This window comes from Ipomoea triloba, chromosome 6, assembly GCF_003576645.1.
Source record: "Ipomoea triloba cultivar NCNSP0323 chromosome 6, ASM357664v1".
In the NCBI taxonomy this organism is placed as follows: Eukaryota; Viridiplantae; Streptophyta; class Magnoliopsida; order Solanales; family Convolvulaceae; genus Ipomoea; species Ipomoea triloba.
Window position 1 is genome coordinate 12,263,637 of NC_044921.1, and position 67,500 is coordinate 12,331,136.

The following is a 67,500-nucleotide window of genomic DNA, read 5'->3' on the forward strand; positions in this document are numbered from 1 at the left end:
GGATTCATGGTCAGTATGAATCACAAATTCTTTAGGCCTTAAGTAGTGTTCCCAATGTTCTAGTGCCCTAACAAGAGCATAGAACTCTTTATCATAGGTTGGATAGTTCAGGCTTGCCCCATTTAATTTTTCACTGAAGTAAGCAACAGGTTTACCTCCTTGCATGAGGACAGCGCCTATACCCACCCCGGAATTACCTCCTTGCATGAGGACAGCGCCTATACCCACCCCGGAAGCATCACAATCTAACTCAAAAGCTGCCTCAAAATTAGGTAAAGCAAGTACGGGCGCAGTGCTTAATTTTCCTTTTATAGGTAAAGCAAGTACGGGCGCAGTGCTTAATTTTCCTTTTAGAAGGTTGAACGCACGTTCTTGCCTTTCCCCCCATTGAAATCCCACATTTTTTTTTAATCACCTCAGTTAGTGGCGCAGCAATAGTACTAAAGTCTTTCACAAATCGGCGATAGAAACTAGCTAAGCCGTGAAAACTTCGTACTTCACTGACATTTCTTGGTGTGGGCCACTCTTGGATAGCTTTAACTTTGGCACTATCCACTTCAATTCCAGTGGCATTAACAATATAGCCAAGAAAATGAACGGAATTTGTGCAAAATTCACACTTCTTAAGGTTAACATATAGTTGATGTTTCCTCAAGACTGTAAACACTTGTCGTAGGTGCCTAATATGTTCTTCGAGACATTTGCTGTAGATTAGTATATCATCAAAATATACGACTACGCTTTTCCCTATGAAGTCTCGGAGCACATGATTCATAAGTCTCATGAATGTGCTAGGTGCATTAGTGAGTCCGAATGGCATAACAAGCCATTCGTATAGACCTTGTTTGGTCTTGAATGCTGTTTTCCATTCATCACCCTCATGTATTCTAATTTGGTGATAGCCAGATCTTAAATCAATCTTAGAAAACATACATGCACCATGCAATTCATCTAACATATCATCTAAACGGGGAATGGGAAAACGGTATTTAACTGTTATTTTGTTGATTGCACGGCAATCAACACACATTCTCCATGACCCATCTTTTTTTGGCACAAGTAACACCGGTACTGCACAAGGACTGAGACTTTCTCTCACATGTCCTTTGGACAGTAACTCCTCTACCTGTTTTTGTATTTCTTTAGTTTCATCAGGACTGCATCTATAGGCAGGACGGTTGGGAATTGGTGCCCCAGGCACCAAGTCTATTTGGTGTTCAATCCCCCTTATTGGCGGTAGCCCAGTGGGCATCTCTGTGGGAAAGATGTCTTTAAAGTCCTGCATCAAAGAAGACACTGCCTCGGGCAAGTGCTTGAGGTTAGTAGCCTCGGGACTAGGCCCTTTATATAACATTAACAAAATTGACCTCCCCGCTTTTATAGCTTGTTCAACCTCTCTTTTTTTGCAAAAGAAATTTTTTTTTGCACTTCCCTCATTCTTTTGTGCACTCAATTCATTTTTTTCTTTTTGTTTTTCTCTCTTATTTTTTCTCTCTATTTCTTTTTCATTCAATTTCTTTTCATCTTCATAAATTTGTTGTGGCGACAAAGGTACAAGAGTGATTTTCTGCCCATCGTGTAAAAAGGAGTACCTATTACTATGTCCTTCATGAATAGTTTTTTTGTCAAATTGCCAAGGCCTTCCCAAAAGTATATGTGCAGCTTGCATCGGCACTATGTCACATAAAACTTCGTCTATATATCTCCCTATAGAAAGTGGCACCATAACCTGTTTATTCACTTTAATTTCTCCTATATTGTTGAGCCATTGTAATGAATAGGGCGTAGAGTGTTCCTTCATGGTTAATCCCAATTTGGTGACTAGCTCAATACTAGCAACATTTGCACAACTCCCTCCGTCAATTATCACCTTACACACCTTGCCATGAATATGACATCGAGTATGAAAAATATTTTCCCTTTGTTCTTCGTCGGCTGTTGCTTGCAAATTAAGTAATCTCCTTACCATTAATGTTTCTCCTTCCACCGGATGCTCAATAATGTTCTCATCGTCACTTGTCGCAGCATCCTCTTGATCATTGCCATGTTCAGAGTCTGTTTCTATTTCCCCAGTTGGACGCATTATAATGGTCTTTTTGTTTGGACATTCTCTTGCAATGTGTCCCCTTCCCATGCATTTAAAGCATTTAACGCCACTAGGTCTACTTGTAGGAGCTTTAGCCTTCCCTTTGTCATTACCTTCCTCGATTGCCTTTACTTTATTAGTCTCAATTCTAAGCTTGCGCTCATTTTTTCCCTCTTTTTGCTCCTTTCCTATTTTCCAGCTGGAAGTATGTGCACGCTTTTTCTTCTTTTTTAGCCTCTTTTCAATTTGTATAGCCTTTTGTACTAGCTCCTCATAATCAACGAAATCATACATCTCAATCTCGTCCTGAATATCCCAATTTAATCCCTTGATGAACCGGGATATCGTTGTTTCAGGATCTTCCTCCAGCCCTATTTTGGTTATAATCTTCTCAGTCTCATGATCATATTCAGCCACCGTCATTCTACCTTGGATTAGATCTTGTAGTTGTTGGTGTAATTCTCGGTGGTACCAATTGGGCACGAACTTTTTCCTCATTACTATTTTCATCTCCCTCCAAGTTTCTATCGGTCTATCCCCACTCCTTCTTCTACTAAGAACTACCTTATCCCATCTATCCCCACTCCTTCTTCTACTAAGAACTACCTTATCCCACCATAGTGTTGCATAGCTTCTACTAAGAACTACCTTATCCCACCATAGTGTTGCATAGTCGGTGAATTCTAGAGCTGCTAAATTTACTTTCTTCCTCTCAGAGTAATTATGACAAGTAAACACTCTTTCTACCTTCTTCTCCCATTCTAGGTAAGCATCAGGGTCACTCTTTCCCGAAAATGACGGCATAGACATCTTAACATTCCCCAAGTCATCATCTAACCTCCTCCAATCTCTATGCCCCCTTCTATATTCTCTATCCCTGATTCTTCTTCTCCCATCATTCTCTTCTTCCCCATCTTGCTCACTCTCACTTTCCTCATCCCTCTCTTCTTCATCCTCACCCCTTCTCACATTACCTCTCCCATTTTGCCCCCCATTTTGATTTTGTCGTTGAGCTTCCTCAACTCTCTCAATTCGTTCACTCAATCCCTCAATCACATTAGTAATCTTAGCGAATTGTCCCTTCATGGCTCTCATCATGAGGCGCATGTCAAGACTCAACTCTGGCTCGTCTGTCTCACTTGGACCAGACATGATGTACCCTGCACAAAAGTTACAATAAAATAGGACCTCACGTCACTCCCTCACTCACACTCTTTAATGGGGGTGGTCACTCGTTATTTTACCACTCGTATATAATAATAATAAAAAAAAAACTCTCTAATAATCTAACCAAATTATACCCTCTTATTAGAAATCAAAGTTCTCCCCTCCGAGTTCTAATCGAGTTCTAACAACTAAAATCAAGTCTTTACTACCAAGTGGCTAGGTGAATATATGTTGGAAAAAAATTGTTCATGGTGTTTTGGCTATGGGGTTATATCACCAGGTAATTTGGGTTGGTGTTTTGGCTATGGGGTTATATCACCAGGTAATTTGGGTGGATAACATAAATTGAGCAAGTTCAATGAAGATAATAATTCTAGATATATGAACAAATCCAAGTAACATGAAACCAAGAAATCCCAAAAAAACAAAAAACAAAAAAAACAAGATAATTGCTTATACTTTTTTTTTTCTATTCTGTTCTTTTCCTTTTCTTTTTTTTAAACCTTTTTTTTTTTGGAAAAACAAATTCTTCTCTTTTTTTTTTCTTTTTTTTTTTATCTCCTTTGACTCATAGCACAAGGAATACTGGAAGACAAAAACTAGCTTTACACATGAAATAAAAGTTCATAGTTCACATGCTAGCTACACCAAAACAATAACTATGGCAACACATGGTGATTTTTGAAGCAATTAATCAAGTTATTATCACTTCTTAAGCCACATGCTAGAGTGCCAAAGTTTGTTTAAGTATCAGCAAGTTCGTAGCAATGCATGTAGTTAATGAAAACAACCAATTCTAAATGTCTCTAGGTGGTATGAAGATCTTACGTGTACCAATTGGATAAACTTGGCTTTGATACCAAATGTTGCGATTCGGCAGCCCGGAGTGAAGCTTCATGCTGCTGAAGGTTACTCGAATCGGACCCAGTTGGTTCTCGGGTAGTTCGGTAGTTTTGGACGGATAGTAAGTGAAGGACGGTGGGTGTTTGTTGCAGGTTTAGGCTTCGTTGGTTGGAGTTGAAAGGCGTTTTTTTGGATTTTTGGTGAATAGCGGTTTGCCACGTCCGGCTATAGAACGATAAAAACCGGGGATGACGCCACAAGGATGGTAATTTCCTTGATAAGTCGAAAGAGCTCACATAGGACCCAGTGAGAGAAAACTTGCGATGTAATGCGCAAGACTTTGATTTCTAATCTCATACATTGTCTCCCTTCAAAGAAAAATGAAGAGGCTATTTATACTACTATGATAACCTCATTATCAGCTAAACTAAAGAGATAAAAAATAACTAAAATCTGGTCTAAGAATTAGCTATTATCTCAAGAGACCAGGGAGCAATTAGTTAAGCTAGAAAACAAAAATTGAATATAAAAATTCAATTTTTATTTACAAGACTAATTTCCCTTTATTTGACCAGCTTCTTTGAAACTCAATCCTGGACCGCAATCACATTGACATATTTAGCTTCACTCTTCTCCCCAAGTTCCCATAACTCAGTCTTATTGTTGTTTAACTTATGCAAGAGTCCATTTAAAGCTCCTTGCAACCTCTTGGCCCGTTCTCGTGTGATAGGACCTCCCGTGACTTGCAACGGATCTTGCATGCCATTTGTTTGTCCTGCGTTGTCCTCAACAGTTTGTAGTCGGCAGGGCTTCAAGAAAGGTGCTCTACAAGGGGCCAAACCAATATGTGGTAAGGATAGGGGACCTAAAACTACAAGTAGGCGCAGGACCTCGAATAGGGTGGGGTGTCTTGCCAGGGTGGGATTCAGGAGGGTGCAGGATGGGGGGTTTATTGTGTCTATTCTAGAAGAAAGGCATAACCACACGTTGTGCTCGGGGAACTCGAAGACATTCTTAAAGGTGAACCGAAAATTAGATATGGGGCTGCAGACTTTCATTGCCAATTGCATATGGGCCAACATAGGTCCAGTACGATGTTTCCATTTGTACAAGGAATTCGTGGGTGGGTACAACAATGTAGGGGCAACGTGTGCCGAGTTTTGTAATTTTAAGCGTGACTTTCAAGCGTATATTCACGATGCAGATGCTCAGTTGTTGGTTCAGAAATTGGCTAATAAAAAAGAGGTTCACAGTGATTTCTACTACGCGTTTGACGTTGATTCCGATAATAGGATGGCACGTTTGTTCTGGGCAGATCGTGTAGGCCGTAGCCAGTTCGCTAGGTTCGGCGATGTGATATGTTTTGACGCCACTTATTGCACAAACAAGTACGTACCATTCTAAGTTCATAATATGTCTAGCACTGTAATTGATGTAACACATGTTTGATTGTTTATCACGGACAAATAGGGAATAGCATGCACGGTGGATAAAGAACATGTTGGAAGTTAGGGTCCCCCATAACCTCTTGCGGGGCCTCACCCACCATTTCTACTATCTCCATTACCGTAGTGGCCAGTAGTTTTGCTTTAGCCGCAAAGCGCTCAACAAAACCCTGTACAAAAAACCACAACTCATAAGGAATACTGGCAACCAAAACAATGCAATCTACAGCATCCACGAGCGCATGGTGAATCACATTCACAAATATGACAACACACGCTACACACATTAGTGACAACGAAATCCGAAATCACTACCATAATAGGGGCAACATCATTTACACAGTACAGTGGCAGCAACCAAAACCACACAAATACACATGATGAATATTACCACAACATAGACCCCCTAAAACGCACGGTGCACTAGCCACCTACGTACAGTGCACCACACAACAATACTGCACCACACCAGGTGTGACTCAAAGACACGGTGCACTATCAGACCATAACCAGTGCACTGCACCAGTGGCAGCAACCACGAGGACAGACCCCACAAATTGGCAATTTCGTTTAACAATACTGTTCACGAACTCAAGAAATAGTAATAATTTCCAACTGTACGTGAGTGTATTATTCATTATCCAATGAGTAGTCACATGTTCATACAAGAGTCTAGCTACAAAATATGGCAAAAGGTTTTTAAAGATTAGTACTCAAGACACCACATGCAACCGTTTACTTCTCATTGAAAATTATGAACAATAAGCAATTACAGTAATGTAACTATTACAACACATAACAACAAGGACATAGTTTCAGGTGGAGTACTACTCAATAACATAGTGCAATACCCTAGGAGTTAATTAAACCAACCAGTGCACACGCCCGAAACTACTATTACTATTATTCTTAGTACTATTCACATAAATCAACTCCAAATTTCTTATACTTCAAGAACATTAGTACAACAAATAACAAAATAACAGACTAATGCATGCAGAATTGGGTGTCATACACAACTAACAAGCTTGCGGATGAGGAAAATACCAACGGCTCCTCGTGGTCACCCAACTCCAGACCACCAGTATTTGTTGGCGCTGTGGCCTGGGCATTACAACCGTTACTAGGTCGAAAACCTGGACGTCCAACAACAATGGACCATAGTGGAGGATCAATATCACCATGGCCGAATGACCCACTAGACATCTCAATTGCTTGTCGATGCTTAAGGTCTTCAAATGCCCACCTTATCATTGCGGGGTACGCCCGTGGTATAGTGCGGCTCCCTACCACCACTCGATCAACATACAACAACTACAAAATCAAGATGAACAAAATGGATAACCAAGGCTTATTACAGTGCAATCTCAACTAAAGATGAAGCTATTCAAAGTGGTACTCACCGTGAGGAAAACTATGGGACCAGTGAACTTCTGCCCCATGTGGGGAGCCCACTCACGCCGGGTGCTTACTAAGCAGTCTAGTAGGTGACCACACCAATCGAGATGACGTATGTTGCCCACATCCTCAAGCATATGAACGAAATGTTGGTTCGCAGTACCGTTAAGATTACTCTCAATTAGTGTTGTACCCACCAGGACAAAGAAGTGACGCTTGAACCAAAGTCCATTCTTATCATCAGCCAATAAACGGTCACAAAGTTCACTCACTGTGATTTGATTATCACTCCTACCACATGCCACACGCCAGTCCCGCAAGAATTTCACAACCTCTTGCGAACGCGGTTTTGTGATGACGGTACCACCAAACGGCAAGCCAAGCGTAGCAGCAACATCATCTTTTGTGATCTGAAGCTTCCTGTGACCTTGAATGGTCAATGATAAGTCATTGGGGTCAAAGTTAGACACTAACCAGAACCCTAACCGGGATGGTGTGTCAGTTACTTCAAGCTGCAACAGGTGACCCATCCCTATTTCCACCACCCAATCACGCTGCCTCGCAGATATTTTAGACACCGCCCTAACCAATTGCTTTGGGGCGCCTCGCGTTTCTAGACCAGGGAACTTGACCGCTACATCTGGTGCAAGTGCAACTTTCGGAGCACGGTGCCAACACCAGCCGCACTAACCGCCCTATGCTCGACACCACCACATGTTGTCTCGAAATCATCAGACTCTGAGGCTGAGGCGGACCATGCATTGAACCCTGCAACATGGCGCCTTTTATTCTCTACGCCATCAAACAAGAAAAATGAACAAAAGAAGAATGCATTATTAGCACTGTGCACTAGAAAGATAAAAGTGCTCAATTTAGAAATCAAAAGAAAACACTATTATTTATTTTTTAAAAAAATAAAAAAGAAAGACCATCAAACTACAATGTTATATAATGATAAGGATGACTCTCCCATCTCCAAATCAAAACTACCAGACTACATATGGTTAATTTGGAGTTTTCATTATTAATAAACAAACTAAACATGTGGATTCCACGATGCCAACAACACAAAAACTCATTTACCTCTATGAAACATAGTGCACTGCACCACGCAGTGTTAGCCCAGTACTAAAATTAGAAGCAACATTATATAACATTATTGGATTAGAAAACTACTGTAAAAGCTACGTATATATCTAGCAGCATAAACATAAACAAAATCCAAAATAGAAGCAATAACCAACTATATACTTTGGAGTTCAAATAAAAAGAAAAAAAACAATGTTGTATAAACATAGGGATAACTCTTCCAACTCCAAAACAAAACTACCCAGCTACATATGGCTAATTTGGAGTTTTCATTATTAATAAACAAACTAAACATCTGCATTACACGATGCCAACAACACAAAAACTCATTTTGCTCTATGAAATATAGTGCACTGCACCACGCAGTGTTACCCAGTACTAAAATTATAACCATCATTATATAAAATTGGTTTGGACAACTGCTGTACAAGCTTATTATATAACCAACTATATAGTTTGGAGTTGAAATAAAAAAATAAAAATAAAAAACAAAAAAAAAACCACATGCATGCATAACCCAAGCCTGATCACTCCCTTACAAGACTGAATTAGTAATATACAGTACCTATTTACTATACATTAAATTCAGGGGAAGTTCATAGAGGGATAAACAGTGATCACCAGCCTCACACCACGTGGAATAAACCCCAAACCCCAAGTGTACAACCCTCCAATGCCCAAAACTAGAGCCAACCGTGATAGCAGACAAATTAATGACTGAACAAAAAAAAAAAACAGGCCGCCCACGCATGTCCACTGCCATGAACACCCTTTGGTGTTTGGAGAATTCACGTAAACCCAATACACACACCACGACACCAAGAACTGCCCAGGACGAAACAAAAAATTTCAGCCATGCAACCGGAGAATGAGCGGGAAGGGACAACCACAAACGTGGAAGCCTAAGACAGTGAGAGACTTACCTCTGTCAGAAATCGTAGTCGCCGGACGTCTGTTCACCAGCCGTGCCTGAGTTCCGCCGTTCATTGCCCATCGTCGAAGAACCGGGACGGTTCGAGCGATGCTGTTGCGATGGGGAGAATTACGACGCACTAAATTCTTGGAAGACGATCAGGTTAGGACTAGAGATGTGGTTGTGACTCATGCCTATTCACCCTAGGAAAAGTTGGACAAAAATGACCCCAAGCTAACAACAACATAAGTGCACCGTGCTCTACAGACCCATAGGCACGTAATTAACGCAAAACAATCCCATCCATAAAAAAAAATAAAATTGAACGGTGCAATTAAGTCCACAGGTTCACACATAATCACTAGTTCACACCAGAATGGGACCCTATATATAAATATATATATATATATATATATATATATATATATATATATATGTATGTATGTATGTATAACTTAATTAATTTTAAAATGCATTTTTGTTTTTTTTTTTTTGAAAACCAAAAGCGAAGCTATATTAACTAAATTGAAGAAAGAGTGAGCAAATACAATTGGGTGGGACAGTGTTCCAAATGCGAGAGTCAAACTGAGAGCCTACAACCCTAGCTGAGGTATGAGCTATCAAGTTCAATTTACTGACCTCTTAATAAAATGACAAACTAGATGTTCAAAACTAGATATGATACTAAAACATTGGTTGACAATATATCCAGTATAGGCGAGGTCCATTTGTCTGTGGGTTAGGGTTGAAACCGCATTTGCATAATCTGATTTTAATCTAACCATGGTTAAAGCGCGACTCCTTAGCCATGAGAACTTCTCTGCACGCCATGACTTCAGCCATATATATAGGGATCAAGTGCTCCATGAAATCTTCCATATAAAGCTACCACAAAGTTCTCGTTGTTTGATAACATGGCAACTCCATAAGTAACCTCTTCAGTTGAGGACCAAGCAACACCAACACGGCATATAAAAGGGATGGATCTGTCTTTTAAAGCTTGTTGTGAAGGGCCATTGTGCGGTGATACTTTCTTCCTATGCTGAAGCCATGCACACTGTTAAGCTTCTACCTGCTTGTAGATATCAGTAGGGCTAATAGTCGCGTTGTCCCAGAGTTTACGATTGAGAGCGTGCCAAACTACATGCATCTTGAAGGTAATGTGGTTGAGTTTTTCCTTATTTGTCGATTGGATATGGAACTATAACCAAGCACCGACTGTCATTATTTCTTGGTTCAACTGAAGGTTTGTCGGCCAAACACTAAAGATGGTTTGGCATTTAAAAAGATCGTAGAGGTCGGTTTCCACCGCTTCGTTGCAACTAAACACCTTTGGAATGAAGTTTATGTCTGGTTGGCAGAATCCCTTTTGCTGCACGTCAAAGACGATTTTTGAGTCGAGAAGAAATTTCCAACTTCCATAGTGTGTTCCACGAGCTAAATGCACAAGGGTAAAGCTCAAGCTAATGCTAAAATTTTAAAATAAAAAGGTTCATAAAAATAAACATAAGAAAATTAAAAATTTTAAAACTTTTTAAAATTTTATGATTTTTAGGCCAACTCCCTTCCCCACACTTATTTTCAACATTGTCCCCAATGTTGTGAGATGAAAGAAAAGAAGATAAAGAGAGTCCTCCCTGATTCATTTTTTCTTTTGTGGAGTTCTCAACTGGCCCTGTAGGTTTGAAATGAAAAGAACTTGCTTTCTTATCAACGCCATTCAAAATATTCTCCTTCTGGAGTTTATCAAACTCCAACTTATTTTTCTGTGTAGAATCCAACCCCTTGAATGCAAAATAATGGTTAGCTTTATTTGACAAGTTCATAGGTTTCAAATGAGAAAACTCAACAGTTTCATCAACCACAGTCACGGTTGACTTGTCATTTTGAACATCAAAAGGGATTGGGGGTACAAATGCCTTGGGAGGCACATAAGGATTATCAGATTTGTGCAATTGAGGCTCATTCTTAACAAAAATAACAACATCAACCTCATTATTCACTTTTTCAAACATTTCATTTTGTTTAGGAATGGTATTTTCAATAATTTTACCACCTCCTAAAACAGTTACAGCCTCTTCAGTTTGGCTAGGCAACTTACCTGGCACATGCCCGTGCAAAGCTTTAGCAATTTGACCTTTTTGTACTTCCAGTTTTCTCAAAGAAGCTTCACGTTGTTGGGACTGTTGCTCATTTTCTCAAAAAAATTTTGAATTAAATATTAAACAATTATTTAAACAAAAAGAAAGAAATCAAATTGCACAGTAAACAAAGTCCCCGGCAACGGCGCCAAAAATTGATGGACAATTTTATATATATGTCCTCGCAAGTGCACGAATCACTGTAGTAATAGTGTGCAAAATGCAAGGGTCGATCCCATAGGGAATTGATACTATACAATTTAATAACAAGAAAATAATAATTTAAAGGATTCGAAAACTAAAGGTCAATCAAAATGGATTAAACTAAAGGGAAACGCAATAGAAAATAAGGCAGGAAAGACAATAAAGTAAGCACGGAACGAAATAGCAAGGGGATAAATGCTAGGAACATGAATCAATTATCATCACTAATATGCAGATTAGTTTAACTTGCCAACCAAATTAAGGGTTCGTTCTAACTGCTATATGACTACTCCGTATGGCGTTCAGAGCAAGTCACGTGGTTTAATCATTCATATGCCTAAGACATTTATTCGAATTATTAAAACCCATTAAGTCTGGAAGAATTTACGGAATACCCGGATTATGAACCAAATAGATAATCTAATAAGACAACCAGATTATTTACTCGTTTACCCTCAGGAGCATAGAATTAATAGGCATGATTTTTACACTAAGAATTCCCTCAAATCAATTAATCAATTGCACTAAGATTGGCCACCCAATAATACAATCAATCCAATATTAAAACTAAAGGGTAAAACGTAACTCGATTGGCACAACTAAATAATTAATACACAATATTCATGATAAATTCATCATGTCCCAAAAATAAGAATTAGCAAATCATTATTGAATTGTTAAATGAAATTGAAATTAACCAAGCTCTCATACTCTTGCCGTACACTAATATTAATTCCTAAACTCCTAACCAACAATTATAAACTAATTAAAGTGCAAAACCAAATTCAGTAATCAGAAGGATAGAGGAGGTTATGTAATAATATACTGCCTGGAAATTTGTTGCCTGAATTAACAGAGCGGTCCAACCAGAACAATGTTGCCGGACTGAATTGCTCGCCAAACCAAGTCGCGTCGCGCCGATAGAAATCAGTCCAAATTCCACCGTAGAAATTGCCACCGACCAGATTCTTCAGCTGCCAACCTTGTTCGCCAATCGTAATTGTCCGTACACCGCCACCAGAATTGATCCGGAGTGGAATTGATGATGGTGCTTCCTCCTTCAGACACCTCTTTTATACTACTCAGGCTCCAACCGTATTTCCGATTTCAACCCACAATTCGCTGCAATCCCTTTGTATCAGCTTCGCAGGAGACCGTGAACGAAGGGCAGCCATTGGAGACTAAATCTTCACTAATTCTAGGCTTTGGCTATTCAATCGGACCTCTAGGAAGACCGGAGCGATCCACGCCATCCGGAGCTCGATTCCAGTTTGCGCTGCGTTAAAAGATCTGTGATTCTCGTTCGTCCGTCTTCGCTAATCGCTACTAAGCTTGAGAGGGGAAACCTATTAAGTGGGCTGGGCTCAAAGGACAAAACTAAGCCTGACCAAATAACATTAAAAATCACAAGACAACTAACTTTATTCTTAGGGCTAAAGCTGTGAAGTGCTGATACATTTTATTAACTAAAACTAAACTAAAAATACTAAAAACCCAAACTAAATTAATTATTAAAATAGACAAACGAATATACAAAATTACTAAAATTATAAAGGAATTATAAAAAGAATTTGCAAGAATTAACAATAAAAATAATGTTTATCACAGGTTGGCGGAATACTTTATCCAAGAGTATGTCAAACTCCATGGGTTCCCTCGTTCTATTATGTCTGACCGTGGTCCATTATTTATGAGTACCTTCTCGAAAGAAATTTTTCTGTTGCAGGGAACGAAACTTAATCCTAGTACGACCTAGAAATGTTGAAAGTTCTAAATCGGTGCCTAGAAATGTATCTGTGAGACTTTGTTAATGATTATCCAACAAGATGGGTGTGTGTACTTCCGTGGGCAGAATACTGGTATAATACTAGTGTTCATAGTGCGATTGGATTTTCTCCTTTTCAAGTTGTCTATGGCCGCCTCCCACCGCCATTGGTTGGGTACTCTAGTGTCTCCATTGCCATTGATTCATTAGACACTGCCCTTCTCGACCGAGAGGTTATCTTAGCTACTCTCAAGCTAAATTTACAGCGGGTACAAGAACGTATGCGGCTACAAGCCAATTGTCACCATCGCGATAAGGAGTTCAAGGTTCGGTGGTGCAACGACGTAATCAGCATTTTTTTGGTATGTATCAGATTGTCTCCCAAGTGGGTAATGCTGCATATCGGCTAGCTTTGCCAGACATCGCACGCATTCATCTGGTTTTTTATGTGTTACTCTTAAAAGGCTGTCCAAATCCAATGGTCATCATACCAATCCATCCTCCACCATCAGCTGCTCAATTTCTAATTCTAATTCGTACTTTGGATCAACGTTTAGTGAAGGATAATAAACAAACGCTTCAACAAGTCCTAGTCCAATGGGAATGCTCTACACCTTCTGAAGCTACTTGGGAATTCTGGGGCACTTTCCATGTTGCGTTTCCAAACATCAGCCTTGAGGACAAGGTTGCTTTGGATGGCGAGGGTAATGTTACGCATGCGTGGCCACGAGACCGTAATAAGCGAGAGACAAGACCACCTCTTAGACTTTATGATTATGTGTGCTCCTAATTTTAAGGCTAACTTGTTAGTAATTTATTATTTCCTTACTATTTTTATTCATTTACTGCTTTGGTAGGTAGCGAATAATATGGACTTTGTAAGTGATTAGCACGTTTGTAGGAAATAGTTATTCGCTATCCTTGTATAAATTCATGCAGATAATGAGTGAATAGGCATCATCCCTGCATTGCAATATTTCCCCATCTTATTCTAGTATCTCTCTCCCTGCTATTTCTTTTTCTGGAGGCAGTCCATCCTCCAAAGTGGACAAAACTCACTTAAAATCATTCTCCCAACATCTCCAGCCCTATTTAGCTAGTAAAGTTTTGTTAAAAACATGTAGGTCTCTAAATCCCAATCCACTAAATTTTGTAGGTGGGCATAACTTCTCCCATGTTTGCCAATGTATACTACTACCACCCATTACACCAGTTTTCCACCAAAATCTATTCATTAATGCTTTTAGTTCATAGCGAGAAGAGATTGAGAGAAGAAATATACTCATGGTGTAATTGGAAGTGCTTAAGCTACAGTTTTGAGTAGAATCTCTTTACGTGCTTTAGACAGAAATTTTTTCTTCTATCCCCCTATTCTGCTACGGAGCTTATCTTCAATAAACCTAAAAACATGATGTTTGTTTTTTCCAATCATTGAGGGAAGCCCAAGATATTTACCAAAATCATCCGTTTGGTTGACCCCCGCGTAGGCGCGCTCAGTAAGGGTAAAATGGGAATGGCGAATGTTGAAGACTATTTAAAGCAAACCGCTATTTTTGAGAGGGGGATCCTGAATTGTTAGATCTAATTTTCTTCTTCCCTTGGGGGAATTTCCCCACCCTTAGTTATAGATTCTTAGATAGGGAAATTAGATTAGATCTAGAGTTGATTTTGAATTGAAGATTGAAGGGTGTAATATTGCTATCTTCTAGATTGGTAATCTCTACTCTATCTTTACATTCCCATTAGTTTAATTACAATTTTTATTTTGGTTCTTAATTGATTTTAGATTTCCTTTTGTTTTCATGATTTTTGTAATGTTTAGCTAGCATAGATTTGAGGATTAGATGTTCCAATCTAGTTATTGTGTTTGATTTGCTTCAACTCTTCTATTGATTCTAGAAATGTTGATTTAGGGTTCTTATATCTTGTGTGGTTGCTGTATGTCTTGATTTGCTTCTATTTCTGACCGGGATAGGTAGTAAAGTTAGGAGAAGTATATATTGCATGATAACTGGTCTATAGATCAGAGTCCTAATCGCCAACATCCCCGCCCTTGGTTCGGGAGGAGTGGTAGACCAAGTGTTTGTTAAAATGCCCAATCCGAATGAGGAACCGGGAATCCGAAGTGTGACGGCACTCAGTGATGGTGTCGTGGGCTCCCTTGATCGAATCCTAGTTGCATTGCCTAGGACACCCCGTAGTAGAATCAAACATGAGGCCTAGATAGGGCATTCATCTCCTTGTTTTCTTTAATTGGTTACTTTTGTTTCACTTTTGCTGGCAGGTAAAAAAGGCACAAACACAGACATACCAGAGCAAGAACATGTAAAAAAGAGATTAATTCAGATAATAATTCGGTAGTACTGGCAGACAAAGATGCTGAACCAGTGAATCTTGGAACAGTGATAGACCCAGAGACAGGCCTAGAGCATGTAGAAACAGTGACCGAAACAGAGCACACTAGAGTAGAGACAACAATTTTAACACCCCGAAATTTTGTAAGTATTTTAAAGAAAATATTATTATTATTTTCGAAATATTTATGTTTTATGTTGTCCAAAAGAGTTTTTGGAAATTATTATTTATGACAAAATATATATTTCGAATGTATATGTGTATATATATATATACTTATTTCGAAAATAGTACATAAGAGTTGATTTAGCTTGTTGGACTAAACCTTGAGTTTTCTATAAAATGGTTTTTGGTTCAAATCTAGGTAATACCATTTTTACTTTGAAAGCATATCATTGTTTCCAGAAAATGTTGAAATATATATATAGTATGCTCATTTTTGAACAAGTATTAAAATGCTTTGATGGCCGTGTATATCTAAATCTAATCTAAAAACATAATAAATGTGAATGAAGGTTATACCCCTCATTTATGTTCGTTTTTTCCGTTAAGTTTTTTTGTACAAGTTGTAGTACATAATATTTTGGACAAATATACCCCTACCGTTATAACTTCCGTTATCTTTTCCACTATTCTTACTATGCACATGCATTCAACATATATTTTCTTATCTTCTCCAATAATAATATAATAATAATATATACACATTAAATATTAGAGTTATATATTAGTTATTTTTGAAAATATAAATATCCAATTTATAAAAATATTTTACATTATTATTATTAGTATTATTATTATTATTATTATTTACTATATTAAAATTTAAATAAAATTAAAATTTAAATATAAAATACTAATATTGGGCACCTATTTGTTGCGCATCGCACATAAGAAAAACTAGTATACATATAAATGTTAGAGTGATGTGTTGTGTATATATATATAATGATTATAATAATAGTATATGTTGTCGAAATGTGCTAACTAGCATGTGTGTATATTTTATTTCTTGAGCAATGTAATTAGGAATTTGGTTAAAACATCATTTTAATCGGGGGGGATTTAAAATGGGAATGCCAAAAATTTGGGGAAATTGATTGGCAATAAATTCTAACATTACTATGTAATTATGGGTGAGAGGTTATGTTGTGAAGTGTGTATATATTTATGTGTGTGCGCCACTCTGCCGTGAGTATTGAGGAGAAGAGAAAAATCGGAGTTTAGTGGGTTTTGAGCCATGAGATTTATATATATGAGTGAGAGTTATATCGCGTGCACATATATATGAGTTATGAGTGAAGAAAAATATGGAGGTTCAGAAGATTACCAAATTGTTTTGGGTTCACTCAGTGGATTTTCGATTTTTTGGTAAGATTTATGTTCACCTAAAGTTATTTTTATCCCGATATAAAAATATTTTCTTAAGTGTTTATGTGCATAGTTTTTTTTTTTTTTAAAAAAAATCTATCAAAAATCTATTTTATTAGTATTATGAAATAGTTGTTATGTGGCTATGATCTTCATAATTGAATATGTTAATAGTATTGTGTATGATATATATATATATATATATATATATATATATATATATATATATATATATATAAAATAATGTATGTACCGTTAGAACACATATTTATTATATTCTGTTATTTGGTGGAATATTTGGATGCATGAGCTTTATTATGATTATTAGATAGTTATGTGATTATTGAGTGGATTAAGAGTTCAAGTTGGATATGATGATTTATGTGATTTTTTGGAATTTAAGTGATTGAAATAATGTAAGTTATATTCTTTACTGATTCGTATGCATATATTGTTAAAATTCAAGTTCCACATACGTGTATCACACCTATGATTATATGAGATATATTTACATTCATTTACGCTGTGTTCACATATGCGTATGTATAAATGTGTAATTGGTATATACGAATAGAGTACAGTAATTAGGTGTGAAATTTTAATACATTGTATTTGGTGTATTAGTATTGGTTGGATGATTAGTATTGATGGAATATTTATATTTCGATAATGGTTTGATAATGAGTACAAAGATTATAGATACAGGTGTAAGTTGAAAGTTATTACTTGGGTGTAAAGACTTTTGATATAAGGTATGAAATTCGAAGGTTATGTTATTTATATATTTTGTCTCGGGAGGATGGTGATATTTGGACGTTTTGAACTCTCCTTTTTGGTTGCTATTATTATTGTGAGAGTTGTGTTCTCTCTATTTTGTTTGGCCACTGGTTAATGGATTCGTCCGGTTGGTTTGGATTTCGTTTTGGCCACCGGTCCGTGAATTCGTCCGGTTGGTTTGGTATTGGTTTGGAAGTTTGAAACTTTCCATTTGGACCCATTCCTCCCTGACACTGTATATAATAACTGTTGATGGACATATGAAAAGTGTGAATAATTATTTGGAAATTCTACATTTGTTGGTTATTGTGAGAGTTTTGGATACTCTCTATATTTTGGTGGTTATTTAGAGAGATTGGAATTCTCTCTTTGGTATCTATTTTGAGAGATGGGAAATATCTCTTTGGTTATGGTTATACAATTGGAAATTATATTTAGTCATTATCGTGATTTGAAAATTCTTTGGTGACTATTTAAGGATTTTAAATCTCTTTGGTGAATATATTATAATAAATTTTGAGTACTGGTGGTATTATGAAATATCTTGAGGAAATGATTATATGTAAATGTTGAGATACAGATTATATTGTGAATCTTGATGAGAGAATGGTTGTATGATTTTGATTACGGTTAGGCAATGCCTTGATTCCCTAGAAATTTTATAGATGTTATGATATATATTTGGATGCGTGATTTCATAAGTTATAATTTTAATGGTTTAAGATTATTTCTATTGATGAGGATAATAAAATGTTTAAGGGGTTATTATATGTGAGAATTATGTGCTCCAAGATGCTATGTGCTATGTGTAAAATGTTTTATGAGATGGAGTTTCCACTCTTTAGTTATTTTGCAGGTATTAATTACATGGCATTGGCATGAGAGTGAACTGTCTTAAAATCGTGAAAAGGTTGTAATTTAATTCATTAGAAATCTACTATTGTAATAGTAATATTTTGGTAGTTGGTTTTAGCCTGTGCGTTTGAGTATAAGAGATACTTGAACGTGGAATAACGCCCCTTTTTCCTGTTTATTGTTGAAGCTTCCGCTTGTGTAAAAGTCATTTGTAATAAAAAAAAAATTTTACCTGTATTTTCTTAAGTAGAAAAAAAGTGGGGTGTTACAACAATAGAGCTAGAGACTACTGGAACAGACAAAGAGATAGAACTAGTTAATCTAGAATCAGAAACATAGTGTGAAACATCAGGAGCAGATATAGGAATATAAACCAATAAAGATGGAGTAGGTAAAGAAACATATATACTAAAAATATCATAATAATTAGTAGAAGGCATAATTAAAAGACAGATATACGAGCCGATAATGAAAATATAAATAATGGGTAAATTAAAAATCCGAAATTCAGGTATTTAGAAAATACCAACTAAAGAATAAGTATTAGAAGGTACCAATACTCCCAAAGAAAGTTTTTCTGCAGCTTCTAATGACGCAAGGATTTCAAAAGAAATTTAGGGTTTGAGATTCTACCTCTAAACAACGTTCTGGATCTGTACCAAAGCGCACAAATTTATTAGGAAAAAAATAACTTATTGAATTATAAAATACTTGGTTTATTTCAATTATGACCCTTCAAAGTAGCCTTGGACAAGTGTTGCGAAGAGGCTGAATGAAAACACCATTTTCTTGTGGATATTCCTAGTCGGGAAGAACTTGTCCCCCAATTTGTGTGCATTGTGATCGCTAAGCTGCACTCACAGGGTACAAAGTAGCATATATAATGGTAAGTCTAGACATATAGCTATATATCGTATACATAATACTATTAAACAACTTCTCACAAAGGGTGCTATATTTGTTGACTACGTGAGGTCAGAGGATAATGTACTAGATCTAGTAACCAAATGGTTGAGCAAAGGTGTTGTAGAGAAGTTTACACGAGGAATGGGATTAAAGCTACTGGAATAAAAATTCTATAGTAGATACCCAACCTAGTTGGCACTTATGTTCAATAGGACAACTAAATATGGAACGAAGCATGTTATTTCTAACCACTGCTCATTTAAACAGTGACTCCTGCACGAGGCTAGCACGTTGATGATTTAATGATTCAAATTGTCGGTTGACATGTGTGAGTATGCGGGATACTCGAAAAGGAATCAACTATGTGAGAGAGAAGTGGGGTCACTTCAAAGGACAATCAATAGGGATCAATTATTTAGAAACTCTTGCAGAATCAGGAATGGTGTTCCATGGCCAAAATGGGCACACCCATGAGAATAGAACAAAGGTTGGAAGGTTCTTGTGTGGGATATATCATCGTCTACACAAGCAACAATACGATTCAAAGACATTGCGTTCTAATGGACAAGTAGAGTAAATATATCTTCTCAAAGGAAGGTTCAAAGGGTAACACCTACCTATCCTATGCAGGGATCGACCGTTGAGCACAATTGTGTTATTTTCCATGTCTCGAAAATCAAATTTCATTCATGTTTGGGATTGTTGAAAATTTTTGCTAAAATGACAATTTGAAGTGGCTATTTTGTAGTACAAATTTATGTAAGGTCCACTTCCAATTTGGGTCGGGTCAAAGTGGATTTGAGTTTTTCGTAGTGAGACGAAGAAATGAATATATTGTATGCTAAAAACATAGGGGTGAATGAGAAATTGATTATCAAAATAGACCCATTTTGAGTTGGAAAATAGAGTTGGGAAGACTTTGAAGTAACCTTTGTCCCATATTGGAAAGAGATGCGTGTTTGCATTAGTATATATATACAAGTCCCTTTTAAAAGGTGGTTGAATTGTATAGTGTTGGAACTTTTAGCATAAAATGACATTTAAGTGGCTATTTTGTGATACAAATATATGTAGGGTCCACTTTCAATTTGAGTCGGGTCAAAGTGAATTTGCACTCTTCATAGTGAGACGAAGAAATTAACATATTGTACTTTCAAAATGGATAATAGGTGAATGATAAATTGATTCTCAAAGTAGACTCATTTGAGTTGGAAAATGAAGATGGAAAGGCTTGTAAAAAGCACGTGTCCCACGTTGGTCTTGGAAGTGGCCGGATTTGCATCACTATATATACAAGTCCCTTTTAGAAACAAGTTGAATTGTATAGCATAGAGGCTCTCTCTTGCACGTAGGGTGGGTGCAAATCAAATTTTTGGATGGGACTATTCGGACCAAGGAGTAGGTTTGACCGAGCAGTTGATTGCTTGTACACTCTTCGGAGTATCGTTATGGAATATTAACTTTGATACTACAGAATTAATTTTTAATTTATTCCAATTTTAATATTTCGAATCAATTTTCATATTAATTGTTGAAGGTTACAGGATAGTTTTTAAAACTAGTGTGATTGTCATTGTTTACTGCTATAAAATCCTTCTTCTACTATAAAAAGGCTTTGGTGTTGGGTAGATTTTTTATGTTGTTTTTCAGAACTTGAAAATCGTTATTTTCTCTCCGTCTCTCTCAAAATCTTTTCTTACGAAAACTCTGCCAATACTTCTGAAAACATTGAAGTGCATGATCATTGTTCTAGTTCGGCAGATTTATTTGTTTTAGTGATCAAACATTAACCTGTAATCCATTTTATCTTGGGAGACTAGCGCTACAAGACTATAGCACATTCGGGAGGTGCGAATCGATTTAAGGAGAGTGTGAGTACACACGACTTGGATTTTCCACCTGTTCTCCTTTTCTTCTATTTTCCACGTGTTTATATATATAGTAGAGTTCAGGTGTGGTCACGCCTTTCCGTGTGGTCGGTATGGTATACACCACTAGTGTTAGGAAAATGCACAACACAAATTAGCACCATTAGGAATGCATCACCAAAAACACACCACTAGGTACCAAATATACTCTACACAGTGTTCGAAAATGCACAACTAGGGGCATGTGAGTTATGTCGATGTTTTTTTGTGCATTTTCATTGTTGTGCATTTTCCTAACACTAGTGGTGTATACCGCACCGACCACACAGGAAGGTGCGGCCGCATTTGAGCAAATTTCTATATATATTTACATATATATATATATATGTACATATATGTATACATATATGTATATATATATATACATATAGGAAGGGTTCGGGTGAGATAAAAGCCACAGGTGAGAAGTGAGATAGAATCTAAGCCGCAGATCAAAAAAAAAATTCGCCACCTACGAACTTCAATAATGTGCACTGGAAGAAAGGAAAAATGTGCATTAGAAGGCAAAAAATGTGCACTGGAGGCACAAAGATGTGAAACAATTATTGAAAAAATTAAATTTAATATAGGATCATCATCACAAATCATAAACGACCATAAATAATAAACAAATAAACAATATTCAACTCAAATTAATAATTAGTGATCAAGATTAATTGATCTTTTAAAAAATGTTCGTCATCTACAATTAAAAAAAAGCTCTGGATGGCACAACAGTACAATGTGCACTGTATGGCATAAAAATGTGCACCGGATGAAGGAACAATTTGCACTGGAAGAAGGAACAATGTGCACTGTATGGCTTAACAATGTGCACTGGAAGAAGGAAAAATGTGCACTATATGTCATAACAATGTGCTCTGGAAAAAGGAACAATGTGCACTGTATGGCATAACAATATGCACTAGAAGAAGGGAAAATGTGCACTGTATGACATAAAAATGTGCACTGGAAGGCAAAACAAAAAAAACTTACTTACACAAAATTACAATAATGCCACCGCATTTTTTTTAAATCTCCAATTTGGACCTTGATCTGGATTCAATCTACGGATATAATTTTATCTTATTTCTCACCTAAGGCAATTGTTTCACATGATCCTTTATCTATATATATAGATTTCTATTCAAATGTAGTCGCTCTATCCCGTGCGATCGGTGCGGAATACACCACTATGTATACAAATATACAACACTCAATGTTAGAAAATGCACCACAATGAAAATACACAAAACACCAAGAAACACAACACACACCCAAAATAATGCACCATAACTCCCCTGCCCTAATGGTGCATTTCCTAACACTGTGTGGTGTATATTTACATACCTAGTGGTGTATTTTTTTGGTGACGCCTACCTAATGGTGCATATTTGTGTTGTGCATTTTCTAACATTGAGTGGTGTATATTTGTATACATAGTGGTGCGGCTGCACGTTAAGACGCGGCCACACCTGATTATGACTATATATATATGTATGTATGTATGTATGTATGTATGTATGTATGTATGGAAGGGTTCAGGTGCGGGGAAGGGTTATGTGCGGTTACGCACCTTAAATATACAAATCACGAACCTTAAGCACACAAATAAATCACCTTAAAAACACAAACCACTACACGCGCACCTAAAGTTTTATGCCGACGCACTTTAAGTACACAAACCACACCTAAGGTTTTAAAATGGTGCACCTTAATTTTTAACAACTCACGCACCTTAAGAAGGAAAACAACGCACTTTAAGCAGGAAAACCACGCACCTTAAGGTTTAGGTTCACTCACCTTAAGTTTCATCACTGACGCACCTTAAGCACACAAACCACACACCTTAAGAAGGAAAACCGCGCATCTAAAGCAACCACATAACTGCACTGAAGAAGGCCACACACACACACACACACACACACATATATATATATATATATATGTATGTATATATATATATAGAGCTTATAAAGGTTTTCTTGCGCAAGGGGTGCAAATGAAATCCTAGAATGAGCTTGAAAAGGTGAGGTATGTTATGCCAGATTTCCGAATAGGTGCATTACTGCAATGCTCAAATTACAAATCTGTAAGATGCAAATAAAGCAGCTTAATTAGCTTGTACGTGGAAATTGATAGTGCGTGGAATGCATGCTACAATGAATATATGGATATGGTGAGAGTTTAGGCTACAGCATTATACTGTTTGTGGTTCTTTGCTTGTTGGAACTTGGAAACTAGTGGCTCTTAAAGCTTTGGATGACTTGAATCCCACTCAACCTAATTGAGGTATAACCATCTATCAATTATTTTTCTTTTCCTGCAGCCTATTTTGTGAGTACGTACTGTTAGTTTATCATATTTCAAGATTTTAATTTGGTTCATGGATTTACCTACTAAAAATGAGAATCAAAATCATAGTTAGTGTTTGGTTGACAGTTTTTAATCTTATCGTTAATCTAATTTTTAAGTTTGGATTATTACTTGATTTTTGTTTTGAATTTTTTTTGTTCAAATTGATGCTTTAGATGTCATTATATTAGAATCAATAATTTTATTTTTCTGTATTTTTAAAACATTTTTTTTTTAACAAGCAAACTTGCAAAATGTCATAACTTGTGATGAACAGATTCTGTAACTCACACAACGTCTAAGCTCTTTAACTAAACAAAAAAAAAATCAAACAAATATTGCAACTAATGGCTTTCTTGAACTACACATCCATGCTGCAAGAACAGTCTTTTCAAATCTTCAGTAAGCTTAGAGTTGGGAAAAGTTACTCTCCTCAGTGATGGGCAAGAGAACACAATCCGTTCAACCAAACTGGCATCAACATGGGTACACATCCCAACTTGATTTCGCGTAACCTTTTACACTTTTTCGCCGCTTGTGACTCCGTTACACCCCTCGAGAACCAATTTCAGGAGCCCCAAACATCTGATCCCAATTGCTGCAAGGCCGCTATTATTCAACCCTGACCTAGCTGCACTTAGCACCTCGAGTTTTGCTAAAGAACTCAGGCACTCATCTGAAATAATTGCGCAATGTAGATCAATAGCTTGCAAAGCTCGACCATAAGTGCTGAAACCTTAAGCAATCAGATTACTGTTTCAACAAGTAATACCATAAACTGAAACCGAGTTCATCTTTGCACTGTTTTGCAACAAAAGATGAATCCCATTTGCAGTAATGAAACAGCAACTCAAAGTTTCAATACTTTGAAGATTCAAACAATTGGATAGTGCTGCAATTGACCTATCAGTGATGTAATAATTCCCAGAAAGATTAATTTTCCGCAATTTCCTCAAACTCAAAGATAAAGCCTCAATTCCATCATCTGTAACTACCGATTCATTTCCCTCCAGATCCTTAGATCTTAAGTGCGCGTCAACTCTAGGAAAACTGATGTCTAACTCTTCCAAACACGGGAAACAACAAGCAATTCTCTTCAAATTAGAATTGCCTAAAACATGCAGATTCTTGCACTTTAAAACCTTCAAATTCTTAAAAACCGATCCAGAATCCTTCGACTAATCAAAGGGGATTCGGGTCTGATTAGAAATATCAAGTTCTTGAAGATTTAGCAAGCAGAGATGCCAGATTTCAGAGAAAATTGTAGTGACATCACCATGGAAATTGCTGAGATTAACGGAAACAAGATTAGGGAAACGGTGAAGGAGTTTAGGGAGGGTACCAGTGATGATCGGGTCGGTCACGGATAATCGGAGGCGGAGAGAATTGGTGAGCGCATAGAAACTCTTGCAAACCAAAGAGAGGGAATCGAATTCGCAGTCGCGATCGAGTTTTGTGAAGATCAGATCCCAACACTCTTCTGGCAAGTCGTTGCATGGCTCCGCCATGTTTGTGGAACACAGAGCTTCGCTTCGACTCTTGAGACTTGAATTTTAAAACATTTATTCTTATTATAGAGGTCATACACAACCAAAGTAATCATTCTAATTCCACCCTACTACTAAAATTGTAAAATATTTTTAACCAAAACCTATTATCATTATCAAATATTTAATTTTCATTTTGATTTCGATTTCCATGTACGACGAAACACACCCCAAGTATTACGGAGTAATTCACAACTGGAGATAAAGATTCCTCTCTTAGCTTGCCTTCTCTTCAAGACTTCAAAGCAAACACGCTTATTTCATTTTCCATAGCACACACAAATATCACGTACCCATACACGCACTATAAAGTCGATATATGAATTTAAATTTTTAAAAAATATATAAAAAAAACTTTTAAGTTTTGGCATTTCCCTTCGCCATTGGATAGGATAGATCTATCAGCTGTTTAAAGCTATACGTAGAATTCAATACTTCAATGTAGAGTAAGGCTTTGTTTGGTTATTGGCGAATCCACCAAATTTTGGCGGATCCGCCATTTTCAGCGTTTTAACTAATGGTCAAAACGCTGAAAAGTCGTTTGGTTAATGGCGGTTTGGAGCAGCGGATTTGCTCCAAACTGCCAATTTGCAAAACGCTGCTATTAGCAAGATGAGTTTTGAATAATGTGATTCAATCAGAACGTTCAGTACAAGAGAGTCCTATATCTCTAAACTACCTAATTGACTCCTATACAATAGGATGGTTACAGCAAAGTATTCTAAGCCACAGAACACATATTGACCATATAACAAGATTAGTAACAAATAATAATAATAACATAAATAATATAACTCACACACCCCCTCAAGCACAAGGGCGGTGAGCAACGACATTGAGCTTGTCCCGTAGAGCAGCAAAACGCGGTGCTGGTAGAGGTTTGGTGAAGATGTCTGCTAACTGGTCCTTCGTAGACACAAAGTTGACCTTGAATTCGCCAGACACAACCTTATCTCGAATAAAATGGTAGTCGATCTCCACATGTTTGGTTCGAGCATGAAAAACCGGATTGGCTGCTAGATACGTCGCACCAAGATTGTCACACCATAGAGTTGCTGGGTTGTCAGTATGTCACCCCAGTTCCCGGAGTAAGGAAAGAACCCAAGTGACCTCAGCCGCAGCATCAGCCAGACCCTTGTATTCAGCTTCTGTGGAAGACCTGGCGACAGTGCGTTGCTTGCGTGAGACCTAGGAAATCAGATTGGAACCCAAGTAGACTGCATAGCCGCTGGTGGATTTTCTGTCAACAGGACACCCAGCCCAGTCCGAGTCAGAATAAGCGTGAATGTCTGTAGTAGTAGACGAAGCAAGTCGTAGCCCGTAATCAATGGTGCCCTTAACGTAGCGTAGGACACGTTTTAGAAGACTCCAGTGGTCGACGGTGGGATCGTGCATATACTGACAGAGACGGTTGACCGCAAACGACAGATCTGGCCTGGTGATTGTGAGATATTGTAGAGCCCCAACAATATGACGATACTGAGTCGGATTGTCATAAGATTGAGTAGACAAGTTGGCGAATTGAGAGATCGCTGTCGGCGTAGCTAGGGGCTTACAGTCAGACATTCCAGCTCGAGTCAAAATGTCAGTCATGTAGCGCCGTTGGCTCAACAGAACTCCTCCAGAGTCCTCAATGGTCTCAATGCCCAGAAAGAAAGTAGGTTTACCCAGATCCCTGATTTTAAAGGTCGTTGACAGCTTGCGGAGAAGCGAGGTTATGAGCAGAGAATCATTTCCCGTCATTATAATGTCGTCAACATATACCAGTAAATAAACCCGAGAAGAGCCAACCGCATAGTGGAACAAAGAAACATCTGTCTTAGAACCCGAAAAGCCCGCAGAAAGCAAGTAGTCATGCAGACGCTTAAACCAGGCCCTCGGTGCCTGCTTGAGCCCATATAGAGACCGCTGCAGAAGACAGACATGGTCTGGTCGTAACGAGTCCTCGTAACCGGGAGGCTGTTTCATGTAAATTGTTTCTGTAAGATGCCCATTAAGAAAGGCGTTGTGAACGTCAAGCTGACGAAGAGACCACCCACGAGAAACAGCAAGAGATAACAACATCCGGACTGTAGTCGGTTTAACAACCGGGCTGAAAGTATCAAAGAAGTCCTCTCCTGCTACCTGATTATAGCCCTTGGCTACCAGGCGAGCTTTATAACGCTCAACTGAACCATCGGCCTTGTGTTTGGTGCGGAAAACCCATTTTCACCCTATAATGTTCATGTGAGGTTTCGCTGGAACTAGGCGCTAGGTAGAATTGTGTAATAGTGCATTGAACTCCTGGTCCATGGCATCGCGCCACTCGGCATGTCCCACAGCTTGGGAATAACACGTCGGATCAACAGTTGTGTTTAAAGCAAACAATTGTTCATTCGTTCCACGGGTCATATGCCGTAGTCGCATGTTACGTCCGCGCTCTATGGGCTGAGAGCGTCGAGTATTAGTAGTGGATGCAGCTGGGGCGGCCTCTATAGCCAACGGAACTGGCTCAACGGCTATAGGAACGGCATCACAGTCACTAGCAACGGGCTGATTGGTGACTATAGGCCCAGAGCCCCAGGGAGTCGTGCTTGCAGGCCGCAAGGTACCTTGCAATTGTGAGTCTGAAAATGGGAAAACAGACTCGTCAAAACGCACGTGGCGACAGATTAGGATTTGACCAGTTAATAGGTCCATGCAACGATAACCCCTATATGACACCGGGTAGCCTAGGAAGACACAGGGTGTTGATCGATACTCGATTTTGTGCTGATTATATGGTCTTAAATACGGGTAACACCGACACCCGAAGACTCTAAAGAAGGCATATGGTGGTGGAGTCTTGTAAAGACAGTAGTAGGGACTTTTAAACTGAAGGACTGATGAGGGCAGACAATTTATAAGGTAAGTGGCTGTTTCAAAAGCATAGTCCCAGTATTTTTGTGGAGTAGAACTTTCTGCTAGTAGGGCGAGGCCGGTTTCGACAATATGTCTGTTCCGACGCTCAACACGCCCATTTTGTTCGTGGGTATAGGCGCAAGATTGCCTATGTGTAATCCCAAGAGACTCAAAGGTCTTGTGTAAACGGCAGTATTCGCCCCCAAGATCAGATTGTATGGATTTGATAGAACGCGAAAAACGGCGTTCCACCGACACACGAAACAGATCAAATACTTTATAGATGTCTGATTTTAACCGTAAGGGAAAAAACCAGCAAAAACGTGAGAAATCGTCTACAAATAATACAAAGTAGCGAAATCCAGAAGCAGAAATAATGGGCGCAGGACCCCAAATATCTGTGTAAAGCAAATCTAATACATTTTCACTAGATTTAACAACTCTATCTAATGGAAAACGGCTCGATTTGCCTTTTTGACACGACGAACACAGCGGCAATGAATGGATTTTATTTGATGTGACAGGACAACTTGCAAGAACACGACTCAAGACTTGCGCATGAGGATGACCCAACCTATTGTGCCATATCACGGGTGATGCCCGAGCACTGACGAACGCGAATTGACTCTGAGATACGGGTAACTTGTATAATCCACCAGAAGTTGGCCCTTTAAGAAGAACTGCCTTGGTAATGCAATCCTTCACAACAAAGAAATTGTTATGAAATTCAAAAAAAACATCGTTGTCGTTAGTGAATCGATCGACTGATAAAAGAGGAACAGACAAATTGGGGACATGTAGAATTTTTGATAACTTTAGGGGCTTTGACACAGAAGGAAGAAAAGTATGGCCTATACTGTTAATTTCCAAACCTGAACCGTTTCCAACCCTCAGTACATCTCCTCCCGTATATTCAGAGGACTGCTGGAGCATCGCCGCATCAGGGGTGGCGTGGGCTGAAGCTCCATTGTCTGGGTACCATCCACCATCGGCGACGCACACCGCGGGCTCACCGGCGGCAACGGCGACATTCGCTTGTGGAGAGGGCTGCTGGCCAGTGTATCTGCGGTAACATGTCACCGCCGTGTGACCATGAGAGCGGCAGATCTGACAGCGGGGAGTGCCACGACCGCGATTCTGACCGCCACGTCCACGCCCGTTCTGGCCGCGATTCTGACCGCCGCCGGTTCCGTTTCTCCCGCCGAACCCGCCGTCGCTGTTGACCTTCATACAGCGCCGAAGGAGATCCACCGGCAACCTCAGAACCAGGGGTGAAATCATCTTGGAAGATGAACTCCTGGGCCTGGAGAAAATCGGCGAGCTGCGGGATAGACACCGGTGTGCCAGAGATAGTCAACGTCGCCGCCATTGCCCGGAATTCTGGCCGTAATCCCCTGAACACATAAAGGTTCTGTTCATCAAGGGATACGGGACGTCCGGCCAGGGCAAGGTTTTCGACCAACAGTTGGGCACGGCCAAGGTATTCGGACGTCGAGCTGTTATCCTAGCGAAGAGCTTTAAACTGTCCGAGGAGATTGAGGCACTGGGCACGGCTGGACGAACCCAAGGCGACAATGATGGATGCCCAGACCTCGCGAGCGGTGCTCCAGCCTACCGCAAGGTACATCACTTCATCGGACAATGAGGAAATCAGAAGTGAGAGGATGGATTGATCCTGCTGCACCCATGTAGCGTGGGCAGGATTCGGAGGTGCTGCTACGGCGGCGGTGGTGCCAGCGGTGGTCGGAGCTGCAAGGGTTGGCGGCGGACATGGCAGTGAACCATCCACATAGCCCAGGAGGCCTTGTCCTCGTAGGAATGGAACAAGCTGGGTGCGCCAAAACAGGAAGTTCCTGGTCGTGAGCTTAATGGAGACGAAATGGTGGGCTGAGGAGAGTGGGTTGGTGTTGGTGACCGGAGCCACCGCGGTGGTGTTCTNTGGGTTGGTGTTGGTGACCGGAGCCACCGCGGTGGTGTTCTCAACCGGACGCTCGGTGACAGAATTGATCGACATTGTGGTAGGAAAAGGAGAGAGAGAAAAAATTTCCTATCGCTAGCTGATACCAGATGAGTTTTGAATAATGTGATTCAATCAAAACGTTCAGTACAAGAGAGTCCTATATCTCTAAACTACCTGATTGACTCCTATACAATAGGATGGTTACAGCAAAGTATTCTAAGCCACACAACACATATTGACCATATAACAAGATTAGTAACAAATAATAATAATAACATAAATAATATAACTCACAAGCAGCGTTTTGCAATAGCATTTTGGAGAAAGAAAAATCTTTCCCCAAAATGCCCTTATTATTATTAAAAAAAAAATATTTAACTTTTAGTTTGCCCAGCAGCCTAGAAGCCGCTAGGCAAACTACTGGATTTAACGGAGCCTTGAGGCTCCTTTTATAGGAGCCTCAAGGCTCCCTTCCTCACTTATCCCACCGATGTGGGATAAGTGAGGGAACAAAATTATAAAAGGGGAGCCGCATCGGCTCCCCCCTCTTTTTTTTTTTTTTTTTTTTTTTTGTAATTTTTTTTAAACATTATTGTTATTATTATGTTTATTATTATAATTATTATTATTGTTGTTATTGTTAGTGTATATATATATATATATATATATATATATATATATATATACACACACACATTTATTTATTTATTATGTATACTCTTTTGGTCATTTTACATGTTAACCGCTAATCTAAACAGCTAATTTTACCAAACATCTTTTTGCAAACCGCTAATACAATCCGTTGGTCAAACCCGCTAATACAATCCGCTATTTGATAACCGCTAATACAACCCGCTACCGCTAAATGCTAACCGCTGATAACCAAACAAGCCCTAAGTATCAAATCCATCATATAACTTTATTGTTTGATGACTCAATTAACTACCCATCCATTTCTTCTGATCTGTTATATTGAATTCCCTCTTTTATAATAATGTTTGGGTGGGTGCTACAAATCCATAGAATCGACATCACACATGTGCAGGGCTGTTCAGACATGGTTAAAGTAAGGATCGTTTTTTTTTTTTTTAAATTTTCGTGGACCTGTGCTGATAAATAAGTGGAGCCCTATCAAAGTATATAAATAAACTGCTAATTCAAGGAAAATTGCAAAGAATCTAAGTTTAGGCCATTATAATCACAAATACAGATACTAACTATTAGGTTAGGGCTAGATTAGGGACCCCTAAAATTTTGGGGCCCTATGTTGTTGCACATCTTGCATGACCTAAAATCCGGTCCGGTTAAAGTATCTAACGAACTATTGTTATACAGTGGAATAGTGGACCATTGTATGGTATTAAATTACAATATAATTAAAATGATACTTCAGTGTTATTATAATGAAACTAGTGTGTTGAAAATAAAACTAAAAAATAGAGCTCATTTATCAACGTATATTGTCAAATGAATCTGTAGTATAATTAAAATGATATTTTAGTGTTGTTATAATGAAACTAGTGTGTGTGAAATATGAAACTAAAATCCAGAGCTATACAATAACATATATTGTCAAATGAACCTTGAGTATAATTAAAATAATACTTTAATATTACTATAATTAAACTAGTGCGTGTGAAAAATGAAACTACAAAATAGAGCATAATTAAACTAGTACGTGTGGAAAATGAAACTACAAAATAGAGCTCATGCAATAATGTATATTGTCAAATAAACTGTAATAAAATTAAAATAATACATTAATATTTCTATAATGAAACTAATATGTGAAAAATAAAACTGAAAAATATATCAATATTGTCAAATAAAAGGACTTAAGTGGAATTAAAATTATTCTTACTTCATGGACCACAAATGCGCCACGGCCACACTAAAATTTGCCATATACCACAACTTTTATGGTTGTAGGATAGCTGTTGCAAGTTTCTTTCTTTCACTTTCATCATCAGTACTTTAAATTATTATGGGCATTTGATAAATAATCTAACATATCAGCCAATTTTGATTTATTTGACCACTATTAATTGTTTGAATTAGTTAAAAAATCAATATAAGTGTTTAGTTAATAAGCTTTTTGTAACTCCAAAATGTTAAAATTTAAAAGACTACTTAAAGCAGCATTTCCAATTAGCATTTTGCGAAAAGAAATTATATCAAACAACTATTAGCTAACAACTAATTTATCAAACAACTTTTTACAATCAACTAATGTTATCAATAAATCATATCTTTTAATCGAAACAGCCAGCCCAATCAGCTAATGTTATCAATTAATCATACTTTCTTTTTCTTGTATTTTATCACTCTTTGCATCATATATATGATTTAATAAAGTTTTTTTGAGAAAATGTTTGTGACTGCATATTTTTTTATTGTTGTAGTATTTCATAAAACTATGTTATATTTTTTAAAAATGTTCTAGAAATTTCTCTCTAGCCTGCGAACTCTCTGCGGATTCTTCTTGATTCTACAGTCCAATGGACATTGATCCATCTCCAGTAAGGAGATCCGAAGAGGATGATGACCTCTTAGTACGTAGCACCAAAAAGATGAAGACATCTACGACTTCTACTCTGAGCGAAGAAGATAATCCCATGATGAGTAGGAGAGCAACCAGGGGAACAAGTGAGGAGAACAACCGTCCGGAAGTCCAGAATGTATCCTACAGAGACATGGTCACAAGAGGACATGCAGAAGAAGATCACAACCGTCCGGAAGTCCAGAATGTATCCGACGACGAGGCAATGCCAACGGAAGAAGATACAGAAAGATGTCTGATCATCAGATTGACGAAAGAGGAGAAAAGAGATCTTTGACGCCCATGGAAGCTCGCACTAATCATCAAGGTTTGGGGAAGGAAGTAGGGTACAACTATTTACTTAATAGAATTAAAGCACTGTGGCGACCAAAAGCCATGATGGAGTTAGTGGCTATTGAGAATGAATACTTTGTTGTGAGATTTGACTCAGTTGACGATTATGAATATGCTAAATATGGGGGCCCCTGGATGGTGATGGATCATTATCTAATCACAAAGGAATGGGTGCCTAACTTTGACCCATTACAGGATATGACAGAAAAGATATTAGTTTGGGTCAGATTCCCCTCTCTGTCCATGGAGTATTATAAGTACAACTTTCTGAACAAAGTTGGAAAAGAGATAGGGATGCCAATAAGAATTGATGAGGCAATGAATCTGGTATCTAGAGGCAAATATGCTAGAATGTGTGTAGAAGTGGACGTAACCAAGCCTCTGCTATCTAAGTTCAAACTCAAAGATAAAATTCACCGGATTGAGTATGAAGGTTTATTCCTGGTGTGCTTCAATTGCGGAGTCTATGGTCATAAGGATGAAGCCTGCCCTATCAATAATGAAAAACAAGTTGAAGAAGATAAACAAGACTTTGTACCAGAAGAAAGAACCAATGAGATCAACACTTTAGAAAAGGTGGCATTTCCAATTCAAAGGACAAAGTTCAAGAGTCCACCGGAATATAATGAGGCGTTTGGCCCTTGGATGTTGGCAACGAGAAAACCGAGAAGAGGACGCCAGCCTAACAGTAGAGAGCTAATGAGTAGAAAAGGAGAAGGTGATAGGGGGAAAGAAGTCATTGTGCAGCCCATACCGTCGAGCAGAAAGGATTCCTCGAGATTCGCAGTGTTGGACTGGGAGGAAAGTGAGTTTGAAGAGGCCCATAGCGACCTGGTGACAGAAAACAATGAAAATCAAATTAGAAGAAACATCCTAAGCGGCAAAGGCAAAAGGCCGGCAGTCCAAGTCAATGAAAAGCAAATTCAAAATAACCCTGCAATGGTAGGAAGAAGACAATAGACGAAAATTTCAACAAAGATCGAACTTCGAGAATAGGAGAAACCAGAAGAAAATCTGCTCAAGCGGTAGCCCTGGATGAACATATAGTGGTTCGTGGTGATAATAGAAATGGGGCCAGCTCGAGCAAGGTGGTGGGTACAAATGAAGGTCACAAACAAATGGTAGGAATGGTGGAGCTATTTGAACTGGAACATCATGGCGATCCCCCGGATGGAAAACTGAATGCGATGGACGAGGATGGCCCCCCAGCCTGTGAGTTAGATGCCAGTTGTACCTCTATGGAGGATGCAATGGTGTCTTAGTTTCTTGCCTCCCTGCTGGTTTTTTCTTTACTGTGGTTTTTATCTCCCTGTGGGCCTCTGTTTTTTTTGCTTTGTTTACCCATGTTTTTGGTTTTCTTTCCATTTGTTGAGTATGAAGATTATTAGCTGGAATTGCCAAGGTGCAGCGTCTAAAGCATTCCTTAGAGCTGCGAAGCACATTATCAAAAATCATAAACCGACTCTATTTTGTCTATTAGAACCAAAAATCTCAGGAAACCAGGCAGATGTGATTTGCCGCAAACTTGCGTTTGACCAATGGGTCAGAATTGAGGCCATTGGTTTTAGTGGCGGCATCTGGATAATGTGGATGGAGAGTTGGACGGTGGATATCATTTACACTCATCCTCAATTCATTCTGGTTAAAGTCCAGGATGAGAATCAGAGAGAGTGGCCTTTAACGTGTGTGTATGAGGAGGAACTTTTTTGGTTTCAAAAATCAAAAGAACAATGGATATCCTCCGGAGACCGTAACACATCCTTTTATCATACAGCTACAAAAATTAAAAGGATGAGGAATAAATGCACTAGTTTTATAACGGAAGAAGGGACTCAAATTTCAGATAAAGAGCAAATAAAAACAAGTTAATTCCAGCAATGGTTCCCCGACTATCATGATTTTCCAAAATTAGTCCTCGTATTTTAATTTGGACAAAATAAGCCCTTGACTATTAGATTTCTTCCAATACTAGTCATTCCGTTAAAATGACTGTTAGATTGACTTGACTGTAGGGATAAAGTGGTCATTTCTAGTGGTGGTCTTCTTCTTCCTTATGTTGGCGAATAAATCATCTTCTTTACGCAGAAGACTAACCCAAACACAATTCACCATTGTTTCTCTTCTTTATTGTCTCGACATTAGCTTCTTGTTCTCCAAAATAGAGCAAAATATAGGTGGTTCCTCTATTATTGATGTCTACACGGTATAGTACTGAAAGTTTCTCTTCTTCTAGGAATCAAGAATACATTTATGGTGAGTTGGTAACCATTCCAAATTGTCAATGTGGCCAACGATTGAAGCTACAAACTTCTTGGACGAATGATAATCCAGGTAGAAGGTATTGGGAGTGTCGATCCGAACATGTGAGTCGAAATTTTTTGGTTAGGGTTTTAATTTTTTTTTTCAGAATTGGATAGATTATTAATTTTTTATTCAATTTTATGGTTTGTGCAGAGAGGGCAAATGTGTGGTTTTGTTAGATGGTATGGTCCCCCGATGTGTGCAAGGGCAAGAAAGATTATTCCTGGACTCTTGCGAAGGATTAATCGAAATGATGAAGAAATAACAAATCTTAAAATGAGGCTACAAGCTTGTGCTAATGTTGATGGGCAAAGAACCAATAGTATACAGTGGAAGGGTACTAGGATATTTATTGCATTGATTGTGATATGCATTTTGTTGTTGGTAGTTATAGCAGTCAATGCACCTAGGAAAAATAAGGTTCTTATGTTGGCAAATAATAATGGTTATGTGTAAGAGTACTCTTATGTGTAATGAAAACACAAAGCTGTAATGGTTATGTAGTGACAATTCCAGAATGCTAGCATTTGGTTTTAAGTGACAATTCAATCCAGTAGTGATTATGTGCTTTGATTTCAATAGACATTTCAAACCAGTAGTTGTTATCTGCTTTGATTTCAAGTGTCATTTCAATCTAGTAGCATAAATAAAGGATACTCAGAACCATTGGTAAAACATAAACACTTGCACTAGCATCTTCAAATTGTCTTACATAGACCAACTAGACCAATATACCAAAAAAGACCATTTGTAGTAGCATTTCCTACACCTTGTGTCACATAGACCAAATAGACCAACTAGACAAATATACCAAAATAGACCATTTACAGTAGGAGTTCACTAAAATTGTACTACAATTTCCTGCAGTATTCAAAATAGACCACATAGACCAATATACCAAGTTCTAATATCCAAAAGTACATCACCTTCTAAACATGAGTTAATCCAAATTGATTGGATCTTTGTCATCCCCAAAGAAAATAGACTTGAATGCCCCTGATCTTGTAGAATACTTCTTGACTGGTAATTTCTTCCTTCTTGGTATATTTGGAGGCATGACTTGTTTCCCTCTTGTTGTTCCTTCAATGCCTTGTTCAGCTGCACATACATAATGAAACTATTAATGACATTCTCAAAGATATAACTGTTGAAATGCAATAAATGGTTTGAAACTTACATTGAGCATGATGATCCTTGCCTATTTCTTCTATGCATTTGATTGCAACTCTGTTTGTGGTAGTTAATGAAATCCCTATAACACATCCATTGGATTAGTACTTGATAATTGAATTAGAGTAATAGTGCTTGAACAAAAAGTTACCTCCAACAATGCTCTCACTTTGAACTTCTATTTGATGCCATTGAGCATCCAAAATGTCATCTGGAATCTCCCATTTGTTATCTTCCATCTCATGTTGAGTTATTACATCAGGTTGGACAGGAACTTGGACTTGCTAGACTGGAACTTGGACTTGCTGCACTTGAATTTGGACTTGCTGGACTCGAATTTAGGCTTGCTGCTGCATTGGAATTTGGACTTGCTGGACTGGAATTTGGGCTTGCTGCTGGACTAGAATTTGGGCTTGCTGGACTGGAATTTGTGCTTGTTGCTGGACTGGAACTGCAACAGCTGAAGCTCTATTTCTTTTGTGCTGTTCAGAGCAAAGTGTAATTAATAAGCAGCATGACAGTAAACTATTAATTAATAAACAAAATAATAAATTATGAAACCTGATTTGGAGGTCTAACAGTTGGCTTTTGTGGACACTTTCTACTGTTATGGCCTGATTGTTTGCAAATAGTGCAATGTAAAGTCACATGCTTCCTTGTTAAGTAAACAGAAGCTTTACTTGACTCCCCAGCAGGTCTTGTCTCCCCAGCAGATCTCTTCCTCAGCTTTCTAGGTCTTCCTGGTTTGGCATTATAGAGTGGTGGCAATGGAGGTTCTCTTTCTATTGCAGGCCACTTCTCAAAACCTGCCATAGGCTTGATACAACCATCATATGTTTTCAGATATGTGGAAATGTAGTAGGATGGATCCACATAATGCCAAACAGGTCCTTTTCCATGCTTGATCCAAATTGCACAAACTGCATGGCTACAAGGGATTCCAGTTAGATCCCATTTCCTACAAGAACACAACCTGCTACCTAAATCTACACTGTACTGCCCAGAAAATGTCCCCATTATTTCAAACAGCATGGGACCACATTGAAAGCCAATCAACCCTCCTGCTTGCTTCTCAATGTCATCTATGTTTCTCACAATTGCTGGACAAATGACTCCACTCCATTCAGCAGCCTTAGTCTTGGACTCAAATAACCTGATTGCTAATTTTTTTTCTGATTAACTCCAAGCAATTAATGACAGGATTTTCCCTAGCTTGCAAGATCATTGCATTGAAAGACTCTGAAATGTTGTTTACCAAGATATCACACTGAGCTGTTCTAGTGAAATGGGATCTAGACCACTCTGATGGGTGCTTATCAACAAGCCAAGCAAATGCACCTTCATCAAGATTTCTTAATTCTTGTAATGCTGCTCTAAAATTGTTCACTGTGCATGCCCTTGCTGCCTTCCATAAGCCATCTTTGATTGGATTTGCTGTGAACCCAGCCACCCTCATGTTACAGTGCAAATGTCGAACACAAAATCTATGCTTAACAGTTGGTAGAACAATTTCACAGGCAGGTAAGAGACCCTTCTGCTTATCTGACATCAATGTCAATTCATTCTCTTAGATGGCATCAATATGCAAATCCTTCTTTAGCAATCTTAAAAACCATGTCCAAGATTTCTTGTTCTCACCTTCTACAATTGCATAAGAAACTGGGAATATACTTTCATTACCATCAATCCCAACTGCTGTCGACAACTGTCCTCCTGTTTTACACTTTAGGTGACAACCATCTAGACCTATGATTTTTCTACAATGCTTAAAGCCTTGCCTAGTAGCCACCCAGCAAATATACATTCTCCTAAACCTTTCTTTTCCATCCTCTAGTAGGTCACTGAAATCCACATTCCATGTAGTAGTAGGATTTGTTCTTTCGATCTCCTTGATGTAGCTCCAAATCCTATTGAAATAGTCCTCAGCTTCACAATTGATTTCACCTTTAGCCTTTGTTAGTGCCCTCCATGCTTGCTTCTTACTTATTGTGTAATGATCATCAGTGCACACCTTTGCTAAGAACTGATTTGTTTTCCAATCCAAATGCCCTTTGATTTCTTGTTTCCATCTTTTGGAAACAATGGTGGAATTCACCATTGAATTCTTTTTTGTCCTAACACAACCATCATGTTTATCCTTAAAAACTGTAATCCTCCAAGACTTGTCATCTTTGGCATACCTAAGAGTCACCTGCCATGGACAGCTCTCATGCTTGCATTTAACCACACATCTCACTTTGTCATTTTTTTCATATTTCATCTCCTTCCCTTCTTTGATTGCATAGTCGGTAACAGCTTCCCTAAACTCTGCCTTATCTTTAAAGGTCAAACCCAAGGAAAATTTAGGACACTTTCCTTCTATCTCCTTCAAAAACTTAGGCAATTTCATTCGTTTTTCCTCACCATCACTGTCTACAATGCTTCCTTCATCAGAGTAGTTTATTTCATCACATGCAACTATACTACAACTTGCTTGTTTTTGGTGTTGGGCCTCTACATCACCTAATCCTCCATACTCTGCATTTACATCTATGTTTTTATCAAACTCTTCATCATCATTACCTAAGTCATCTGAAATGAATTCATCTTCACTACTATCAGATTCCTCCCCACTACTATCACTGCCAACACATTCCTCTCCATTACTATCATCACCAACCACTCCTTTTATAATCCAGATTTCTATCACCTTGGGACTACAAGATTGGTTTACTAAATCCCAAACTTCACAATCTTGAACCAATTCTTGCAACCCATTTTCATGTAAAGAGAAGAACCTCAAATGGTCATCCATTGTATACCCTATTTCAATTAGCTTCTCTTTTAAACAAATCAAACCCCACTCATCTTCTACCATATTTTTAAATGAACTAACAGTCCCACCCATATACTTAGCTGGTAAACTTTGAATTATCCTTCCTCCATGCCTTAAATTAAGGGTAAATATTCCTGATTTGAATAATAAACACAATGAACTACAGTTTAGACTATATATTGCAACCAACATTATTCTAGAACAAATAATAAATGAACAACAACAATACAATACAATTTATACTATTATTTACTATAAACACCTACTTTACAACAAGTAATAAATAAAATACAACAATGTTGTTTATACTATTCATTACTGCAAAGCACAACTTTCTAGTACTGCAAAGAATTACTTTCTAGAACAAAGCAATACACTAAACAACAAAGAAATACACTTTACACCAACAATGGTCCCCACCAACTACTTTCAGCACATGTATATGCATTAAACAAAAGTATTCAGCAGTAAAAGAACAACAATGGACCCATGGTCCCCACCGCTACGAAATTCATTCTACAGTCAATATATATATATATGTATGCGAACAAGCATATAATAAACAACAGAAAACAAAATTCAAATTTGGTCCCCACTATCATGTTTTGTTTTCTCCTAAAGCTAGACAACAAGACAAGATTTAGTGAAACGAAGTACGTACCTGTCGAATCCATCACCAAAGAATCTATTCTAGCTGTTTTTCGCTTCCAATTACTTCGTTGTTCAACTCCAAGTCAGACGATTGAGACCACACCGTTGCTGAGCTTCGTTCTCGCTAACTTAGGGTTAAGCAAAATTTCTTAAGATTTGGGGATTTTGAACTTTAGATGGTCAACCGGTCATAGATGAAGGAGAATAAAAGAAGACCGAGTCGAAAGTATGTTTTTACCCCCAAACTTAACGTGTGTTCACAACCATGTTAACGGAAGGACTAGTGTTGGAAGAAATCTAATAGTCAAGGGCTTATTTTGTCCAAATTAAAAGACGATGACTAATTTTGGAAAATCATGATAGTCGGGGGACCATTGCTGGAATTAACTCAAATAAAAACCATGGTGAGGAACTATTACAAGAAGCTCTTTTCAGAAGAACAAAGATCCAATGTGAACAACTGCCCACATAATGCTTTTCCGAGTGTAAGTCTCGATATTTGGAGAAATATCTATAAAGAATGCACTGATGAAGAAGTCAAAAATGCTTTATTTGATATGGCACCATTCAAAGCTCCCGGCCCTGATGGATATCATGCCGGCTTCTTCTAGAAATCTTGGAATACTGTTGGAGACCTGTTGATTAGACAAACCAAGGAATTCATGAATAAAGGAAGTATGCCAGAAGGTCTTAATGACACTCTTGTTGCTCTTATACCCAAACATCCTGAAAAGCCTTCACAGTTTCACCCGATTAGCTTATGTAATGTGGCATACAAGGTAATAACCAAAGTCATCACCAACAGAATTAAGGATGTTGTTCGTCAAGTGATTGGACCGGAGCAAAGCAGTTTCATCCCGAAGAGACAGATCACAGATAACATTGTTATCTTCCAAGAAACTCTTCATTCTATGAAAAAAAAAGACAGGATCTATGGGCCACATGCTTATCAAAATTGACCTTGAAAAAGCTTATGATCGCATCTCTTGGAAATTCATTAAGGAAACTCTAACAGAAGTAGGTTTTGATGACAAATGGATTCACATGATCATGCAATGCATAGAAACTACCAGACTCTCTATTATCTGGAATGGAGAACACCTGGAGTGGATAAAACCTGAAAGGGGAATTAGGCAAGGGGATTCAATTTCTCCTTATATATTCGTGATGTGCATGGAAAGATTAAGTCACATCATCAAGGAAGTTGTTGGAAATGGAACATGACGAGGAATCAAACTATCCAGGTATGGTCCTACACTTACACACCTATTTTTTGCGGATGACATGGTGTTATTTGCAGAAGCTTCTGAAGAGCAGGTGAAGGTGGTTAAACAATGCCTAGAACACTTTTGCAATGCTTCGGGTCAACAAGTTAATCTCCAAAAGTCCCAGATTTTCTTCTCCAACAATGTTGATCAAGAAAAAGCCTGGAAAATTACTCACAAAATTGGCATTAGTCAAACTAAAAACCTCGGAATGTACTTGGGAGTTCCTGCTATTCATAAAAGAGTAAATAAAGATTTGGTGTCTCAAATCATGGATAGAATCAAAGACAAGTTAGAAGGATGGAAGGCAAAAATGTTGTCCTTTGCTGGCAGAAGAGTGCTGATTCAAAGTGTCCTTTCTGCCATTCCTTTCTATACCATGCAGACAGTGTGGCTCCCAGTAGGGGTTTGCGAGGATATTGAGAGGAAAATTAGGCATTTTCTTTGGGGAGGAAATAGTACCAGTCATATGCACTTAATCAATTGGAATGTCATCACTAGGAGTGCTGATAAGGGAGGTCTTGGCATAAAACGTATATACTACTACAGAAAAATGATACTAGGTCGCCTAATTAACGTCGCCTAGGTAGAACCGACGTCGTATGTTATAAAAAATCATTTAAAAAATTAAAGACCAATGGCGTCGGTTCTGGGAAGAGCCGACGCCATATGTTCTAAATAAAATTTTAAAAAAAACAATAAACCGTAAACACTGTATTGCATCTTTATTTAATTCATAGATCAGACAGATTGAGCAGCAGCCTTCTTCGTTCACACTAGCATCAGGCTTCACCCTTCTTCTTCCTTCTTCATCAGGCTTCACCCTTTTTCGTTCCTTCTTCATCCCTCTCCCTCTATACAGCAGCAGCGGCGTTGAGCAGTACAGCGAGCAGCGAGCATCTTTGTCTGGCGTGAGCAGTACAGCGAGCAGCGCAGCGAGCCTTCGGAGGAACGAGTGACGGCGGCGTACGGTGAGCAGCGAGCTGGCGGCGTGAGCATCCGGCATGAGTGCGTGCGAATATCTCCGGCCTCCAGACCATCCTGTTAGCATATCTTTTTTCCAAATACTCAGGCCATAATCTATGTTGTTGATTCAAGTGACACTGAAAGGCTGGTTATTGCTAAAGAGGAGTTTCATGCCATACTGGAGGAGGAAGAGTTGAAAGGTGTTGCTGTTCTCATATTTGCTAACACATCCGAAGAAGCAGCTACGACGGTGTGCGAATATCTCCGGCCTGCCTGACCTCCCTCCAAACCATCCGGCGTGAGTGCGTACCTCCCTCCAACAGCTCCTCTCCGGTCATCTCGTTCAAGTACGTACATTGCTATTATTATTATTATTATTATTATTATTATTATTATTATTATTATTATTACATATGCAGAACTTAGTTATTATTATTATTATTATTATTATTATTATTAAATATGCAATATGTACTTCTTCGTCTTCTTCAGCTTTTTTCGACGTCGTATGTGCTTATTTTAAAATTTAAAACCGACGTAAAAAGGTATTTTTATAGTAGTGATAAGAGATATGAACAAGGCTTTTATGGCCAAGTTGGGATGGAGACTTCAAAAAGAGAAAGAAACACTATGGGCTTCCATTATCTTAAAGAAATATAATCCCAAAGATGATGAGATGAAAGAATGGAAGGAAAGACATAGATGTTCTAATTTGTGGAAAGTCATCATAAGAAGTCGTGATATCATTAATAAAGGAATAAAATCCGGGCAACAGGACAGGGAAGCGCAAAGCAATGATAACTTCTCAGTGGCTTTAGCGTACAAAGGTGCATTAGGGGAGGAGGAATTTCTCGCTGATAAGTATTGGACTGCCATCTGGAAACTCAAAGTTCCAAACAGAGTTAGTGCTTTCATTTGGCTTCTTAAACATGGGAGAATTATGACTAATAGTGAAAGATTCCGAAGGGGATTAACCATGGATAACATCTGCCAGGTCTGCCGAAGAGGTATAGAAGACAGAAACCACATCTTTAGAACCTGTAATGCTACGAGAGAAGTCTGGAACAAACTAATCTCTAGAGAGGAAACTCAAAGACAAGCCCACCTATCTTTCGACTCTTGGTTATCGTCCAACATTCATAGAAAAGTAGGTGATAAAACGGACATCAACTGGAAAAATACTTTTGCTATTGTTATATGGTGGTTGTGGAAGTGGAGAAATGCCACGATTTTTCAAGGAAATGTGTGGAATATCCAGCTGAAAATGGACTGGATTGAGACACAAAGACAAGACACTATAAGAGCTTTTGCTAGAGCTTCTAAACCGGGGGGACCCCATGGTAAGTTCGGGCAAAAAAAACTTAAGTGGCAGCCCATGACCAATGCAAACTTCATATTAAACGTGGACGACAGCTATAGAGAAAGAGACAAAGTTGCGGGCGGAGGAGCCGTTCTCAGAGACAAACATGGTAATTGGATTGCGGGATGCGCTCGGAAGTTTCGGGCTGAGACGCCCTTAGAAGCAGAGTGGAAGGCCTTGGTGATGGGAATGCAATGGGTTAAAAGCAAAGGATATGAAAATTGCGAAATACATATTGATTCTAAGGAGATTGCTGATTTCATGCATGCAGCTCTCACAATAGGACACCATCAAGACACCATCATGGAACATCTCAAGAAGATGAATATTGAAGGAGGATGCAAGATAGTCCATGTGTATCGTGAGCAAAATCAGGTTGCGGATGAGCTGGCTAAGCTTGCGCTTTGTGGGGAGACTGACTGGATTGAATTTTACAAGCCACTCCCGGATGCAGAAGACGGGTTTGCAATGACCTTATAGGTGTCTGTACAGAGCGAGTTGTCTGGCTTGACGATTAGTTCCTTTGTGTCTTGTCTGGGTTTCCACCCCCTAATTTCCCAAAAAAAAAAAAAAAAAAAAAAAAAAAAAAAAAAAAAAGAGAACAAATTCTATTTAAAGCGTATAACATGTAAGCCATAAATGGTCCAAAGATAGCCTAACCTTCTTTCTTCCCAAAAAGCTAGCCTAACCTATAGGCTACAACATGTAGTCTTCGAAGCTACTACTTGGACCTATTAAAAAACCTATTTACAGATTTAGGCTAATTTTTTATCGCACGGGATTACACAATTCATATTTAAATTCAATTGAGCTTAAAGTATTATACAATAACTAAGTATATGTTTTGAATGAAAAAGTGGATTGTAAATATAATGAATTAAATTTCAAATAACTCAATATTAATTAACCTAGTGCCAAGCTTTTTTACCTGTGCAGCTGTGCTATAGAGTGAGTAGTATGAATATATTAAAAGTTTAATGTGGAATTCAGAATAAAAATAAAAGCAATAGAATAATTTCAACAAGATTGAGTGGAATAAGAAATAAATAAAATATGAATACTTTTCTACTGTTTAGTTCATATGGAGAATAAAGTTAGTATATTATGAGAAATTATATATATATTTTTTAAAGGAGAAATCATATTCTTAGGCCTTCCTCATTAGTTGTGGGTTTTTCTAAAGGTTTTTGTGCGCCCCAACATCCACATCATCATCTATTATCTCACTCAATCACAAAAACTATTCTCCACATTAGTTTTAAGTTTTTTCTCAGTTTTTTTATGGGCCCACCATTAAATTTATTTATAAATTCATTTCTAATTAAATTTATTTATAAATTCATTTCTAATTAAAAATAAACATAGGTACGTTGGTTTTTACATGCATTGCCAACATGAAACTTGAATTTAATTAATAAAAAATAATTAAAATTAATATGCATACACCTAATTAATTAAAATGATAATTAAAATCAATTACTTAAAAATTAAACTACATTGTGTTTTAATAAAAATAAATTACAAAGCGATTAAAAATAAATTAAAGTACATATAAAAATAAATTACAAAGCGATTAAAGTACATATGGAAGAGATAGTATTTATATAGTAAAAAAAAAAATACTAATTAAGTTTAAAAAAAAAAAATTAACAATATAAAAAAAAAGTTTTGCCGTTGCCATTGGCAACGGCACAAAATCTGGCCGTTGCCAATGGCAACGACCGGAAATTCAGCCGTTGCCGGCAACGGCTAGAAATTAAGCTTAAGTTGTTGTCAGCTAGTAAATGTCAGCTTTTCACTATTTTTTTTTTTTTTAAAAAACCTTGTTGTCAGGGGTTGTTGCAGGAGAAAAACATCTCCTAAATGCAACAACCCCATTTGCTAAAAACTTGAAGCTTAAGTTCTTATTTCTTAATACTTGTGCCAACCCCAACTAATGGGGAAGGCCTTATGTTTGGTTAGACCATGAAATAGAATACAAATATCATTTAAATAATCAAAATATCTCATATCCAAATAAAACGCATACATATATACATATTCAAGGACCATAAAATAACTAAATACAAAGCATATTAAAAATTATTGTATTATTTCATAAATAAATATTAATATTATTATGCACTCTTATTAAGTGGGTACAAGTTAAATCAAAACAAAATGTGGGTACACGTTTTATTCTATTATTTTAAAATAAATAAATAAAATTAATCAAGTGTCATGCTCTAATTGATTCAAAATAAAAATTATGACAAGATAAAATGTGAATCTCAATTTTATTTTATATGAACAAAATTAGAATATATTATGTGAGTTTTATTTTTAGAGAATATATTTAATTCATTTTTATTGCAAATTTATTGAATTGGATGGGAAGTCCATAATATGTGCAATTGGGCAAAACCTCTTGAATGATGATGGGGATATACAAACAGAACCAAGAATATATTTAATCAACAGGTTTGTGAAACCTCAAACTTTACTAAACAGTTAATAGACTTATTCTAGTCCTACAAATTAGGACAAAGTAGTCCATACAATATACTAAAATATGTTATTCATTCTCACGCCCCGCAAGATGGTGGATCCATCAGAGACATCCAGCTTGGAGCGAAAACCTTCATAAGAGCGGCGTGGAAAAGATTTTGTTAGCATATCAGCCACTAGATCCTGCGTGCGAATATAATTAACCCGTAACGCCCCATTATTGATAAGGTCGCGAACAAAGAAATAATAGAGAGCAAGGTGTTTCATCTGAGAATGATACATCGGATTCTTGCACACATAAGTGGCCCCAATGTTGTCACAATACAAAGCAGGCATAGTAGAGAGCTATATACCCAGATCAAGCAATAAGTTCCGCAACCAAATTAACTCAGCTACCACATTCACAAGAGCCTAGTACTCAGGTTCAGTAGACGAGCGGGCGATCAGTTTCTGACGAACTGAACGCCAAGAAATAATGTTAGTTCCTAAATACACAACATACCCTATCGTTGAACGTCCGCCATCATGGACCCCACCCCAACTAGAATATGAAAAAGCGGTGAGAGACATGCTTGATCCTTCGCGTAAAAACAAACCATGACACATAGTGCCCTTGAGATAGCGTAGCACACGTTTCACCCTTTGCCAATGCAACAAGGTAGGGGCATCCAAAAACTACGACAAACGGTTAACAATAAAACTGACATCTAGCCTAGTGATGGATAGGTACTGCAAAAGACCAACTGCACGGTGGTACTGAGTTCAATCCGCCAAGGCCGAACCACCATCACTATGGAGCTCAGTAGTAGACCCAGGTGTTAGAGGATACAGTAGCTAAGCAAGAAAGAGCCAGGGGCTTTTATATACATACGCATTAATTCTGTTAGCTATTTCGTCATCCTATATATACATTGTACTTCTTCTTTCATTTAGACAGTAAGCATTCATTCCAATCAATACAATTTACCATTTCCAGTTTAACTCCTTCATCTTAATCTGTTCGCTGCTGTGTATAATCCAACATGGTATCGGAGCGCCGGTGAGGAAGCTATGCTGCCGTAGCATCGGGCACTGGCGAGACGACTCCTAGAGATCGCAGAGCTGCGCGTTCGTCTCCGGCAATAGATTCGTAGAGGATCCTTACTTCGCAGAGGAGTAACAAAGCTGAAATCTGACAATGTTAGCCGCATTCACTCCCTAGTTTCTTTCAATTTGCATAGGAGTTTCAATGTCGCCGCGAAGATCCTGAAGAGGCGCGGTGAACCTGGCACCGCCGTAGGCTGTGGCGGTTGTTTCAAAGCCTCGAAGCAAGATTCATCGTGCAATTCGAGCAGAATGCTCGTTAATCATCGTTTTAAAGCCTCCAATTGTACTTCATGGAGTAGATCTGTGAAGATTTTGAGCAAAGTGCTCATCAGTCCCCTGTTTACGATTTTTAATCGGAGCAGATCCGAGAAGAGTTCGAGTAGAGTGATCGATCCAGTTCATGGAGCAAATCCATGGAATGAGTTAATTACCGATTTGGTCCCTCGACTATTGAGATTTCACCACTTTGGTCCTCGACAATTTTTCTTGCCCAATTAAGTCCTCGACTTTAAAAAAATTAACCAATTTGGTCCTCCGTTTATTGGAAGTAGATTGTGGGGTAGCAGCATGTGGAGTATTGGAAGTAGATTGTGGTGTGGCAGCATGTGGTGTATTGGTAGAAGATTCTGGCGAGGCAATGTGTGGAGTAGTGGAGGTGGCTTGAGGCGTGGTAGTGTGTGTAGGATGGGAGCTAGCTTGTGACATGGCAATTTGTGGAGTATTAGAAGTATTAGAATTGGTTTGTTGCACGTAGCATGTGAAGGTTGGGATATATTTGGTGTAGATTTTAAATTTGATGAGGGTGGAGAAAAAAAATATAATAAGGCATTAGCTGATTATTTTGTGCAGCAACTACTTCTGCTGGAGAAATACGTGCCCGCATGAGTGCCTGAAAGGGAAACTCATTGGGTAAAAACCGAACATGACGATGCAAGTAGACTCGACTTGTAACATGATTTAAACACTTGAATGCAGACTAAGTAGTTGAGTAACCCAAAAATACACACGGTTTGGACCTGGATTGTATCTTTGAACTAGTATAAGGCCGTAACCAAGGGAAGTATAGACACCCAAATGGTTTGAGTTTAGAGTACTTTGGTGTTATACCAAACAACACATGCAAAGGGGTTGAACTGTTGAGGATCAGAGTAGGTAACCGGTTAATAAGGTACACTGTTGTTTGAAACGCGTGTGACTAAAACTCTAAAGGCATAGATGCATGATGCAGTAAGGCTAACCCCATGTAGGCAATGTATCGATGACGACATTCAGCCACTCCATTGTGCTCAGGAGTATGCGTGGGACTAGTAAAATGAGATATGCCACACGAGCTTAGCAACGGTTTTAACTTTTGAAACTCGCCTCCATTGTTTGAAAATAGAATGACAATTTTGTGTTTAAACTTATTTTCAACCAGATTTATAAAGTGTGTAAACACTGAGTACACGTTCAATTTTTTTACCAAGGGAAAAAACCCAATATATTTGGTGAAATGGTCCACAAATAGCACATAATAATGAAAGCCATCAACTGATATTTTATTAGTACACCAAACATCATAATGCAATAATTCAAGTGGTCTTGTACTAGTCATGGAATTATTATAGAATGATACCTTGTGACTCTTGTTGCTTAAGCAGGACTTACAATGGAAATTAGAAGTAGGCCGAAGAGAAATATTGGCACTTCTGAGCACCTAAGCAAGAATTTTATTGGATGAGTGACCTAGAGCATGATGTCAATTTGTAAGAAAGGACTTGGTAGCTGCATTTATTTGTGGTGGGAATGAAATAGGAGCATTATACACATCATGCACGTTCCTCCCTCGCAGAAGTAGCACCCCCGTGGATAGATCGATCCTTCACAAAAACAATATTTATCAAAAAATTCAATAGAGACGTTAAGCTTCCAAAGCTTAGAAATAGAGACAAGGTTTCTTTGTAATTGAGGAACATAGAGGACATCAGACAAGGATAAACCACAGTTAGGAGTAGGAAGAATAGTTTGACCAGTATGAGAAATTGACAAGGGCGTACCATCACCCAGATCAATTTCGTCCGAACCACCGTATTCAATAACAACGTGAAACGACGACGGGTCTGAAGTAGTATGATGAGATGCACTGGAATCAAACAACTGAGGCTACTGATGATGAGCAGTAGTAGTCATAGTAGTGGTTACCACTGGCTTGGTGCCGAAGCTAGTGTCTAGCGAGACATTATTATCCTGCACGGAACGTTGCAACTTGCGACACTCACGGGTCTCATGACCAATGAGATTACAGAACTTACATATTATATTCCAACATTGTTGATTTAAATTCCGTGAGTGTGAATATTGTGAAAGAGATTGACCAGGATTACCTCGATTCGATTTAGAACCGTTCCAGCCGGAATTTGGAAATTCATGCTTCCTTTGCGTTACATTCACCGTAGCCACCATAGATTGTCTAACAGCATCCTTCTTTCGTTGATGCCTCTCAAATTCAACAAGCACGTCCTTTAGTTCTGAGAAGGTGATGGGCACCGGACGCACACGTAGGGTAGGAACAATATGATCATACTCATCATTTAACTGTGTGAGAATATGAACAACCAGTTCTTGCTCACTGATGGGATGTTGAGAAAGTGCAAGTGATTCAGCAATACTGAACATTTCATCGACATACTCTTCAACTGCATAGCCACTCTGGGGATTGGAAGCCAATTTTGTTTTGAGAGACACAATATGAGACGGTGAGGAACTGGCAAAGGTGGATGTTAACCGATCCCATGCCATTGCCGAGGATACCGCTAACGAGATTAATTGTTGAATTGTGTCTGAACAGCTCCCTAAAATAGCATTTAGGATAGGTTGATCCTAATGTATAACAATGTTTTGATGTTATAGGATTTCGTGTTTTAATATTATTGTACTTTTAATATTATTTTATTGTTTTAATTGTTTTAATGTACAATATTTTGGGCGGGAAATAGGATTTCGTTTTGGAGGATTTTGTTTATATATATATATAGATTGTATTAGGGATAGGAACTGTATTACCATATTTTATAATATTACGCAAACCATAATATTATAGGTCTGTTTTGGGCGGGAAGTTAAAACTGAGGATATTGTTTTTATTAATAGTATAGATTCAAAAAAAAAAAAAATCCCTTATCCACATGACCACTAAAATGAAAATAAAAACGGCATTGAAGTAAAAACCATGGTTTTCAATTCCATTTTAAAGGATTCAGGAATAACCAAAGGACAATACAAAATAAATCAACACATAATTATTATTTTTTTAAAAATAAAGTTTAAAACATCAATTTGTCAACTATGGTATTACGAATAAGTTAATTTAGTTTTTGTTAATTTCACTTTATGTTTTTAATACTTTATCCAATTATATTTTTTATTACCAATGTTAATAATTGATCTAAAATGTATTAATTTTTAATTTGACTATTTTATATTATAATTTTAATTAACTCCTCACTGGTAAATTCAATCATGTGGCAATCAGTTATTCTTTTTTGTTTTTTAAAATAATAATTCAATCTTGTATTCTTGTTGTGCTTTAATTTGGTTTGTGAAACTAAAGAATCCACTGCGTACCTGTAAGTAAGAAGACAAATTATACCGTTTACACAATTTAATTTGGACACAAAATTAACTTTATTTTATTCATATATTGATTTAATTGGAAGATATGAAAAAAAATTAAAATAATTTTTTTTAAAAATTAAAATGTACAGAGGTTGGGGGGGGGGGGGGGGGGGCATACAATGGGTCATATCTCATGTAGACCCCTGATGCCTAAGAACATGAGTCTCTAGTTCTCATTAATTAAGAGTTTGTTCGGAAACTTGAAAAATGAATTTTGCAATTTTTTTTGGATATTCAAGGAAAATGAAGTTAAAAGAAAATATTCATTATTTTAGTCAACGAAAAAAATATCTAATTTGACAGAAAAATGAAAATGCCTTAGATTTTTTGTCGGAAGATATTTTTCTGATTCTTTATTTTTATCTGCTCTCATATTTCATTTCAAACCAGTCTCCCAATTATTATTATTATTATTATCACCACCATCACTGCTACTCCTACTACTACTACTACTACTTATTATTATTATTATTATTATTATTATTATTATTATTATTATTATTATTAGTTTTTGTGATCCTAGCCGGTAAAACCAAAAGGAGGTAACTAGTTTAAGATGGTCATATTTGATCGGCTCAAACTAAGAAAGTTATTAGGTCGCTTTTACAATGATTCAAACTTGAAATCTTGTAGTTATTCAACCAACTTAATTGGAGTTGTTTTTTTTTTTTTTTTTTTTTTTTTTCCATTTTTATGTACATGGTGAACAACCTATATATTAATTTCAACGCTAAAATGTTGGCAAAGTGAACCACGCTAGATATAGCAACTTGCAAAACATGACACCACTATCTTATTTTATTAATTGTTTAGAATTATAGATGTTTAGTAATATTAAATTTTTAGTTTGAATAAGTAATTGAGTCTACTTTGATAGTTTTGATAGAATTCTACATATAATTCATCCAAGAAGTATTGAGTGATAAAATAAGAAATTTTTCCTTTCAAAAAAAAGAAAAAAAGAATTTTTTTTTCTTATTTTAATTTTTTTTAGGAGGTCTCGTTCACTCAAAGAACAACTTTAAAGATCAGAACTTGTATTTACTCGAAAGGTGCTATCCAATGCATTCTTGAATTAGAGATGTATCAAAACGTGATATATATATTTACTGAATTCTGATCTGTTGAGTATATAGTGACAATTCCTGATCTACCAGTCAGCATTCAATGTTAAATACATTTAGGCTAGGAGTGAATCTCTCAATCTCCATGTATCTCTCTAACAAATATATTATTATTATTATTATTATTATTATTATTATTAAAGAATTATTAATTAAAGGCAACTTAGATATAAACAAACATACATGTGTGTAGCAGTGTATGCATGCATAATAATAATAATAATAATAATAATAATAATAATAATAATAATGATTATTCGAAATAATAATAATAATGATTAATGATTATTATTATTATTGTTGTTATTATTATTATTATTATTATTATTATTATTATTTTGTATAAGGATATTTATGTCTTTAAAACCTATTTCATTTCTATTACTTTAACCAACCAAACATTGGAATACAATTCATAAAGTCTATTCCTTCAGCGAACCAAACAAAAGAATACAATTCATGTCCTATTCCTTGCCTATTTCATTCCCTGTGAAATAGTATTCCTATTCCCTCCAAATTCATTCCGTGAACCAAACGTGCTGTTAGGGTGTCTTTGGTTCATGGGCTTACACACTTGGAATAAGAATCAAAATCTAGTTAGTATTTAATTGACAACTTTTTAAATACAATTGTGAGATTTGATTATATCTTCAATTAAAAATCGTATTCCCTAATTAAAAATATAGGGTTCACACTTGTGTGAGACCGTCTCACGGATCCTTATTCGTGAGACTGGTCGGGTCGGGTCAAGGCACCATGCAAATGTCATACTTATATGTGCAAATGTCATACTTATATGCTCAAATATAACACTAATCAAGAATACAATTTTTGTTACTTATTAGAGAAAAAGTAATACATTTTTCATAATAAGTAATGTTGACAAGTGCCCCTTACTTATAAGGGCAAATATAATACTTTTGTGAAAAAATATAATACTTTTAAATCGAAATGTAAAAGTATTATATTTTCCCTTAAAAGTATTACATTTACCCTTATAAGTAACAAAAAAATTATTCCTCATTAGTATTACATTTGAGCATATAAGTATGACATTTGTGCATATAAATGTTACATTTGCATCTTGACCCGACCCGACCCGACCCGTCTCATGGCGAGACGGTCTCACACAAGTTTTTGCCAAAAATATATCATTCCATCTTATTGTTAATCTGATTTTTAAGTTTGGATTATTGCTTTTAAATTTTTATTTTGATTTAATTTGTTCATATTGGTGCTTTGAATGCCATTATATTAGATCCAATTGCCTTAATTTGTTATTTTTGTGTTTTTAAAACCTGTATTCTATCATAGGGTCATACATATATAACCAAACATCAATATCGATAATCGTTCCAATTTCACTCTACTATCAAACATGCAAAATACTTTTACCAAAGTCGATTCCCTTATGCGAATCAAACACACCCTTAGTTCTTTGTTTTCAAATTAGTTTCACATTTAATTAGTTGAAAATGCTTTCATTTTGTGTATATTTCATCATATCCAATTTCACATTCTTGCACGCAATGACGACGTTTTGAATATTTTGTATTGAAGGTTAAACAATATTGAAATCCGATCCAATGACTAATTATGTAAAAAAAATTAAAGTTAAAAATCAGGAATTAGATATAAAATTATGAGTATAGCCAAGAGCAAAAATATAAGGATTTTTATCTAAACTTCCCTGTTGAGGCTAGATTTATGGAAGCCAAGATGGGGCCCAGCATGATGCATCTAATAATGTTAGGGTAGTACGTTGCCAGCCAATTTTGATGTTTGGGTTATATATACGGAGAATTTATGAAGTTTTTGTATGCTCCCTCTTCTTATAGCATGGTATGGACGTAAGGTGTGGGTTTTTTATTTTTTTTTATTTTTTTTATTTTTTATTTTTTTTTTTTTTTTGTAACTAAAAAATGACAAATTTCAATTAACTAAGATCTAACTTCATAGCAGTACAAATAAAATTAAGAGGAACAAAGATTGACTTTCGAGCATGTAAATGGGCAGTCTAGTTTCCAGATCGTTTAATAAACGAAATGTAAATATGCGACAAAGCATTAAAAATATCTTTAGTATAAAATAAAATGAGGTCAAAAGAAGAGTATTGTCGAGCCAAGTTGAGTCCACAAAGAATCTGCAGTGTATCTGTGTTTTGACTTGAACATGATCTAAGTTGAGGGTCTTTATCCACCAGAGTGCTTCTCACAGAACCAATGATTCTGCCTCATAAGCCAAAAGAATTCCTTCCCAAGGAACACACTTTGCAGCTTAAAAGGCACTATACTCATCCCTTAGAATCCATCCAAACCAGGGTTTCCCCCACTTGTATTAATTATTGCGTCTATATTTAGCTTTGAGCAACCATCATTTGGCTTTAATTACCCACTTCTCAATAAATCTCTCACTAAAATGATGGTTATTTTCTTCAGCAAGGTCGAAACTTGGTTTCAACACTGGCCATGCACGGGCGTTATCACACCCGTGACATGGCCGTTAACACAGACGGCCTTCAACATGCTTGTGTTGATGCCCGTGCCCTGAGCCCTGATGTGCAATTTATTTTGTTATTTTCATATCTAAAAAGGAAGAGAGAAAGGGAAAGTGAACCTCAACGTAGGGTAGCAAGAATAGAGAGTATTTTCGCACTTTTGTTTAAGAAATTACTTTACCTTTTCCCAAAAATGATAGATTCCTTAGTTTTTTAGCTTTGATTCCATCTTTGACTGTGGATTTACTCTATTTTCAGAAGATAAGTGTTGGTTTTATGACTACGGGGTAGTCAGTCGGCAGGCCAACACAACCGTAAAATCAACTGATATCGTACAGAATATTTGAACAGTATCGTAAAGATAGAACAATAATGGTTTTATGAACAATACACCAGGAAAATAACCATTAGAAGAGAGAGGTGAGTCACAAACGGACTACTTAAATACCAAGTCTCATCCAAAGATTTTCCTAGACATGTAAGGTCACTCTACCAAGATTGATTCTTTCCTACACGATATGAACAAAAATAACAGTTGATAATAGGAGAGAATAATAGAGAATAATAGAAAGCAATTGTAAGAGACAAAGATTTACGTGGAAAACCCCAAGAGGGTAAAAACCACGGGCAAGGCTAAAGGTGTTTCACTATAAAGAAATTATTACAACTCTTCTTTCGGTGTAACAAAGAGAAAATAATGGAGAATTTCTCTCTTGCTAAGGAAAGAAAGAGCAACTACTAAAGGAGAGATGTGAATGATTTTGGGATGATGAGAATGATACATTGGTAGGGTATTTATAGGTGGAGTTTAGGGTTTAATCTCGTAAATAATATAAAATTTGGGGTGTGAAATGTGATTTTCTACCCAATAATTTCAATATTAAAATATGATTATCTCTTCCTTGATCAGCCATCATCTTGTCTAATTGTCTTCCACTTGCACCACTTTTTCAATAATTTGCCATCAACTTGATATATAATATATTATCACACACTATTGGTGAAAATGGGATGTCCTTGTCTTGTCCTTCCTTTTTGGCCATCATGAAGTCCGTGGATGGCTTTGTGATCTTCATGAAGTTTATAGCCCTTTGAATTATCTTTCCACCAGTTCATGAATCTCTCAATTTGGATATTCCTACAGTGAAATATGATTTAAATACTAACAGTCGCCAAGTAGGGTGAGAAATAGCATACCCCTGCCTTCTATGCTGTTTTTGGTCGTCTTATCTTCAGATATACACTCTGGGTAACATAAGAGTTGTAGCCCTTTGAGTCTTCTTTCTAATGTCACCGGAATCGCCTGATTCGGATATTCCCACGCCGAGATATGACCAAAGTACTGAATCCCGACAAGTTGGGCGGGAAATAATACTTTATGCTATTTTACCCAATTCATTCTTACATAATTGTATTTCTCCAACTTTAATTGAGCTACTTATACGGATTGGATGGTTATTTGCACTTTAGGCCTCCGCCAAGCTCCTAATCAAATCGAACCAATACATCATTCTGGGCTGATGGGCTAGGCCCAAACATTCAGGCCCAAGTATCTCACCCAACAATAAGTGTTCTGTATTTGATTTTATCTTTTTTGTTTATGTTGTTTTCCTATGATATTTGTGCTTTATTTACTGTTATGATATGTGTGTAGTCCTATTTAGGACTCAGGACTAAGATTAGATAAAATTCTAATGCCTATTTAATGTGTATTGCATATTAGGGATAAAATCCAATCTTGGGTTCCAAATGTTATAGGAGATCTTGTGTATTCTTGTGTTAAGGTGTGGTGCACAACATCTTTGACACTAATCTTGTGGGAAATTCAACCGTAACGAAAGTTGGGTTAGAATTTCCAAGGCCCCGTCTTGCAACCCCTCAATTCTTCTACAAAAGTAGGAAAGTTTAGGGATTATATTTCTTGGGCTTTGTTGTGAGGATTGATACATCACGATAGTTGGACAATCCTCGTGATTCAATTCGGCCTAGCATAGATCACGACAGTGGTATGTTAGACCCTAGATTGGTGATCGGTAATCTTAGAACCCAATATTGAGTTTATTTCCCCTTAAGCTTTAGTCATGGCATTGAATCATGTATAACCTCATTCCCAAGTCCTATTTTGATAAATTGCATATTTGTTTATGTTGTTTGATATCCCTTATATCGAAATTGTGTTTAGCTTCCACTGGTTTCTTAACCCTTGTAACTACATATTTTCAAAACCATGCTTTAACTCCATCCTAATGAAGGAAAAAAATAATTTTCTTTGTTTGATTTAACCCCGACCAACAAATGGCGTCGTTGCTGGGGAAGACACATTTGAGAAGATTTTGAAAATTTTGCTATCTAACATAAAGCTCTTTAGAGGCTTGGGAGTCTAAGTATTTGTTTGATTTTGTTAATTTGATTTTTACAAAGAATTGTGTGATTGTTTTGGTTTTAGGTTAGTCGTTTTGTGCATGCAAACGTGACTGAAGAGAGACCAATGATTGCATCCACTAAGCCAAGAACTTTATACGGATTTAAAAGAAGAAAGAAGGAAATACGTGAGATATTGCAAGAAAGTGAAGAAGGAAGAAACACATTTGAGATTGGAGACTGTAGCTAGCCTGTTCAAGACTCTGCTAATGGGAGAAGCGCTTAGATTCCACAGGAGATTGACCCTCCAGTAGGGAATGAGAATGTTCAAGGAAAGCACCACAAGCTCAACAAATTCCACCTATGCCCGATCCTAACCAACAACAACACTTTGAAGGAGGAGCAAGACCTTAGGTTTATGAACAATTCCAAAATGCATTTGAAGGAGGTATACCCTAGTTCTATGCCCAAGAAGGACAAATACATAGCATGGGAATGCAAAATTTGCTGAACCAAGTGCATCATAATAATGTTCTAAGGCCTATGAATTTTATGTCACAACAATTTTAGCAAGATATTCCAGAAGTATTTTATCAAGGAATGCACAATGCTCAACAAATGGCGACACATCTAGCCCCTGATTTTGAAGAAGATGATTGTTTTGCGTACCCAGGAGTGGAAACAAATAATTTTGAGATCAAAACCTCAATGATTCATCTTGTGCAAGCCAATCAGTTTGGAGGATCAAGGTTGGAAGATCCAAAAGCCCATATAAATTATTTTGATAGGATATGTTAAACTATCAAAATGAATGGAGTGGCAATGGATGCTAGAAGCTAAGATTGTTTCCCTTTTCTCTACGGGATCAAGCATTGACCTGGATGAATTCCTTTGGCCCAAATCATTTCAACATTTGGGAGCATCTCTATAGGTCATTTATGCAAGAATATTGCCTATCGTTCAAGGCTACTAAGCTTAAGAAGCAAATCTAGAAAATTCAGCACTTTGGAAGTAAAAACCTATATGAGGCATGAAAGAAGTTCAAAGACTTGAGAAGGCAGTGCCCGGGGTATCTTTTGTTCTCAAGAGACTTCATATCATCATTCTATGAAGGGTTACTTGACAACATCAAAGCTATCATTGGCACTTCATCAATAGAAGGAGTATTTTTTTACATGACTCCTAAACAAGCTAAGAGGAGCAATTGATTGAAATAATCACAGAAAACACTACGTATTGGTACCATGAAAGGAGTGAGCCGCATAAAAAGGAAGAGTTCGCCGGAATCTTTGACGTTGATGAAAAGAGTCTATGCAAGCACAATTAAATTCAATCCAACATCTTTTGAAGTAGATGGGGCAGAATTAAAAGATGAACGTCCAAGTAGTAATGGCACCAACTTCTGTATCACCCCAAGCATCCTATGTTACACCATTTCCTATGGCCCAATCCACAACGCTTATTTCACCAATTTCCCATAATATGGCTTGGTACCTGGTTAGGTTGTCGAGAGGAGTTATTCCGAACCTTTATGTAACACCCCCAAATTCTAATACATGATTAATCATAAATAAACAATCTTTCTTACTAACCATTCTGAAAACAAATGCGGAAGCGAATTCAAACTCTAAACCAATGGGGTGTTATGCCACGCTTGGACCACCACTAAGCCCAAACGCACAGGCTACAAAGCTTTCTAACTGTAATCCATATTACAACAATTCACTAATCGAATTACAAATCAACTATAATACAACATTTTGAATTCTAAACTAAACCATTTAAACCAAGCTACAACTCCAAGGGAAACTAGCTCTACACCGCACTCTTAGAACGGGTCACTTCTATCAAGTCCTGAAAACAACAAGGTTTGGAAAACACAAACAAATAGAATTAGCATAAAATGCTAAGTAAGCTCTACTCCGCCCTGTAAAATAAATATATTTATGGCTTGAAAAATAGGTATACTTTATAAATAGATTTGGTACTTAAGTTTGCCATACTCCATAAACCATTTAGCCAAAAGCTTAAAAAGAGTGTTTCCAAAAGGATTTTCCATCATAGGTAGTGGTTCTCAAAAGATTTAACTCACACCAAGGATAAGCAAGATATAAACTTTCTCAAGTATAATATTAAATATACTTAAAGCAATATAGTAATTTTATAGCCATCGCTAGTCACTCACAAGGTATCATAAGTAAGGAGAATTCATAAAATAGCCTTTCTCAACATCTCTATATATCATTTCAAAGCATAGCTTTCCAAATACTCATTATAGATAAATAGTATAATTCAAGTATGGAAGAATGTATATAGCACATTACTTATAAATATTTACAATACATAGTATATGTATATGGAGGAATTCAAATCATATAGTTTACTCAACCAATAATCATTTCAAGATATAAGTTTTCTCAAGTCATTCTCAAATATCAAAATAATATAATATTGCTCAAGTGGAGGTATCCAACAATTCTTAGTTTATAGTTAAATCAACGAGTACAACATAAGTATGGAGGTACTCAAATCACCAATAGGAGGATAGGAACGGAGCTTACCTCCACTACCGAACCTTCACACCTATACAAAGTAAATGGAAACAGGAACTAGAAACCTAAGTGCGCACACCCCGGGGATTCCAAGCCCCAAAGGTAGTTACTAGCCCTAGTAACCCGGGATTTTTGCTACCAGGTTACCCACCCAATCAATAACCAATAGGACCGCAGCCCTAGGTTCTCATATCAATAGCAAATAGGACCGCGGCCCTAAGTGCTCACAATAATCTGGACCGCAGCCCAAGATTCTCGTAACCTCCAATAATAAAAATATAGATAACCTCCATATAAATTATAAACAAAGTATATTCTCCAAAAATAGGTACTTTGTATATAATTCCTCCATAATAGTATCCAAAAATAGGTACTTTGTATATAATTCCTCCATAATAGTAATATCCTTTCAAAATAGGTTATATAATTCCTCCATAATAGTAATATCCTTTCAAAATAGGTTTTCATGGATATTTTCCATAGTAATATCCTTTCAAAATAGGTTTTCATGGATATTTTCCATTGTAATATCCTTTCAAAATAGGTTTTCATGGATATTTTCCATTGCCCGCACCTTTCAAAATAGGTTTTCATGGATATTTTCCATTGCCCGCAAGCTATTCAAGTACACATCTCAAAACAAGATAGAGCATATATATATAATATATACATTTCCAAAATAGGGTTTACATCAAACATATGATTGATAATATAGTTTATATCTCTCGCAATAAATATAGTTTATACCTTCCAAAAGCCATATAGTTTCATACTCAAATAATTTACCATAATGTCCTCACTATATAACCATACACATATTCATACTTTGTAAATCATAAGGTGACACCGAAATATACTCATTTGCTATTTATCACACTTTTAAACCCAAACACATTTTCAAAATAGTTTAAGGACACAAATTAGATAAATAGCACATTTGATAGGGAAAGGTAGTTTTGACAGACATAGAAACTTACCTCAAAGCTAAGCTCCAATAGTAATCATCCAATCTAAGGCTCAACTTTTAAGTTGGCCATTTCAACGGAAACCTGTGAATTAATCCAAATCTTTATTTAGTTACGTATGTTATCATTAACATCCTCACTAATTTATCATCATAAATATTTCAATATTATCTATTTTCCCACAACAAACCCTTCATCACCATCATTCTATTAATCCATAAACCATCATTCTTATTCCAATGTCATCTCCTTTCCAATAATGATCCATTACCATATCCATAACCATCTTCATCCCTTAATCACCATCACATTTATTAATGGCATAATAACATCATCATCAACACCATTTCTTCATTAAACCATAATCACATCCATAACAATCTTTAATCCCATCATCTAGTCATTATATAATTATTGTATCATCACCACCATCATCATTAATAATAAATTCCATAAATGACCTTTAATCACTATTAAGCTTTATCATTAGTCCATAACTATTATCAAGTAGCCACTATTCAATTAATCATAGTCCATAACTATTATCAAGTAGCCACTATTCAATTAATCACCCTCATTAGCTAGTAATCACCTTTTAATCTTTTACAATTCATAATCAAGTTTCATTAATTCATAATCCATTCATCATCAATTCATGACCCATGTATAATATAATTCATCACAATCCGTAATCAATACTTAGTCACCCATAATCCAACAATTAACCTTAATCACTCTTAAACATTAATTATAATCATTAACCATTAACTACCGTCATTAGGCCATTATTTATCACTAAGCATAATCATGAACATTATTCACTAATTAAACCATAATTAAAGCATAATCATGAACATTATTCACTAATTAAACCATAATTAGTAATAGTCAATTACCTAATAATCTAGCTTAATCCATCTTTTATCTGTTTCGTGCCCTCATCATCAATAGCAACCCAACATCAACAACTCTAAGCATCTTTTCTAATCAAATCATCAACAATTAACCACCATCATTAATTAACTAAACTCCATTACTATCAACTAATTAAAGCTTAAACACTTCATCATAACCAATCCATTTCTCCACTTCACTTCATGTTCATTATCATACCATCACCATACAATTAATCACCATTAATCACATTAATCATAATTAATGAGTATATACATAACTACTCCTTAATCATCATTAACAATAATTAGCATCCTTAATCACCATTAATCATTATCATCACCAATAATCAACTCATCATTACTTAGTTATCCACTAATAATGATAATCATTTATTTTAATCATTTGCTATCACCCATAATCTCAATAATTCAATAATAATTCAATATATAGCATCAACAAGCTTTAATCACCATTAATGTTAATAAAACTACTAATTACTTTACTAATCCACCTTAATCCCTCACAGATCTGTCATCTTCCTCGGTTTTCTGCCTAGAGTTGCGCTGGGACAACGTACGGCCGCCAACCTGCTGCCACACCTCCGGTCCCCACGCCACCCACAACCGCCGCCGTCCAAACTGCCACGCCGGAGGAGGGAACACGCTGCCGCTGACCGTCGGCGCCACTGCCACCGCGCTGCTCCGATTTGCTGGCGCTGCTGACCGAGCTTCACCGCCGACGAGCGAGAGCTGCCGCCGCTGCTGCCTCGCTTCCCTACCGCGCCGCCGGAGCTTCGCCGCTGCTGCCCACCGCCCAAGCCGTCGCCAGCTGCTGTCGTTTCGATCTGCTGCTGTCGACGTTGAGTCGTTCGCCAAGAGAGAGACGAGAGAGGGGGAAATCGGGCAGAGAGAGACACGATTGGGATTTGGGGCTGCTGATTTTGGCTTATTGGATGAACATCTATGTTGAAATCAATGTACATAGTTATATATATATACGCATAGGGTTTATATTGAATTGGGTTTAAAGATTTGGGCTAGAATAAATGGACTAGGAATACTTGGGCTCAAGAAGAAATAAAATTCTTTATGGTTTAGGAAATTAAAACCCATTTGGGCTAAAGTTTAGTTTGGGTTCAAACTTAGGCTCAAAAAAATAATATAAGGGTCACAGGTTTATCTCAGATAGACTTTTGGGTCAAAATTTTGATAAATAAATTTATCCCCTAAATAGGGCTTTTAAAACCATAAATAAATATATTAATATTTTGTATCAAATCATTTCAGGTAAGGGGTTTAAAATATATAATTCATAAGCTCATTCAACAAATATAATTAGATTTATAACATTTTACTAAAATATTTAATAATAAGAAAATAAGTTCTTTTTGAAAATATTTATATTTAAAATAATAATGTTTGGAAAATATGGGGTGTTACACTTTAGCTAACCTAAAGCTCGCCCTTCCTAACCTAGAAGCTACAATCGAACTAACTGGAGGTTGTAATGGTTTTCGTAGGCTTGCAGATTGACCTGACCAGTTTACGTCGGGGTGATCGTCCTGAGCAGGGCTACTTGGTTATTGTGACTCCACAACCTAAGCTTGCATCAGTGGACGATAAGGAATCTGTTCACACGTGACCACCAAGGCACTATTTCTAAGCCTACCGATTACCTGTACAACACGTGTCAATCATGTCGAGAGCCCACCATGTGTCCCTTTTCCTTCTCCTATATATATTGCATTTACGACTGTTGGGAGGGATTTTTGGCAATTTCACCTATCACATACACCCTCGGGACTCTCTGACCTCATTACAAGTACCCGAGCCCATTAGTTACACTAACTTAGAGCCTAAATTAGGATCCGCATACGATTTGACCCATATTTCGTAGAACCAGGTATTTACATCATCATTTTTGTGCCATCTGTGGAGACTGGTACGAAAATTTATCTTTATGCTCTTACCAATCCCGAAACATGTATCCTTACTTAGACTTCTTAACCGAGCCTAAGGAGGAAGATATTAGCTCAGATCTATGGTCGCATCTGAATGCTCAAATTGACCTTAATTAGACTCTCCCCTTGGGGGGGGGGTAGCACTAGAGGAAGCAGTTCACATGATTAACCAAGGGACAACGTTCCCCGCCACCCCAGCTAGATGCCTTATTTATTTCTTATAAACCCAGCTAGGATGCCAGACCCAACCTTCCAATGGTGGCAAAATTCACCGCAATTTTATTCTCCAGGCTATCCATTCCAACGAATGCCGACCATTTACCCCTAATCGATGTACATGGCGGCCCCTACTACACTAGAAGTTGCACCCGTAGGGAGCTCAGGGGAAGGGAACTCGAGCTTCACTAGGCACAGTAAGAACACAAGGCACCCACGAGCCATCACAAGCCAGTTAGTGCAGATCCGGTTGGGTTTGGTAGAAGGATCAAAGGCGGATCCTACCCGAGAATGAGCATGTTCGATCGGATTAAGCCACCGGCGTGGGAACGATTGTGCGTATGGGTTGAGGGGCGAATGTTAGTCGATAGTCTGGCCTGAATTAGGCGAGGAGATTATGATGAAAGTAGTGCGTCTCATCCCCGTCGTCAAACTTAGCTCTCTAGAGGAATTTTAGACTAGGTCCGACAAGAATTCAATTGGTGGAAGCGAGAGCAAACGCCCCATTCATCTAAAGGTAACACATTGTTATTGACAACGCCATTTATAGTAGAGATAATGTAGCAGACATAATCGATCGATTTGCAGGTATTGGGGAACAAGCATTACAGCGGAAAAATCGACCCTGAGGATCATGTCAACTGGTATTACCACAATATGTTGATGATGGGGTGTCTGATGCTGTGATTTACCGAGCTTTTTCCTCCACTCTATCAAGAAGGGATGATGAGTGGTTTAAATCTCGAGCCAGGGTCTATAAGAAGCTTTCCAGAGCTGGCCAGATTGTTTGTGCAGAAATTTGCCACCTCAAAGACTGTGCGGCGACATTTCACTCACCTAAACGGCTCCAAGCAAGACGAAGGTGAGTCGTTGAGTGCATTCTTAGTCCAATGGATGGCAAGATCGGGGAAGTCGAGATGATGGATAACCAGACTGCTATTAATTTCCTTCATTCTTTGCTCCGGTTTGGGAGCTTATATGAGAATTTCATCTTGCGACCGCCCCGAACGTATGAAGAAGCTTTACGCAGGTTACCGACTGGGCCAACGCGATGGAGGTCAACATGGCTAAGCACCGAGTAGAGGCGGGATCTAGCCGGAGAGAACAACGTCCCAACTAGAAACAGAATAACCGCCCTTCTAAAGAACGAGATAACGCCCCAACATACACTCCATTAAATTGACTTGTCCTACATGTTCTCAATTACGCTCAGTCATGTAATCTAGTTCAAATTTTGGAACAAGCTCGGGACGGGGAATATAAGTCCAAGTTTTATGTTTACCATAGGAATTGGGGGCACGACACGGAGGAGTGTCACACTTTGAGAAGGGTGATTGAAGAGTTGCTACGCTCAGGCGAGTTGGCCTAGTTTGTGAAGAAAAGGAGAAGAAATCTTGGAAGAAGATCTTCAAGCAGTCAGACAAGGACAAAAAGTAGAAAGAGCTTGAGTCTGATAATGAATCACCTCCCCTGAGCACAAAATCGATCATTCATGCCATCTTTAAAGGCCGGGAAGCAGTGAATAGTTTAGAGGAAAGGCATCAATGGTCGCACGAGTTGTAGGTCAAGTTTCTCGAATTTGAGCCTAAAGAGATTGATCGGTGACGGAGTGAGTGAAAGGGTATTGTCTCTTCAAGATGTCAGTGACGGATCCACCACTTTTGGGAGAAGATTGTCACCTCAAGGAACTACAAGGGACTGATTTCCTTTTTTAGTCCTACTTTTATTGGTCATTTTCCAATTTTAGTCCGCTTTAGTTATTTTTGCCACATTGCGTCCACATTTATTAGACGTGTTCCACTTTCGGTCCATCGTTAAGTTTCCCGTCTAATGACCATTTGAGGGAGGGCTACTTTCGTCTTTTTACAATGATTCTGATGGGTGTTTCTCTACTAGCCATTGATAGGCTTCCACATCTAGGTTCTTGATTTCAGCCATGGCATCTTTGAAACCATGAACTGTAGTTGCCTTGGCTGCTGCCCTGTATCTCTCTCATTATTGGTTGCGGGTAAAAAAAAAAGTAAAATTGGATTGGGAATTGCAGAAAGATTTGATTACTTGCCTTGAATATCCCAGGGTTCAAGCTTGTTGAGATCGACGTCGCGAATGACGTCGAGGTCAATCTTCTCGGAGGTGACCTCACTACTACACAGACGGCTTTTAACATCGGCTAAATGGACCCTATAACGTCGGCTAAAATCCGACGTTGATCTGGCCGACGTTGTAAGGGTACACATACAAAATCGGCTAAATGTTAGCCGACGTTGTAAGGGTACACATACAACGTCGGCTAAATGTTAGCCGACGTTGTAAGGTACACATACAACGTCGGCTAAATGTTAACCGACGTTGTAAGGTACACATACAACGTCGGCTATTTACAAATAGCCGACGTTGTAGGTAACTTAAAAACAAATAAAATACCCTACAACGTCGGCTATTTACAAATAGCCGACGTTGTAGGTAATTTGAAAACTACTAAAATACCCTACAACGTCGGATCTTTACAAATAGCCGACATTGTAGGTAATTTGAAAACTACTAAAATACCATACAACGTCGGCTATTTACAAATAGCCGACGTTGTAGGTAATTTGAAAACTACTAAAATACCCTACAACGTCGGCTCTTTACAAATAGCTGACGTTGTAGGTAATTTGAAAACTACTAAAATACCCTACAACGTCGGCTCTTTACAAATAACCGACGTTATAGGTAATTTAAAAACAAAAAAAAGTACCCTACAACGTCGGCTAATAAGACTAGCCGACGTTGTAGTTTTTTTTTAAAATATTCATTTTATTATTCTCTTTACACCCAAAACCTGCTCAAATATATATAGCTATCACAGTCACATTCAAAACCTGTAAAATTTTATATTTATAATATCAAAATTAATAAAAGCAATAAATCTCACAATTGATAATAATTAATAATTCAAGTTCATCAAAAATTATCTATATTAATTAATACAAGCAATAATCTTCTCCCAAACATTCGACAGGAAGCACAAATAATATAGCATAGACCCTGTAATATATGAGTTGTACATGTAATATATGTAATTTTGCATTTCCTGACAAAGTGGCCGGATCTCTAACTTGTCGTGGAAGGCGTATACTTTGGCGGCATGGGGATTGAATGTCCTGAAATTTTTGACAAAATAGCAGCAGTTAATAACAGCTAGAATAGAGCATAAAGTACTTTTACCAATAGAACATAAAGAGAAAAGTAAACTATGTGCCTTCACCTTGTAACCAGATTCCTCACCAATTTTTGCAAGGACTTCAACAGAACACTCAATAGCCGACGTTAAATACCCGACGTTGTATGTGATTTCTGTAGTAGTGCCTTCTTCCTGAGGTAGTAGTGGAGGAGCTCTTCCTCCGTGGGGTGGAATTAGAATCCGGGAGGAACCTAGTACTGCTCTGCTGTTACAACGAGATTCTTTTTCCTTTTTTTTTATTAATGTGAAATGAAGAAGATTGGGTAGCTCAAATAGGTAGGGGAGAAAGGTGAGAGAGACATTAATGGCTGGAATGAGGAAATGAAATGAAGAAAGGTGGGAGACCATAGTAAAAAGACGAAAGTAGTCCTCCCTCAAACAGCCATTAGACGAGAAACTTAACTATGGGCCAAAAGTGGAACACGTCTAATAAATGTGGACGCAATGTGGCAAAAATAACTAAAGCGGACTAAAATTGGAAAATGGCCAATAAAAGTAAGACCAAAAAAGGAAATCACTCAGCTACAAGGACTTTGGGAGGAAGAAGGAAAAGCTTGGAAGGATACATTTGGAAGAATTATCTCTTCCCATTTTCCTTTACTTTCTTAGTTTTTGTAAACTCTTTAACATTTGTGCTTTGAATTCAATACTAGCCATGATTGGCTAAAACAACTTTGTGATATTTGGGTGAAAAGTGTTTATGAACCCTATTATTCCTAATTCTTCATGTTTTAATGATATATTTACATTTGGATTTTATGACTTGTATTGCAATTTTGTTTGGTTGCAGTAGGCACTAAGAGCTAGTCGGGCGGTAGACTAGCGCCTAGCGCCTAAGCGGCGACCTATAAAAATAAAAAAATAATTCATGTGTGTAGGTGTATGCATATATATATATATATATATATATATATATATATATATATATATATATATATATATATATTACTTCTCGTATTTATGTAAATAAATAAATTTAAATATAATAAAAAATTAAAAAGGCCGACTCGCCCGAGTTAACTCGGCTAACTTAACTCCGACGAATTCGGCCTAGGCGGCTACCAACTCGATCTAGTCGATCGAGTTAGGC

The 67,500-nt window shown here is 37.4% G+C and overlaps 2 protein-coding genes, 1 long non-coding RNA gene and 1 pseudogene across 3 annotated transcripts; all 4 read right to left on the reverse strand.

The window, feature by feature from the left end:
- Positions 1–3,238, reverse strand: part of LOC116023483 — a 7,311-nt pseudogene extending 4,073 nt beyond the window's left edge.
- Positions 3,239–36,880: 33,642 nt separating this feature from the next.
- Positions 36,881–37,877, reverse strand: LOC116023484. The gene is made up of 2 exons (XM_031264487.1): positions 37,597–37,877; positions 36,881–37,481 (listed from the first exon to the last, which is right to left on the reverse strand). Exons 1-2 carry the CDS (start codon positions 37,875–37,877, stop codon positions 36,881–36,883), a joined length of 882 nt encoding a protein of 293 aa, XP_031120347.1.
- Positions 37,878–37,895: 18 nt separating this feature from the next.
- Positions 37,896–39,215, reverse strand: LOC116023485. Its single transcript, XM_031264488.1, has one exon. It carries the CDS (start codon positions 39,213–39,215, stop codon positions 37,896–37,898), a length of 1,320 nt encoding a protein of 439 aa, XP_031120348.1.
- Positions 39,216–58,154: 18,939 nt separating this feature from the next.
- LOC116023275 lies at positions 58,155–60,175 on the reverse strand. The gene is made up of 2 exons (XR_004099394.1): positions 60,124–60,175; positions 58,155–58,448 (listed from the first exon to the last, which is right to left on the reverse strand). It is a non-coding gene; the product is annotated as an uncharacterized LOC116023275 (long non-coding RNA).
- Positions 60,176–67,500: the final 7,325 nt, after the last annotated feature.

Coding starts and splice junctions, on each gene's coding strand:
- LOC116023484 (XM_031264487.1), bottom strand. CDS start 37,877: ATGTCAGATAAGCAGAAGGGTCTCTTACCTGCCTGTGAAATTGTTCTA. Junction 37,482..37,596: donor CATTTCACTAGAACAGCTCA/GTGTGATATCTT, acceptor ATTAGCAATCAG/GTTATTTGAGTCCAAGACTA.
- LOC116023485 (XM_031264488.1), bottom strand. CDS start 39,215: ATGGGTGGGACTGTTAGTTCATTTAAAAATATGGTAGAAGATGAGTGG.